This window comes from Cyprinodon tularosa, unplaced genomic scaffold (genome assembly GCF_016077235.1).
Source record: "Cyprinodon tularosa strain WSP-4 unplaced genomic scaffold, ASM1607723v1 ctg114, whole genome shotgun sequence".
In the NCBI taxonomy this organism is placed as follows: Eukaryota; Metazoa; Chordata; class Actinopteri; order Cyprinodontiformes; family Cyprinodontidae; genus Cyprinodon; species Cyprinodon tularosa.
In genome coordinates this window covers 222,101-294,034 of record NW_024037937.1, presented here as the reverse complement: position 1 = coordinate 294,034, position 71,934 = coordinate 222,101, and the positions used below count along the sequence as shown (strand labels likewise).

Genomic DNA, 71,934 nt, shown 5'->3' with positions numbered 1-71,934 from the left:
GTGGTCGCGCATAGAGACAGATTTGACGGTTGCAGAGGCTATGCTTCAGAAGCAACGTAAATTGGCCTTTATTCTTCACCCTGACCAGTTTCGATCATGGGTCTCCAATGCATTGCACCTCTTTTCCTTGTTCTCTGCCTTCACCATGTTCCTCTTCACTGTGATCATCTCTATCATCTTTCCATGTTGTGCGTTGTCAGCCTCGTCCCTGTTTGGCATGCGCTTGAGCCACGCTGACATGACCGAAGTACAGGAACTTTCTTTTGATGATCTTTTCTAGCAGAGTCGGTCTTTCTGTTCCTATTCTTTGTAGCCCCCCCTTGTTGCATAACATCTCCATCCAACTGATTTTGAGCATGCACCGGTAGCACCATAGCTCAAAGGACGTGATCTTCTTCTTGGTCTGCTTCGTCAGGGCAAAACACTCAGAGCTGTAGCGGACTAGGGAGAATTCTCGGCCTTCTAGCATTTTCATTTTGAGTTTCAGTGGAAGGTTGTTTCTCATGAGGTCTTTGTACTTCCAGAGTGCAGCCTTTGCTCTTCCAATGGCACATTTGACAGGCTCGGTGCTCATCGATTAAGACACAGAGATAGTTGAACTTTTGGACTTGTTGAATTCCAACTCCTTGGTTGCTTTGCTCGTGACTACCCTGACCTTGGTCTTGTCTTTGTTGATCTCCATTGACCACTCCCTACCTTCCGCAGTGATTTTGTTGACAATTGAAGCATCCCCCCCATCCAGGTTCGCCCTCCCCATCATTTCATCACCATATGTCTTGAAAAGCACAGGAGAGAGGATACAGCCCTTCTCACTCGGATACTTCTGTTTTTCGTCTGGCAACTATATATTTTGAAGATTATCTTCACATCCATTGCACATTCTATTTATACTGGAGTTATTTTTTTAGACAACTTTTTAGTTCTACTCATTACATTTCTTTTGCAGTTATCTCTACTTTCTACTCCTTACATTTAGAAAATAAACTCAGTTTCATTTAAGTTAATTTTCATTATGGCCTGTTAGTATTTGAAAGAAATTTAAACCAGCAATCCAGGCAATTAATTTAATTTTGGTTGCTGCTACACCAACTTCTTCTTCACTACATACCAAAATAAATATTTTTTGGAGATGATGCAAAGTTAAATTACTGTTACCATTAGTAATAAAACTAATAAAAATAAGTCCAAGGAAATCATCATCCAGTATTGTAGGAAAATTGTCCTTTAATAGGGTAGCGCAGTAACCGGTATAAGGTTTAACTTTGTTCTTAACATTTTTTCCTGCATTACTTTGACTTTTATACTTTAAGTAGTATATAAGCAGAGATGGCAAAAGTACTCACTTTCCGTACTTGAGTAAAAGTACAGATACTTGTGTTAAAAAATACTCTGGTAAAAGTGGAAGTACTGATTAAACTTCTTTACTCAAGTAAAAGTAACAAAGTACAGGCTTGTAAATTTACTTAAAGTATAAAAGTAAAAGTAGAAACCACTTTTTTCATGCCGTTGCCTACATTTTAAATGGATGTCTGCCAATAGGACTAGATCTCCGTTGTGTTCATTTTCAATCATCTTGTCGTCCATGCTACTGTGCTAACGCCACCGCCACCAAGCTGCAATGATTTGCCGCGAATGAATACCACCGAATCTGTCGATTCATCTTGTAGTGGTGCGTCAAATGCAACGTAGATTCCCATCCAATTAGATTGAATTTGGTATTGATGACGGGAAAGATAATAACGGTAACTCCATTGAAATGATTCAAAACTAAAGTAACGAGCCCATTTTTTAAAATGTAAGGAGTAGAAAGTACAGATATTTGTCTAAAAATGTAAGGAGTAGAAGTAAAAAGTCGCCATAAAAATAAGTAGTAAAGTAAAAATATCAGAAAAATCTACTTGAGTACAGTAACGAAGTAGTTGTACTTCGTTACTTCCCATCTCTGTATATAAGTCAAAGTAAAATAGGACTTTTACACCTCTACTTGATTAATAACCTTAAATTAATACTCCAACTTCTACAAAAGTGTTTTAAACAGTAGGGTTTCATCTTCGACTTGAGTAATAAACATTAATACTTTTGACACCTCTGAAACTGGTATACACCTCCATTCCCTGTTTTTAATGTTGGAAATTGATGGATCAAAAGTAGATCTAACAGTGAATCATGCTCTTTTTTCTCTGCTTTAATTTTCCCCTCAGACTAAAGGTAGCCGTTACTGGAACTCTGATTGATTCCATTGTCTGGTAAACCTTTAATGAGGGTTCAATGAAAAACTGACATAAAAATATAACATTTTTTATTGACAAAATAGTTTCTCTTAGCTCGAATAATAGTTTGAAAGAATTTTAAAAAAATGAAATACCAAAATAGCTTTGCTTGCTGCTATCTTTTACATAATTGAATCCTAAGCTAAACAAATTCAGAGTGTTTAATTATCAAATAAATTGTTGACTATGTAAATTGTCAGTTCTCATTAGTTCAGTTCTCCTATTTTTTTGGATTGTAAAGCAGATTGATTTGTTGTTTTTGGCTTAATCTAACTTAGCTTTACAGAAGTACAACATTTTTAAAGCACACCCTTAGTGTTACTATTTGTTGAGGTTAAACAAGTATGTCACTGAATGCAGCAAGAGACTGAATGATGGAGTGTAAATGCTGCTGCAGGAGGGGGTTTTCTGAGTTTTTCAGAATGAACTTGATCGTAGCTGACAAAAAAATTGATGAATATGAAAGGAAATAGTTAAAAGCTTAAAGCAAACACACAAAATAACTTCTCCTGCTTTTATTGACATAAAACTGTACTATGTCCAAGACATGAGAGGCCATTGGCCTTTTAGCCCCTTTCTTACAGTGCCCTTTACTCAGTAATGGGTCGGATCACACCGGTCCCTGATCTGAGTGGTATAGGGGCAGATCGCCTATTTAAACATAAACATAATGGCAGAGTTTAGAGAAATGATAGATTGTAACAGCATTCCTCCCTTTGTAAGAAGCTCTAAGAGGCTAAAACATTACAACAGCTGCACAAGGTGATTTCCCGATTTGCTATGATTCATCAATCAGATAATTATTTTTTTTTGGTTATTATACTTTATACCCTAAATTATGAACAGTATTTGCTCACTCATGCAAATTATTGTAATCAGGTGTTGCTTCACTTTCACAGCCACTGGTGTATGAAATGAAGCAGCTAGGCATACAGACTGTTTTTTACAAACATTTGTAAAAAAAAAAAAAAAAAAAAACAGGGAAAGAATTAAGACTCTGAAAGTAAATCGGGCAGGATTATTAAAGTTTACGGGTGTAAAGAATGCCAATACTGGACTCAAGAACAGTGGAGATGCCTTTACTGGAGTGACAAATCGTGCTTCCCCATCTGGAAAGATGATGGAGCGGCCTCGGTTTGGCGGTTGCTTTGTCTGAATGCATTGTTGCATGGGATTAATTTCCACTGTTATGCTGATGATACCCAGCTATATCTGTCTATAAATCCAGATGAAGCTAACCCATTACATAGATTGCAGGCATGTCTTGAAGACATAAAAACCTGGATGACTCTTAATTTTCTGCTTCTGAATGCAGACAAAACAGAAGTTATAGTCTTTGGACCAGAGTCTCTGAAAAAGAAACTGATTAGCCAGTCACTTCATTTGGATGGGATTAAACTGATTTCAGATAATAAAGTAAAAAATCTTGGTGTTATTTTTGATCAGGACCTGTCATTTAAATCCCATATCAAAGAGGTTTCTAGAATTTCCTTCTTTCATCTGAGGAACATTGCAAATATTAGAAATATCCTGTCCAGGGGTGATGCTGAGAAACTAGTCCATGCATTTGTTACTTCAAGGCTGGACTATTGTAATTCTTTACTATCAGGAAGTCCACAAACTGTAGTTAAAAGCCTTCAGCTGATCCAAAATGCTGCAGCCAGAGTTCTAATGAAAATGAAAAAGAGAGATCATATCTCTCCTATCCTGGCTTCTCTTCATTGGCTTCCTGTTAAATCAAGAATAGAATTTAAAATCCTCCTTCTCACATATAAAGCCTTAAATGGCCAAGCTCCATCTTATATCAGAGATCTGATTGTTCCTTATGTTCCTAACAGAGCACTTCGCTCTCAATCTGCAGGTTTACTAGTGGTTCCTAGAATTTCTAAAAGTAGAATGGGAGGCAGATCTTTTAGTTATCAGGCTCCTCTCCTGTGGAACCAACTACCAGTTTTAGTCCGTGAGGCAGACACCCTGTCTACTTTTAAGGCTAGGCTTAAAACTTTCATTTTTGATAAAGCTTATAGTTAGGGTGGCTCAGGTTATCCTGAGCTATCTCTATAGTTATGCTGCTATAGGCTTAGACTTTTGGAGGACATAGGGACCCCCATTTCATCATTCTGCTTCATTCTCTCTCTGTTCTCCTATTCTGCAGAATCTGTTAGTTCAATCTCTAACCTTCTGCTCTCTCTGCTTTTCCTCAGAGTAGCTTTGCCTCGTCTGTTCCTGTTTGGCTGTGACGTCATCCTGGAAAAAAACATCAGCTGTGCTGCTTCTATCAACACCCTTGTTAATAGATGTTGGAGATCGGCCTGTTTTCCAGTGTGGTCCTGTTTCTCTGACCGTGACTGAGTGGATGTGCTCTCTTCGTCCTCTGGCATGGGAGCTGCCTTGGAGCTCGTCTGCCTGGCTGTGTGTTTCCTGGACGGGGCCGCCTTTTACAGCTGCTTTTTGTATCTCTGCTTCTGTCTCCTTGAACCCCAGTCGGCCTCGGCAGATGGCCGCTCACACTGAGCCTGGTTCTGCTGGAGGTTTCTTCCTGTTAAAAGGGAGTTTTTCCTCTCCACTGTCGCTACAAGCATGCTTAGTGTGGGGGATTGTATTTGAGTCAATGAGTCAATGCAATCAACTGGTTTTCCTTAGATAGAAAACTTTGTATCAATTTGACTGTATGATCTGGTTGAACTGTAAAGTGCCTTGAGATGACATGTGTTGTGAATTTGGCGCTATATAAATAAACTGAATTGAATTGAATTGAATTGTTGGAGTTTTTCCTCTCCACTTTCACTACAAGCATGCTTAGTGTGAGGGATTGCCTTCGAGTCAATGAGTTGATGCAATCCACTGGTTTTCCTTGGATAGAAAACTTTGAATCAATTTGACTGGATGATCTGGTTAACTGTAAAGTGCCTTGAGATGACGAGTTGTGAATTGGCGCTATATAAATAAACTGAATTTTATTTAATTTAATTGTGCCAAGTGTAAATTTTGATGGAGGGGGTGTTATAGTGTGGGGTTGTTCCATTGAAAGAAATTGTTAATCTCTTGATCACCTGAAATCTGGTGTTTCAAATCATGTATTTAATGATCAAAGAGCTTAAAATTGTAGGGAAACGGCTGTTTGATCCGTTATATTTCTGAATTCTCCCAAGTGGTTACACGAATAAATAAAGTGAATGTGATTGATCGTTTATCAAGGGGGCACCATTGTTGTGGCAGAAGGTTTTCATGCAATTTGATTGTAGCCGGTTTCTCTGAAGCATCTTGCTAACCAGTTAGCAACTTAGTGCTAGTAGATTCCCAATGGGAAATTACATTGGGACCAAGTAGGACTAAATTGGTGACTTAGAAACGACACTGTTAAGGAACGCTATGGACAGCGGAAACATGTTAGAGAAGGAGAGTTTTGTGTTGAGGATACCAGGGCAGCAGAAGCTTGGTTTGGTGTTGGTATTTGGTATCATGGCCAAAAAATGGCATCAGCGCAACACTATTGACATAAGACGGTCAATATATGACCGAATTTAGGTGTACAGGCTGATGTATAACTAACTGGCCTGTATAAGATAACGGGGGAAAAACAACACAGATTTTAAAATAGAAATTTTCTAAATTTTGGGACAATATCATCTGATAAAGAGTACATTTATATCCATGTTTAAGCCAGAATGATTTGACATTTAAATATGATTTCCCTACTACTTTAATTCTATGTTGGGGATCTGCAACCTGTGACTACGGAGCTGGGAGATCCTCTTCATTGGCTTTTGATGGCTTAATAATAATAATGGCTTAATGACTACAAATGATAAACAACCAAGGGACACATGAGATAGAACAATATTCAGGTTTCTGCTGTTTTTCAGTTTCACATCTATGAGGTTTTCAATAAGAAAATTTATCCATCTCCTTCTTTGCAAAGATATTTCTTTATTGTAAAGCCTGAAGTTTACTGAGGGCTACACTTCCTGTTTGGATTAACTGAGTGTGCAGCTGTTCAGAGGAACTCCATCTGAAGTTAAGTTATTTTCTCTGTGATATCTCTGTATCTAAGTAACTCTAACTGACTACTTTAAAACATAGCACCTTCTGCTGCACTTTTCTACTGAGCACTTGTCAGTTTCACACGGTTTTATTTCTGATAGCAAGGAGTAGCTAGCCTAGGCTAGCGCTAGCTTAGCATTGCTATGGCTTCTCTCTCTCCCTCCCTTGACTCTTTTCCAACTCTTCCTTCTTCCTCTCCTCTCTCCTGCTCTCTGTGTCAGATGTTCAGTTATTCCTCTGCCTCCTTTAGTGATAATGGGATGTGTAATAAGTGTAGTATTTTTGTAGCTTTGGAGGCGAGGGTGTCAGAGTTAGAATCCAGGCTTCAGGCTGTTGAACATCCAGGAGTTAAAGTAGGCCCCCCACGTAGCTGTCCTCCAAAAGTGCCTGAGCAGCCAGGCGATTGGGTAACTGTACGCAGAAAGCCTAGTCGTGGATCTCTGCCCACTGGTCACCACCAACCCGTTCACGTTTCTGACCGGTTTTCCCCACTCAGTGACACACCCACTGAGAAGCCCACTCTGGTGATTGGCAGCTCCATAGTCAGAAACGTGGCATTAGAGACACCAGGGACCATAGTCAAATGTTTGCCGGGTGCCAGAACGGGCGACATCAAATCCTACCTGAAACTACTGGCTAAGGATAAGGTTAAATACAGTAAGATTGTTATTCACGCTGGTGGTAATGACACCCGGTTACGCCGATCGGAGGTCACTAAAATTAGTGTTGCTTCGGTGTGTAAGTTTGCCAAAAAAATGTCGGACTCCGTAATTTTCTCTGGTCCCCTCCCTGATCTGACCAGTGATGACATGTTTAGCCGCATGTCGTCATTCAACCGCTGGTTGTCTAGGTGGTGTCCTGAAAACAACGTGGGCTACATTAATAATTGGCAATCCTTTTGGGGAAAGCCTGGTCTGATTCGGAGAGACGGCTTCCATCCCACTTTGGATGGTGCAGCTCTTCTTTATAGGAATCTGGCCACATTTATTAGTCCTCCAAAACCCTGACCACCTAGGGTGCAGACCAGGAAGCAGAGTTGTAGTTTAACACACATCTCTGCAGCTTCTCTACTCTTACCCACTCTTTACTCCATCCAGACAGTGTCTTGCCCACGACCAAAATCTAATAAATTAGCAAAGATTCCCAAAGGAGTAAATCATGATAATCTAATTAAAATCAAAATAACTCCAATTGGGGAAAAAGTTAAAACAATTAAATGCGGTCTGTTTAACATAAGATCGCTTTCCTCTAAAAGTCTACTAGTTAATGACTTGATTTGTGATAATCACATTGACTTGTTTTGCCTTACAGAAACCTGGCTGCAGCAAGAGGATTATGTGAGCATAAATGAGGCAACTCCTTCAAGCTATTTAAATTTTCACATACCCAGAAGTTCTGGGCGAGGAGGAGGAGTAGCAACAATCTTCCAGTCTGACTTACTGATTACTCCCAAAACAATTAATACCTACAACTCTTTTGAACATTTAACCCTTAATTTCCCTGATCCAAATTTCAAGGCAAGAAAACCTCTTCTTTTCGTAACTTTGTATCGTCCACCAGGTCCTTACTCTGAATTTTTAGATGAGTTTTCAGAGTTCCTTTCTGATTTGGTATTAAATACTGACAGGGTCATCATAGTGGGAGATTTTAACATCCATGCTGACATTGAAGGCGATAGCTTAAGAGCAGCCTTTAATGCTATCTTAGACACTATTGGCTTTGTTCAGAGTGTGAGTGGTCCCACGCATTCTCATCTTCATACTTTGGATCTTGTGCTGACATACGGCATAGAATGTGAAGAAATAACAGTATTTCCTCACAACCCTGTCCTCTCTAACCACTTTCTAATAACCTTCAGGATTACTTTAACAGAGTTCTCCTCCCCCAAAAGAAGGTTCAATTTTAGTAGATCTTTATCAGATAGTGCAGTTATAAATTTTAAAGAATCTGCTTCACTTTCTCTCTCCTCTGTGTCGCTGAGCAGTGCTGCAGAGTGCAAAAGCTTAGCTTATTCCCCTTCACAGGTTGATGATTTTGTTGATGGGGTTGCTAGTTCTCTTCGTATTGCCTTAGACAACGCAGCTCATTTGAAAATGAAAACCGTTAAAAATAGAAAGCTTGCTCCTTGGTTTAATGCAGAGCTGCGTACTTTGAAGCAAAATGCTAGGAAACTGGAGAGAAAATATCGCTCCACAGGCCTGCGAGAGTCCTTCCTAGTCTGGAAAAATGGTTTACTGCTGTATAAGAGGACCCTTTGTAAAGCAAGAGCAGCATACTTCTCCTCATTAATAGAGGAGAATAAGAATAATCCTAGATTTCTTTTTAATACAGTTGCCAAACTCACCCAGAGCCATAGCTCTGTTGAACCGTCCATTCCACCTGCTCTTAGCAGCAATGATTTTATGGGATTCTTTATAAATAAGATTGATCTTATTAAAAATAAGATCATAAGCACTCCTCTATCCGTGATTGTACCTGAGGTAGTCATGGAATCTGAACCGGGTTTAGACTGCTTTGATCCAGTTGAACTTTCTGAATTAGCAAAATTATTGTTTTCATCTAAGCCTTCAACTTGTATGTTAGATCCAGTTCCAACCAGGTTATTTAAGGAGGTATTCCCTTTGATCCCCTCCTCCATTTTAGATGTGATTAATCTATCTCTGTTACAGGGATATGTACCTAAAGCTTTTAAGGTTGCTGTAATTAAACCTCTGCTTAAGAAACCGTCTCTTGACCCAGATGACTTGGTCAATTATAGACCTATATCCAATCTTCCTTTCTTATCCAAAATTCTTGAGAAAGTAGTTGCCAAACAAGTGTGCAGTCACTTACACCATAATGAACTTTTTGAAGAGTTTCAGTCTGGCTTTAGAGCTCATCATAGCACTGAAACAGCTCTGGTGAAAGTCACTAATGATATTCTCATGGCCTCAGATAATGGACTTGTATCTGTGCTCGTCCTGTTGGATCTTAGTGCTGCATTTGATACAGTTGACCATAATATTCTTTTAGAAAGACTTGAATATTTTGTTGGAATTAAAGGAACAGCACTAGACTGGTTTAAATCTTATCTATCTGATCGAATTCAGTTTGTTCATGTTAATGATAGATCTTCAACACGCTCAAAGGTTACCTGTGGAGTACCACAGGGATCAGTGCTAGGACCAATTCTCTTTACTTTATACATGCTCCCAATTGGTAGAATTATTAGACAGCATGGGATTAATTTCCACTGTTATGCTGATGATACCCAGCTATATCTGTCTATAAATCCAGATGAAGCTAACCCATTACATAGATTACAGGCATGTCTTGAAGACATAAAAACCTGGATGACTCTTAATTTTCTGCTTCTGAATGCAGACAAAACAGAAGTTATAGTCTTTGGACCAGAGTCTCTGAAAAAGAAACTGATTAGCCAGTCACTTCATTTGGATGGGATTAAACTGATGTCAGATAATAAAGTAAAAAATCTTGGTGTTATTTTTGATCAGGACCTGTCATTTAAATCCCATATCAAAGAGGTTTCTAGAATTTCCTTCTTTCATCTGAGGAACATTGCAAAAATTAGAAATATCCTGTCCAGGGGTGATGCTGAGAAACTAGTCCATGCATTTGTTACTTCAAGGCTGGACTATTGTAATTCTTTACTATCAGGAAGTCCACAAACTGTAGTTAAAAGCCTTCAGCTGATCCAAAATGCTGCAGCCAGAGTTCTAATGAAAATTAAAAAGAGAGATCATATCTCGCCTATCCTGGCTTCTCTTCATTGGCTTCCTGTTAAATCAAGAATAGAATTTAAAATCCTCCTTCTCACATATAAAGCCTTAAATGGCCAAGCTCCATCTTATATCAGAGATCTGATTGTTCCTTATGTTCCTAACAGAGCACTTCGCTCTCAATCTGCAGGTTTACTAGTGGTTCCTAGAATTTCTAAAAGTAGAATGGGAGGCAGATCTTTTAGTTATCAGGCTCCTCTCCTGTGGAACCAACTACCAGTTTTATTCCGTGAGGCAGATACCCTGTCTACTTTTAAGGCTAGGCTTAAAACTTTCCTTTTTGATAAAGCTTATAGTTAGGGTGGCTCAGGTTATCCTGAGCTATCTCTATAGTTATGCTGCTATAGGCTTAGACTTTTGGAGGACATAGGGACCCCCATTTCATCATTCTGCTTCATTCTCTCTCTGTTCTCCTATTCTGCAGAATCTGTTAGTTCAATCTCTAACCTTCTGCTCTCTCTGCTTTTCCTCAGAGTAGCTTTGCCTCGTCTGTTCCTGTTTGGCTGTGACGTCATCCTGGAAAGAAACATCAGCTGTGCTGCTTCTATCAACAGCCTTGTTTATAGATGTTGAAGATCGGCCTGTTTTCCAGTGTGGTCCTGTTTCTCTCCTGGACGGGGCCGCCTTTTACAGCTGCTTTTTGTATCTCTGCTTCTGTCTCCTTGAACCCCAGTCGGCCTCGGCAGATGGCCGCTCACACTGAGCCTGGTTCTGCTGGAGGTTTCTTCCTGTTAAAAGGGAGTTTTTCCTCTCCACTGTCGCTACAAGCATGCTTAGTGTGGGGGATTGTATTTGAGTGAATGAGTCAATGCAATCAACTGGTTTTCCTTAGATAGAAAACTTTGTATCGATTTGACTGAATGATCTGGTTGAACTGTAAAGTGCCTTGAGATGACATGTGTTGTGAATTTGGCGCTATATAAATAAACTGAATTGAATTGAAGTTAGAATTAAGATTGTGTTGGTTTGAAATCAAGCTTTTATGAAAATATTCACAAAAGCCCTAAAGTTTATATTCAAAAGCTCTATATTACATTCTGATCATCATCTGTACTTTGATGTGGTGTGTTTGGCTCTTTGGTTTATTTAGCTGGACTGAAGGCAGAAATGTCTCTTTAGATGGTAAATGTAGCAGATCCCTGTTCTAGGTCAACCTGATGGTGGAGAACCAGAGTTACAGGACAAACCAGAACGGAGCCCTTAAACTGCAGCAGATTCCTCAGGAGTGACAAAGAAAACCCCTCACAGAATAATGGTGTGCTGTGAAAGGGCCAAAATAATGGAAACTAACCAAAGCAGAGTTAAAAGGAGGGATGCTTTACATTTGAAATGAGTTCCATACCAAATGAGCCTTTCGCCAATTCATACCTCTGTTTTCCTACACATTTCTGCTTTGTTTCTTCCCACTTTTAACTGCTGTACCTAAATATTTGCATAACCGCTTTTTACTGATATAATCTGAACCAGTTCGTACTTCAGTTCAGCTGCATAATCATTTGGAAATATTCCTATACTCCTGGTCTTAACCATGTTAATACTGATCCCAGTTTTGGGACTCTGGATGAAACCAAAATAGCTCTTAGTAACCTAGTAGGTATTTTTAACTGCAGTGAAATAACCACCTTTCCTAACCGAAGACGATTAGTAGAAGGTAAAAACTTACTTTAAATGATCTAAGCAGCTGAAAAAAAGACATCACATGAAAGAGGCATGATACAAAGAGCAGAAAATGTGAACAATTATGGATTTGACAGTGAGGATAAATTAAAGGTGACGTTCGTAGCCACCTTATGCCATTAATGACAGAAAATGAGCACAAAACTTCTGGGCTATTAGAAGTAAAGCGGCCAAATAATGATCGACCAGGCATATTATGAGCATTTTAATAGTTAATTTGCTATTTTTGCAGGAGGAAGAGCCAACCGTCTGCTGTTTGACAATTTCATCTTGTTGACGTTATAGTCAGAGGCATGTTTGGACGTGCTCAACTCTCCCATAAATGATTCAAAGCTACTACCCATGAAAAATCTTTGCGACCTAAACCAAGAGTCAGTCATCGTACAACCAACTCCGGTTACAGGGTTAGTGACATGCCAGTGGCCTCGTTGATTGATTTATATGATTGATGTTTGGCGCTAGCAGAGAGAGTTAGAGGGAATGTGGACAACTGAGCCCCACCAATAATCTTTCACTGATTTCCGTCATGATCATGCAGACTTTACTTCGAGTCATTTAGTTTTTGTGTTAACATTGTTTTTGTATTTCTTTTCTGTGTTTTGGTTATCTTTAGTTATCGTTTCATTGTTTCATCTTGTCATTTTTCTGTGTTACTCCATGTCCCACAACAGGCTTCCCCCCTGCCTGTGTTTTGTTAGTTGAAATCAAATCTTCACAATAATACATCGCAGCTGTCTATGTCAGTTTAATCACATCATCAAAGCTAAATCTAAAGCTACTTTTATGGTTCTAAAAGGTTTTCCCCTTCTGCATACATAGAAAGAATGAACAACTATTCAGAGGCTCCTATGTTGCTGCTCAGTGTAAGAACTTTAAAACATCTAATGAAAAACGTCCTCCCCTTCTGTGGTCACTGCATGGAAAAAAATGTGACAAATTCTTTATTGATTTTGGTGCGTAATCCAGACAACCCCGCCTGCAGAGCACGCTCTGCTTCCCAACGCTCAGCAACAAGCAGTCCCTTGCTTCCATTTATGCCTCATTACAGAGGAATGGCCTGGGTTGCAAACATGCACAACCCCACTAATAAAATGGTAGTTTAGACTCTAGTTTATTCAGCTGTGAATAATTTTCTGTATTTTTTCTTCTTGTCTATTAACTGCTTCCCTTTATCCTGTGCAGGAAAATGTATACCCAAGCATCCATTTGACTGAGCCTCAGAAGCTTTCGAGGTGACATTGATGTCAGCATTATATGCAAAACCTTACAAAAGTGTTTGCACTTTTGTGCACTTTTGGGAGTTGTCCATATTTTGGATATGCTTCAAACTTGTTCTAGAAATAAGTGTATTTTCCCTTAATGTAAGCTAGAAGGCAATTGGACTATAAAATAACTACTCAGTTGTTTTATTTCATGTACATAATATCTGATTATCTTGTTTGAAAAATGCTTATTTTATTGGCAGAGTGTCTTATTTAGGAGCTCCAATACAATAATTTCCATAATTTTTTCTCTCAAATTAGTTTTAGAAGTGTGGAAAGTCTGTTTCAGACAGCTAAATGGAGCCTAGGCAAAAGTTCAACTGAATAAACTAATTACTCACCTTCATCCGACTCCGACACCAGCCTAATCAGCTTTGAACGACATCTTCATGAAAGCCCAATCAGCAATCACACTCCGTCTCCTACCCAAGTGCAGGCAGTGGATGCACTATGTCGGACTTCGATTTAGATGACCTAGTTTCAACCCACCTCCAGCTCCTCCTCCACCATCGTAGCTAAAGCTTCATCAGAGTTTTATTACTCCCGGACTCTTACTGCGTTCCCTGTCTCATCTTCACAGGTCCGGCAGAAGCCTGGTTCTGCCAGATGTTTCTTCCCAATGGGGAGTTTTTCCTCTCCACTGTCGCTTCATGCTTGCTCATCATGGACAGGTTCTCTCAACCTGTGTTATCCAAACTGGACTTCCATCTTCCTGGTCCCTGAGTGAAGCTCTAGTATCAGCTCACACAGTCCACTGGATCTGCCCATAAAGCTCAGCAGACCATCTCACTAACCAGCAGTCTACAGACTGACCAACTACATCTATCTCCTCTCCACCACCAGTTTCAGGTCTGGGGAGAAACAGTCCTATTCTTTACTCCTGTTCATGCATATCTATCAAAATTCAGCACTATGTTTCCTGCAGAGGTCTGAGCACCAAAGACTAAAGTAATTGTATCAATATATTTCTTCTAATTGTCATTCATTCCTTGTTAGTTTTTCAGATTGAAGTATGTCTAACTTCTTTTATTCACCTAAAAAGTGTGCAGTCTTTAAATTAGCTGGATTTCACTTAAATAATAGTGTGTTGAAGAGTACCTCCTATTCCTATATTCAGCACATTCTTTTTTTCATTAGATTTTTAAGGAGAAAATCAGGTGAAGCTTTCAAACTTAAAAACACTGTTCCTACTGTCCAGTATGGTGATAGCACCATCATGCTGTGGGCTGTGATAAACTGTAAAAGAAGGAGGAGGCCCTCCACGTAATGGATGGTTAAAATGTTAGCACAGGTGAGTTTCAGCTGAGTTTCTTATGAGGTCTGAATGCTTAAAGTTAAGCTAACTTTTTTATTATATAGGAACAAGAGAGAAATTCTTAATTTTTGCAGATTGTGTAACAAGCTTTAAATGAGTCTTAGATAGTCTCCTTTCAAAAACTGCATTTTTTTTTACTTAAATGCTCACTGGGAAGCCTAACTTTTCTAGATAAAATAAATCTGCTTAAACCGTCTTTGTTTTGCTGTCCGGTAACGCTTTTTTTTTTAACAGTACATCAATAACCATGTAATAACATGGTAATAACATAGCAAGTCGCACAACAGTACTTGGTAACAGGAAAAGCGTTTTGGGTAATTCCCCAAGATTAAGGTATATGATTTTAAAAAAATAAACTGCATGCAATTATTAAAAATGTATGGCACTATTTGACATTGTAATTACCATTAGGTTACCACATAACATTTTCTATTATTGGCCACCACCTACAAACATAAAACTGAACTCAAGTTACATATAAGTGAAAGTTCAGGTAAGAAGATTGGCTTGCTGTCCTCTAGGCTTGGTTTCTGTTATATAGCAAGTAATAAACTGAATTTTAACAGATAAATCATTAATTTATTGCTGTCTGCAAAATTAATGAGTTGTCCGCCTAAAATTTGAAGCACAGCACTTAGTAAAATTCTCCATAATTTTTTTTCTTGTTACCTAGTAATATAGTGTAACCTGCTTTGTTATTACAATGCTATTACATGGTTATTAATGTACTGTAAATGTACAGTAAATGATGTGCCATGGTGTTCCCTGTTCTCAGTGTTTATTTTATTTATTTATTTGAAGTAGGACAATGCACATTTATCAACATGTCAGCTTAAAGCATCAATGTAAATATGCCAAAATTAGAACAACAGCTCATTTGCATCTGCTGTACTAAGGCAGGTAAAAAAAAAAGTGAACATTAAACAAGACACTAAAGGATATAATAGAGTAAAGACAAACAGATAAGATGCCAATAACATCAAATTTAATTGCAAACTTAGTTTAAAGCATCATTTGTCTAAAGTGAAGCAGTTGAGTTTAAAAGAGACAGATTGCATTTACTGCTTTGGTATCAAATTTGAAGAATCTGATAGCATTATTAGCAGTAGGTAACCAATTTTCACTTTTGTGACACTACAATGCAAGATATTAAATATAAGACATAAATGTTTTCTTAATAAAGTGTATTTTTTTCTTATTTTGAAAAAGTTAGACAATTTAAAAGAAGAAAAATGTAAATCTCTTTATGGGGAAATTCACTCTGCATACCCATCCCCTGCCACTGTCTGGCACCTGGGGAGCAGTGTGGGGTTAAGGTTTTTGCTCAGAAAACCGAGAGTGCAGGCTGTGCGGATCAAACTGGGTACTTGCAACCTTCTCAGTGCACAAACACACTGCTCTAACCACTAGGCTAACACTTCCCAACAACTCCCAAACTACTCCACTATCTTATTTCAAGTGCATAATATCTAATCCTATTTAAAGTTGACAAATTATATGCTTTACCCACATAAAATAAAGGGAAAACACTCTTATTTAAGGATAATCTTGCTTACTTTTAGATCAGATGTTGAAGTGTAGAAGACTGGAGAGCTGAATGTTGAAAGATGTTAGCTTTTATAAAGAGAGTGGAAACTTCCAGAAGGTTTAGTTGGTACAAAGATCTACAGGTTCACAGGCTAATGTTGTCAGGTTGCATATTGCACTGCCTGCCAACTGTGACACATCAGCAGTTATGGAAAGATTTGCTCAAACTTAGTAGTCACAAGTTTGCAGATGAAAACAAAAAATAAACAGGAACCCACCCTCAGGATTTGGATTACGGATTCGGAAAGTCGGAGGACCCTCCTTTGACGTGCACTCAGAAAATTACTGATTAGTGCAGGGAAATGAACATGCTGCGAGGCAGCAGTGCTACCAGCTGGGACACCATTCACTATTCAAACACGTCTCTGCTCAATGTTAAGCATTGATACTGGAAACAGCCAAGGGACCCATGATTTGATTTATTTTTGTTTGGGTTTTTCTTATTTTAATTTTTTTACATTTCCTGTCCTGGGAGCTTTAGCAACCCGTGTGGAAGGTCTCGTTTTGTTATGGCAACAACCAAAAATAATGCAAAAGTTGTACTGTTGGAAAATTGACGTTAGGAGTAAAATGCCCCATAATAAAGGTCACAGAGCTCTTAAGGCAAGTAAAACATTTATAAAAGAAGCAACCAAGAGGCCCACGTTAACTTCAGTTGAATAGATCCACAGTAGGGGTCAGGTCCTTTATAGACAGGTCAATTGTTAAATGTTCACACCAAGATATGGCTTTTAGGGGAGAGGAACGCTGCTGTAAAGCCATGAGACATCCTGTTTGTAGTTTTCCACAAGTACATGAGGAAACAGTTGCAAAAAAAAATATCTTTTGTTCTCAAGGCAAATGGACACAATTCTAGCTAAAACGCTGCAGTGGCAGTTTTATGCTGTGTGGGTATTTTGCTTTATCTCTGACAGGGAAAATGGTGACAGTTGATAGGGAGAGGGATGGAGATAAATGCAGAGTAACCATGGAAGGAAATCTGTTGGAGGCTGCAAAAGACACAATGCATCTTCCAATAAATTATTCTGCAAGGAGTTAGTGTAAGATCGTATTCATCAATATGCAATTTACAGAGACAGGTTAATATAAATTAAAATGATTCTGAAATCAGCAGCATGTACTTTTTCGTTTTCTCACCAAAACGAAAAAAAAAAAAAAAATTTGAAATGTTTTTGCTGACGTGACTTTCCCATGTGCTTCTTTGTTTTTTACCATGACTTGTTTACAAACAGAAAACCACGATTCTTTGCTTTTTTTTATTTATTGCTTCTTTAGCTCTTATCCACTGAGCTGTTAAAGGTTGAGCCCAGTTCGCCGTCAGCCCTCCAGTCCACTACATAGATGCACTATTGTTGACTAGCTCAAGTCCAACTCTCAGACTGCATATCAGATTCCCTCCACAAGCTGTCTCAGAATGCTGCACCTCTTGGTAATCTTTGCAAAGCCTTGATCTATGTAAACAGTGAGCTGCTGTGTTATCACAGCAGAATCAATAGCCTCACAAAAGAGTGTATTACACTGTTTACTTTTGTTGGTGCGAAAATGAAAGGCATAGCACAGGCCTCTTCCAAAATGGAATTATCGATTATATAAACATCTTAAGCGTGAATTACTCCATTTTAAATAGAAAATACGCTACTAATCACAAAGGGTTATTAAATAACATGCCTTTAAGGTGTCCACACCCTGGAATGTGTTTTGTTTATGTGACCATAGGTTGTCGTTTCATAAGGAATACCATCAAATATTGCAGAGCTATGGACTTTTTGCAAATTACAAACTTAAAATAAAATGGAGTACAAACCTAATTCAATTCAGTTTATTTATATAGCGCCAAATTCACAACACATGTCATCTCAAGGCACTTTACAGTTCAACCAATCTTTCCCTCCTCTTAAATTCAGTTCGCTGAACCACTTCCTAAAAGAAGAAGGTGAACTCCATCCTAGAGTCAAGTGTTTTTGCAGAAAAAAGTTAGCAGTCATTTTACATCCTGTCATCTTCCCCTGAACTCTGACCAGCTTATTTGCACTTTCAAAAAAAGAGAAATGACCCCCACAGCATGATGCTGCTACCACCATGTTTCCCCTTGGTCAGAGTGTGTTCAGGCTGATGAGGAGGTGACAGACCCTCCCACCTGAGCTGTGGAGATCTGAGACTCATCCAAAGTCAACAGGGGCTTTTTTCTCTCTATAGGAATGTTATTTATTTCGAAATACTCTTTAATTTTCAGCTGATCGACTAAGCAGTGCAGTGAGGTGTATGGAAATTTTATTTCAAAAGAAAATAATTTCTCTTTCATTTTACAATGATTAATAACTTTGCTTTTATCTATTGCACTACATCCTAATAAAATACATTACTGTCTGCCGTTGTACTTTGACAAAATAAGAATAAGCTATAAGAGTATGACTCTAAGGTTAATGGTGAAAGGAAAAAAAAAAAAAAAGCCTGTTCAAGTAGTTATATGTTTTTATTTGTGGCGTATTATTTTAATAACCTGTTCTCTTTTGTTCTTCAGATGAAAATGGTTATGCAACTATTACATAAATGTTGAGCCATAACACTTGATATCTTGCAATTAATCTTTGCAAAATAAAGAAGCAAAAATCAAAAACCTTTTATTTCCAGTTGACCAGCCCTCTTGTGAAGGTTGTTTCTTTAAGAAGGAGAAATGTGTAGTCAATGATTGTAGGATCCTCTTGCATGAGCAATCATGAAGTAACTATCTTGTTTCCCAGGACGGTCATCACTGTGTGACTCACATCCAAGTGGTTCTAAACTGCAGCACTGATTTCAACCATGTTTTAAATGCTTGAATTAACCGCTAAACCAAATAAACATTGCTTGCCAAAAAATTAAGGCAAATTAAGGCTTTTTTTTTTGTTTCTCAGACACAAAACAGTTTAGGTTTTTATATCTTAATCTTAACTCTAAATTTGGGATTGGAATTTATTTTATTATATAAATTGGAATATTATTAAAGAGTTGATTCAATTTAGTAAAATCATGAGGTATTTAAAATGATTACACACAAACTGATGTTTACAACTCTGTATTTCTGGTATTTGTTAGATTTTGTTTTTGCTTAAAACTAATGGGAACACAATATTTTAGATATGATTATTACATCAGACCATAAGTAAATAGTTTGTAAGCATAAATGTGGCTTTGATTTAAAAAAAGGATGTTTGCATTGACTCGAATTAAATCCCTCAACCTAAGCATGTTTGTAGCAACAGTGGAGAGGAAAAACCTCCCTTTTAACAAGAAGAAACCTCCAGCAAGTTTCTTCCTTTTAACAGGAAGAAACTTCCTGTTAAAAGGAAGGGTTTGTTGTCTCAAAAAGAGATTTTTTTATATTTAAACCAAACAAGCCTCATTGGAAGCACATTGTAATTTAATATTATTTGATAAATGATAAAAAAAAAATGTTGGCCATTTTAAACTTCTAACCAATCACACAATAGTTGTAAGACACCACAGGTGAAAATGTTTTTACCCAGATGATGTATTAAGAACAAATTAGGAAGTTTTAATCAGGTCATCCTTTCTAGCAAGCTACTAGATAAAAGTTAATGTATAAAAATCATTACTAATAAAGATACCTTACAAAAAATGACACTGTTGTGCAGGTTTGTAATGTAGTTATTGCTTTTAATAGCAAAATCTATCAAATACATATTTCGCTTTCTTCACAAAAACAATGGTATGGTTTCAATAAAAAAGAAAAAATTGTAAAACCACATTAGATGCTTCTATTGTACCACAGCTGCTTGTGCAACAACTTTATATTTACAAATAAGTTATTCCGTAAAGCATTTGGCAAGCATGCTTTCAAAAACACATTTACTAAGCTAGATCCAGAGTATATTACCATATACAAGCCAGAAATTATTAAAAAGAAATGTCCGTATGTTACATTTTTAAAATGGGTCGATGTTTTTAAACTCTGTCATTACTGTTAGTGTCTTTCTGCAATAATCCCCTGCTTCAAAACATGCTGGGAAAGAAATGCTAACCTTAAAGGAGTCCACGACTAGTTGAACATTTTAAACTAAATATGCTTTAATTTTCCTACTGACTTGAAAATGTGATATGTGATCTGTGATATGTAAAACTCATAATTACTTGGAAATTGTAGGAGATTTTTTGTTATATATTTTAAACATGGAGGTTGCCATTTCTTTTTTTTTGTACCTGTGTAATGCATACTAGATTGGTGACTCTGTTAGGTCTAACTGAGCTGGAACCTTAAGAGTAAACACAGGAAGCTGTTTTTTTATAGTATGCATTGCATTTGGCTGGTGTAAATGCAATGCCAGATTGCGTCACTGCCTCAAAGTTCTTATGAGCCGTTATACACGAGATATATGATGAAACAAACAAAGCTTATGTTCTACTGTTTACATTAGCTAGATGTAAACAGTAGAACAAAATCTATGGTTATCTAATTGAAAGATAATAAACGACAGGTTAAACTGAGGGGGAGACACCTTTTACTCATTGTAAAACATGGACTGTATCCGAACATCCGCCCTAACCCCCAAAATCCCTCAATCACTGTATAGAGCAGGGACCATATAGTGGACTTTAGAGGGAACTCAGTTAAGTGAAATTTTCGCTCCGCGTTGGTCACGTAACTCCGCCATCTTTTTGTTAGCGACAGCCATAGGCGACAGCAGGCCGCTGTGACAACAAATCCCATGATGCTTAGCGAGGAGAGCTATCCTCGCAAAGCATTCCGGGATATATCTACTCTTCTAGTAACCATTGATGATCACTACTTTTCAAGGTGCATTGTGGGAAATTTCGAGTCCACCAATTTTTCATCCACTAGACCGGTCGTCTTCAACGTTTTCCAGGCCAAGGACCCCCAAACTGATGGAGAGATGGAGCGGGGACCCCCTAATTATATATATTGTATGAAATTGTGTTATACCAAACTGGTCCTATAGTCACTCTATTACAGATGGAATCATGTAACAAAAGTAATTCCTCCCTGGGATTATTAAAGTACTTATGATTCTGATTCCTGGTTGATGGGACAGGTGTTGTGAATGAAACGGTGCCCAGCTTAAAAGAGCTCCTGTGTGTCTCTGAATGTGTGCATTGATGAGTGAAAGACATCTTCTGCCTCCATTTATCTGTTTACTACAGTCTGTTGAATTCATGTTAATGTGGATTTAAAGACATTTCAATTAGTGGAAAAAATTGCAGGGGGGAATATAAAAAAAGTGTAATCAACCAAAACTTTGGCGACCCCCATGCAGTACCTCCGCGGACCCCCTAGAGGTCACAGACCCCCTTTTGAAGACCTCCGCACTAGACATTTGGACACTCATCTAAAATGTCCTAACCACTATATAGGGCCCTATATAGTGGTTAGGACAGACGTTCGGACACGGTCATGGTTTTAACATCATGTTTTTAACCATAGACAGCCTCAGTTCAAAACTTTGTATGTTGATCATAAACATTTATGACAAATTATGGTGGATCCCTTTAGGAAGATGCTGATTTTTTGACTCCTGTTTAGTTGAATGCTGTGAATTTTTGTTTTTGTTTGATTATTTCCATAAGGTTTATTTCATGGTGTTATAGATGCATTTATAACTTGTCTTAAAACTGGCTAATTTTTTGCTTGAGTGAGGGGAAAACATCTTTCAGTTTGTGACCTTCATCGGGGTCAATAAAGTCAGTTCTAAGAAGTTTAAGAGTTCCTGAAGTTTTCACCTTACCAGGTATTTGACCCTTATAATGCATCTTGGAAGTTAGTAAGGTTGTACCAGAGACTTTTGGATATCTATTTCGATGATTACTGCAGCTGCTTAAAAAAACAGGCTTACCCAGAATTGTGTAAGATTGTTTGTAGAAAAGAAAATCTGGATGTCCAATTCTGGTAAGCAAATTTATGGCTTTCTCCTTCCTCAAGGCCTATAACCTCTGTGCACATTGGTCAGAGAAACAAGGCTGCACTTTAGGTCATAAAACTTAGTTAGTTAGTCGGTTAGTTTCATTTCTTGATAAGAAACAACTTTAAAAATTACAAAAAAGTCTTAGAAAAGCGGCATTCATAAGAAATGTATTTTCCCTCATAGTTTCTAGGAGTCATTAAAGCCATACATGAGTGTGTTCTCTGAATAGTGAAAAAAATAGTGTCAGGCGGCTTTTCGTCGAAATGTCTTCACAATTTCCTATTTTGAATTGGAAAAAGCTTCCTGGATGGAAAGCGAAACGTCTTCAAACTTGGAAACAAAGTCCAGTGCATAGTTATTTAACTTTTTTTGGAATGACTATTTACTGCTGTTAAGTGTTCAAATATTGTTTCCTTTTTTCAAGTGTAGCTTTAGTTTTTTTTTCTTTTAACAAATCTTAATTGCCCATTTTGGAGCATGAAAAAAAGAAAACACGCTTATTTCTTCAGCCTTAAAGTAGCTGGATTCATTTAAACTAGCAATATGTTCCCCAGCTGTAGTAAGCTGTTACATAAAAGTTCAAGCACTGCTTGTTCCATTATGGCCAGCAGCCTAATCATTGAGGTTAGAAAGGCAACTTTTTAACAGAGCTGGCTGGTAATGAGTAACATTTACGCACTTACGTTTACTTTGGTATCTTTTTTTGTACTTCTGCAAATCATTTCACAGCTTAAAACTTTTTTATTAAGTTGTAATATCCCTGATATAACTGAAAACATTTATTACATTGCGAAGGTGATTTTAATGTCAGCCAGGTGCATTATGGGAACTTTGTACTGTATTCACCAATACATTAGTTAGTTTATGGGATGTAGAGAACACCGGAATGGTTGCCATGACACAGGTAGAGTTTAAACGCCTCCGTTGGCTGCTTTCTCTGTGACCCCCCACCCAAACCACCACCCACTCGTTGATTACGCAAAAAGCAGCGGAGGGTTGTGATTTGCCGAGCGGAGCCCTCCCTCCTCGGTGGTAACTTATTACAGGAGTTTTCGGGGCGGAGCCGCTTCCCTGCGAGATAAATTGTGAGTGGTACAATTGGAGGAGTCGGGTACGAAACTGTCCTTTCGTCTCGCCTGTGAAGGGCAGTTAACAGCCTCGGCTTGATTTAAAATTACCCATAAAAAAAGAAAAATTCCGGTCTAACCGTTAGAGGACGCGGGGGGAAAGCCTTTTTCCGTGGAAGTGATATGTCTGGAAACAAAGAAAGTGACGGAGGATGGAGGAAATTTATGTGGGATTCAGAGAAGAGAGAGTTCCTGGGACGAACAGGGGGCAGTTGGTGTAAGTACTCCCTTTTTTTCCTCTCTTTCATCGGTCATAGCTAGTCTCTGCTAGCGGCTGTCAGGGAAGGGATGGTAACCATAGAGGGGGGATGGAAACCGTTTTTTTTTTCTTCTCTTCATTTCCTCACCGTGCAGAGAGTCAGCACCTGTTAGAGCACAGTGACATGCTGAGTCGTGACTTCGGTTTCAGCGCAGACTGTGGAGACGAGAAGTTTCACTAAAAATCCGACACAAACTCCTCTGTGACTCCAAAGCGAGGAGGATCAAGAGTAGTTGGAAAAAAAGGTGATTCATTATCACGATAACCCAATCAACTCTCACTAGAGCTGACAGCTTTAAAAAAAACTTATTTTATTATCTGGATCCGGATCGGGTTTAACTGATAAATACATTGTAATAGGCAATCATTACCGTAGGCGTAGCCCCAGTCAATTATTATTGCCCCTTCAAAAAAAAAAAAAAAAAAAAAGGTCATCCTGAAGGACAGATTGTGGGCCAGAGCCGTCCACTCAACTGGTTTGAGTTTACTCTTTTGGATTCGATCCTCCTTTAAAATGAGAAGTAAACGGAAATAAGAAGACATTTCCACAGTTATAAGCGGATGGCTAATTCTGCTAGGCCCCACCTTCTAATCCCACCCCCCCAGACTCCAGATTAATGAATTAAACTCATTTTTCAAAATAGTTTTCAACACTTTTAAGGCGATCGGGGAATCTTAACTAATGCGATCAGATCTGGAGGATGATTTTATAGTATAACCGGCAACCGTTACACACTCCTGGATAGTGTCGCAGAACCGGTTTTTGAGTGAGAAACGATCACCATTATTTTCTGTTCGGCGCACGCGGCGTTTGGGAACAAGGTGCCGCGCTGCAGCCGATCACGACTCATGTCTCGTGGGCCGCCCCTCTGTCTGCCATATTTATTTATTTATTTATGTATTTATCCCTCCTCCCTCTGAGAGACCCGCTCTGTTGCTTTCGCGACACTTTGATGCGAAAAAAATCTTCAGGTAAACAAAGATTAGCAGCCGTTGGAGACGCACTACCGCGTCACAGCTGGCGCGTGCTGCTCCAATGGCGAACTCTGGGGAGCTCTACTTTTCCGCACGTGTCATTACAGAGCTCCGCAGCTGGACTTAGCGACAATCAATGACTGTTTCTTTATTTTTTGTAAAGTGAAGCTTAAAAATATGTCTACTGAAAGCAACAGGTATGTCTGAGCAGAGACTACTGGTTGCGTTCAGACTGATTCAGGCTACTTTACGTATTTCCGGGTACATTTTTGTTTAGCTTCGTTCTCCTTTTTTTTTAAAGTAAATAAGCAGGGGATCGGGTGGTGACACTCAGACAGGACAGTTGTTTCGTTCCTGTATGGTCACGTGACTACATATGACTACTTTTCTGCGCTTTAACAAACGTGTTTGTGGGGAAGAGATCAGTGGGGAAGGTCCACTTCACAGGCCTGAGGGGGGAGGGAGGGGGCTTCATTCAAACTGTGCCCAGAAGCCACAGCCTCACTCTCCACCCCTCCTCCCCCTCACACTATTGTATTTTTGAGTCTCTGTTTTGAAACTCTAGGACACCTAAGTTAGTCAAGTAAACAAAACAAAAAACCCTGAAAGAATTTCAGAAATTTTAAATGATTCCTTTCTAACCATTTCTCTCAGGCAGGGAATGTCATTTTATGAGTCGGCTAGTCCACACAGAAACATGCAAAATAACAACAAAGAGTTCTCCAAACATGCCAAAATGGTTGAAGGTTTGTTTACAAAACAGAAGCAGGTGGTAACACATCAGAAATGTGTATATAGGAGGTTGTCAGGGGGGTAAATTGAGCCAGGGGTGTTACATTTAAGTATGTTGCCAAAACAATGTTAAAGATTTGTATCAATTAAAGGTAGAAAAACAAGTTTATAAACATGATAATTTGCTCACTGCTGGTTTTATTGTTTAATCAGTGCATAAAAATATCACAAACAACTCTGAAATAAAGCATGATCAAACTTTTATTTCTTGTTACTTAAAAGCAATAAAACCAGGATTTTCCATTGAACAGCAGAATGAACTGTTTTATTCACATATTCTTTAACTTAAATACATCAGTGGCACTTAAATATCCATCAAATACTAGCAGCTCAGACCTGTTAAACCACTGAAAATGTGGATCAGTCAAGAAAGAAGTTTGTCACTATAAAGAATATATCCAATATATTTAGAGGGATTGGCTGTTTCTCTATCTAACAGCACTTATATGAATATAGTCATGTTAGAATGACCTCGAAAGGTCATACGGTTATATATTTTTTTTATTGGCTTTGGTGGCCCTGATTCGCCTGTTTGCCTGTCAAGAAAACATTTGTTTAAAGCAGGCTTTCAGTGCAACATCTTTAGACTTGCACAAAGTTACAGTATGCGTCAGTTCCTGATATGGTGGCGTGTCTACTGTTACTTCCTGACAGGTGCCTCACAGAGCCGTCTGTCTGCGCTGCTCGCTGACACACGTTTGCTTTACAGACAGGTGTATGTTAGTGGGGAACATATGGAGGTCAATAATCCAGGCTGTCCCCTTTCTCCGTGTCTTACTCTAGCCTGAGCGGTGGTATGCCTTGCAGACTGCCTCTGACAGCGTCTGATCATATCATCTATCCAGAAAAAATGTAAGAGCTGTTACATTCAAACACGTGTTGAAACAATATCAGAGCCATCCAGATACACGAGCGGGGTAGGGCCCACTGCAGGCCTCTCTGTTTGCAAGAGATATTGCTCACGAGTTAAGCCTGTTAACCCACCAAACCGCTTTCTGTGGAAGCTGATGTGGAGCAGGTCCTGGAAGTAGAGGGACATATTTAAAGGGTGCACATGAGGGAAGAGGAAACTGATCTACCTGTCTCTCGGTTGTGCTATTAAAAAAAAGGAGATGATCCCTTGCAGACTGTAACTGTTGGCCCTATTTTAACATCTGTACAAGGTCAAGTTTAGGCAAGATATGAGTCTTCAGCATCGGTTTAAAGAAGTCACCCAGATCTCAGTTCACAGCATTATCAGATCATCAGTTATGTCTGGATTTAAGGGGATAGACGCTGTTTAAGGTGCAAAGCAAGTTCAAACTATATAAAAGGGGTGATTCGAAAAACCCTTCCAAGTTACAAGCAGCCAACAGTGGGTTCACATTGTAACAGTGAGTTATCCCCCCCCCCCCTGCTCAGCATTAATGAAACTCAGCCGACAAAGAAAACTAATAAGACTCGGTCTGCTACAAGAACATAAATAAGGAGCTCTTTGTTTAATGGGGCGAGGACAGTGTTTTCATCCAGGAACCTGTTGGAAGTGACACATTGGGGGTGGGAATGGAGCGGTGGCGGGGGTCTGCATGGGAGCCAGCGCTGGCGCCTGGCAGAGTGACTCATCTTGTTGCACTGGAAGTGTGGCCCTGCAGCCGTTACATAATTGGAGTAGCATTTGAGCGAGACTGAGGAGGGGGGTAAAATCTGATAGGCTGGAAGTGTGAGAAGATTCCTTTTTTTCCTGCAACTTTGAAATGAGGAAATTTAAAACGCTACAGCGCTGTTTTAAGGAAAATTAATGTCTGTTATTTCTCTGACCGTGAGCCAGGTTTACTAGAGCTTATCTTTTAAATCTGAGGATTTTTAGATCTGAAACACACACACACTTGTAAGGGCTTAAGTCAGAATTTATTTGAGCCTGCGGAAATAATGCACGTAATGACTTAATCGCTTTAATTTCCCTCGGTTCCCACACCCATCACAGCTTTACTAATTGTGGTGTTCTTTCTGGGATCAGCGCCTCAAAAAAACAACATCTCGGTTTTTTGCAGGTAAACGCTTCGGCTACTGTTAGATTATGCATTCCCAGATATAAGAGGGTTGGAGATCTGTGTTTTAAACCCATCGAAATGAACAGAGAGTAAAGCTTTGTCAGTATTCTCCCTGCCGATCAGAGCAGGTCAGTCGACCCCCTGGTGCATCTCTAACTTTATCTGCTCATTTCTCTTTCAGTTAAAATCTTCCTGTTCTACGTGATTTTCTATGGATGCTTGGCTGGGATTTTCATCGGGACCATTCAGGCCATGCTCCTGACCTTACATGACTATAAACCAACCTACCAGGACAGAGTTGCTCCACCAGGTAAACAGATTTTCTCTTGTTTTTTATTTGTCCAAACTCCTGGCTGAGGTAGTGATCTGATGCTGCTAAGGACGGCGTGATCGGCTGGGATGTTGCACTAATCAGAGATGTCTGCAGCATTAAGGGCTTCTCTTTTTGAAAAAAAAGAAAGAAGGAAAGAAAAATAAGCAGCCTGTTTGGGTGTGCCTTTAATAAGCTGCTACTCTATCAGAAGTCTTTCTGACCTCAAATAGGTTCAGCCATTTTGTCCTTCACTCCTCTCAGCCAGTCAATGGTTCCCCCTCAGGCTGCAGGGGAACTGAAACGATCTGTTTTTTTTTTTTTTTTTGCTATGATTATGACTATCAGCAAGCCTGGTTATAATGAAGAGCTTGTTTAACAGCGTTTAGAGGAAAATAAATCAGTTTTTATCCCCGTTTTGTTTCCTTTTTTCTCTCTCTCTCTTGTGGAAAACATTTATAACATGGACGTAACATAACATTTTGAAATTTCCTGCAATTTTTTTTTAAGTTTCCTTCTTTTTTTGTGGGTGTCAAGAGCCCTGTCATGTTGTGCCAACACTTGTTTGGGCAACACATGCTTCAGCTCTGGGGGTATTTTTAGCAGTCATTGTAGAGGGGAGACTTCTTTCTCCTGCCACTCTAAGCGGCAACAATCAAAAAATAACATCTCAGTGAAAGAGTTGGGCAACGGTGAGCTGCAGCAAGGATTGACTAGAGGCACGAACAAGGAAGCAGAGTTTTTTTTCTCTCTCTCTCTCTTAGAGCACAACCCGCCTCTCACTCTGGGGCTAAAAGTTTCCATTGTAAGAGAGCCACACGTAAGGCTGGTTGGGTGGGGGCAGGGGACTTGGTGAACTTTCACAAGTGAGATTCTTACTCTCGTCTCTCTGCCGGCTCTTGCTTAACTATATGGCAACAAATCCATCCGCTAGTACCGGAAAAAAAGGAAAGGTTGATGAATGTTATGTTGTCTCTGATTGGTAATAAAACCCATCTCACTCTGCCCCTGCGCTGCCATGCCACGCCTCAGTAGGGCCTTGTGCACGAGGTCTGTGGAAAATTACCACTCCCAAGAGCTGCCAGAGACCATCCGGGGAAAATCCCCAAGACCCCCACATTGTCTTATGATAAAGAACAAAAACCTGCTAGGGTTTTGCACTGATCACAAACCAATTAAAGCTACTGCATGTTTGGGTTTTATTGTTTTATTTTAAGTTGTTTTCACTTTTCTTACCTAAACTTTTCTGATGTTTCCCAGGTCTGTCTCACACACCCCGCTCTGAAAAATCAGAAATCTCTTTCACAATAAGCAAGGAGGAAACATATAAGAAGTATGTGGAGAGCATGGCGGCTTTTCTGACACAATATGATGATGACAAGCAGGAGGATGACATGAAGTATGAGGATTGCGGAGGCAAGTATTAGAGATGGACATAAGCTGTGAAGTTATCTTTTTTTCTTTCATGTAAACATTATGAATGTGTACAGCTTTGCCTTACATTTCTGGATTTAACTGGTTGTTGTTTTATTTTTTTGTAGGAACCCCCTTATCCTACATAGACCGTGGTATGTTGGATGATAAGGATTTGGGTACTAGGAAAAGCTGCCGTTTCAGTAGAAACGTGCTTGGAAGCTGTGACGGGATAGCCGACCCCACTTTCGGTTTTAAGGAAGGGAAGCCGTGCCTTATTGTGAAGCTCAACAGGATTGTCAATTACAGACCAAGGGTATGTGTCCTCTGCTTTGAGCTGCTGGGTTGATATTGATTGGGGCAGACTAACATATATACAATGTTACAGACATGTTCTTTAAACCCACTAAAAACTAATGCAAATAGCCCCATTTACACTACCCTTTTAAAACTGTGACGAGATCAGTCCGGAGACGAGGAACCGCACTAGCGTGATGTGTAGACGGTCTTCAGGAACACGGATCGGCTTTCACAGGGTAGTGTAAATGGGGCTTATGTCTGTGACAGAAATTTACCAAATAGTTAACCTATGGAGCTTAAGACACGTTGGTTTTCGAGTCTCCAAGCACAATGTTCCAGAGTAAAGAAACATCAAAGTTGGACAGGGATTACTCAAATCTTTCAAACAAAAAGCCGGCTATTTTAATTACCATGCGACATGCTGGCTTCTTTGCCTCTAAATGGCTGGTTATAGTCCCGCAGCAGTGTGTCGCAGTGAGCTTGTTGGAGATATTTTGCTTTATACCCGATATCGGAGCGTAGTCTGCAAGAGGGACAATCACAAACTAGCTGTGGGTCTAGATACGGCCGAGGCGGTGAGGAAGTGGGGGCAAGTTTGTGCGACAACGAAGGGACATGAGAGCGAAAAAGAGCGCGGATTGAGGTGGAAGAAGGGTCCCAGCATTCTCTGCACCTCGCTCTACTAGCTGGTCCAACTTCATGAGTTGTTTTCCTCAATGGCGGTCATATAAACAAAATGAGCCAGTATGGTACCAAACAGGAAATACGCATAGTGTAGAGCGGGTGTAGATTTGACCAATCAGAGGTCTCCTGTCTGCTGCACTGTCTGCGGTCACCTACAATCTTGGAGAGGTGCAGCAGAGTGTCTGCAGAAGGGGCGGAGGCATATTGGCATTCACTGCGACACACACGCAGACGACCTGGTTTCTGAGTATAAACCAGCCTTACAACCTTTACCCTGTAGAGAAGGAAGATGGGACTTGTGGATTATTTGATAATGGTAGTAGTTTGAAAGGGGGCAGGGAAAAAAAACTACAAAAATGTCTGCATGTTTGCATCAAATCATACGTGCCAAACATTTTAGAAAACTGGACATGAAGTTTTCCAGAAGATGTTTCACCTCTGATCAAAGAAGTTTCTTCAGCTCTAACTAGTGGGTGGGAAAGCACTGAGATTATAATTCTGTAGGTCTAACGAAGAATTAGGGGGGACAAAAGGTGGCTTTGATCCCTCCCACTGGATTGGAAAATGAAGAAACTGGTTAATGGTCGTTAGAGCGTTCTGATGTGTTGTTAACTTCCTCTCATCCAAGATGCCTCTTCGATGACAAACATCTTCTAGAAAACTTTACGTCTAGTTGCCTAGACTGAACTTTTCCAAACAAACTTCACAGATATGTTTTAGAAAACTGTGTCCCACCAGTGGGGTACGGGACCACAGGTGGTTGGAGATTTTAGTTCTGTCTCGTTCAAATAGAACAATAACTTCAGTTCAGAATCTCACCTTTTGCATATCATTCAGAGCTGAAGAAGAAAATAAAATCCAGATTGGGAAAGATTAGCCTTTTAAGTATTTCCAAAGAACAAGATTTGTTTTTCTTAGACGCTAAAGACTTGAATTCAGCTAACTAGTAGTCCACAGAAACAAGCGGGGGAGGGGTATTCTGCCTAACTAAGAACGAAGTAGATCATCTGGCAAAGGAGTGGTGCATTGTTTAATGTTTCTTTGTTTGAAACTGGAGCCATTTTGATTCCACACCTTTTTCAAAACCTTGGTAAACACTGCTATCAATGACATGCCTGTGCAGACTCATTCCTGTGGGAACAACCTGAGGAAAAAAGACGAACAAAACAAAGACTGGTTGTAGGTCACATTCAGGTCTTCATTTGTAGTTTTTTGCAGATTGATGCCGAAAATGTTAGTAGTTCTAACATTTCTACAAGAGCAATAGCTTTACTGAACATACAGCAATTAGCCCAAGCTATTACATCACATCTCCGCTGTTATGTTTAAGTGTGATCAAATGTTTTCTGTGAATAAAAAACAGCTCAAATTCAAATCTTTAGACCTAAAGCTGCTGACAGATAGTTTAACATTTGCATGATAGACCTAGATGTTTTTTTTTTTTTTTTTCCGTGCAACCAATTTAAGCTCCTGGCATTTGAACTAAACTGCATTTATGGGAAACTAATACAGAAAAAAGTGTAAGATCACACCGGAAACTTGTTCACTATGGAGTATTTGTCAGCGTGGTTTCTGATTCTGATTCAGGTGGTTTTCAAAGACATGCTTTACTTGATAGGAAAACCCAGCAACATTAAACATGATTGTTTCACATACAGAAATGAGTCAGAAGTTTCTATAGGTGCACCGAAGCTGCCAAGTTAATCAAAACAGCATGTGGTGCTTTGATTAAAAACATTTTAACATCATCTAAAGCAACCTAACCAAGCTGTAGTATCATCACTCGGGTTCAGAGCAACGCTTTGACAGGATTAATTATTTCTGTCATCCATTTGTTTCCTTAGGTTGAATTTACTTTAGTTCTGTAAATTAAGAAAAAGTAATTTTGGGATGCTGCTGATCAACCACTGCTTCTGTTTTTAGGCTCCCAAGAATGAATCACTTCCAGAGGAGCTGAAGGGCAGATCCTTTGATAACGTCATCCCGATTAGCTGCAAGAATAAGGTAGAGTTATGTATGTTTCTTCCTTCTCTTCAAGGATTACTGCCTTGTAGAGAGACCTAGGCTTCCCACAGTTTATTTCCATTAACTCAGCAATTGATGCTTACAGAGGGAAGAAGACGAAGGCAAGATCGCAGGGATCAAGTACTATGGCATAGGGGGTGGTTTCCCTCTCCAGTACTACCCGTACTACGGCAAAAGGCTGCATCCCCACTACCTGCAGCCTCTGGTGGCAATCCATTTCACCAACCTCACCATGAACGAGGAGCTCCGCATCGAGTGCAAAGTGTACGGCGAGAACATCGACTACAACGAGAAGGACCGCTATCAGGGACGCTTTGACGTTAAGTTCGTCATTAACTCGTGACCCCAGGCAGGATGAGCGCACAATAAACATAGAGAGGTATTCAAGAGTTCAGATAAAACACCACTAGTCTTTGAACATTCATTATATACAGGACCTACACTTAATCCGTGTGCTTTACACTAGCTTTTCCGTGTTTTCTGTCCAGAGTTAGAATGTAAAATACAAAAAAAAAGTAGCAATAGCAAATATTTATTCTACTGTAAATGAAAAAAAAAAATCCTCAAGCCATGGGATGTTCATCGATTACTGTAAAACTGCAGTTTCACTACTGATGTGTAGCGACTTGTGTCTCTGTCCCCATGGTGTTTGCTCCTCACGTGGTTTCTATATATTTTTGAAGTGTCCAGAGTTTGTAGGCTAGTCCTGTCGTGATCTCCTCCTGTCTTATGTCTGCTTTAGTGGTCCAAGGTGTGTGTATGTGTCGCTTGCTCGTGTCTGTGCAGGCGGTGTTAATGTGAGTGCGCGGAGTGTTTGTCAATGTGCTCAGACTAACCGAAATACTAGCATGGTACTCTGAACCTTTAAGGCCCCAGATGTGAATAGATGACTGCGCTCCATCATTTTTTTTTTGTTGTCGTTTTGTTTTGATGCCTTTCTTTATTCAAGTTTGCTGTAGATTAATATGTTTGTTTTTGTTCAGCTTCACAATTAGATAGATTTAGATGAGATTTTCTCTTTGATACTCTTAAAATCCGCTCATTCTTAATTCATTAGTGTAAAGCTTTGTGGGTCCAGCCTCAGAAGACTGTCACCTCCATGGAAACCGTGGCAACTCAGTGCTTTGAAATCTGTTTTGCTGGAGACGTCACGTTCCGTGATGTAACTTACTATTGAATGTTTTAGCCATTTTCGTAATGGAAGAATTTTATATTTATGCAGTTGTACATTTTTTTTTTCAACATGTGATGTTTATGAATCCAAAACCAAAGTCGCTGGTCTAAAACTTTCGAGAAAATCAGAGGCAATGCAGTATCCCGTGTTATAAGATGTTTAGTGGGTGTGAAAAAAAGCAACAACAAAAAAACTTAATTCAATGTTTTAGATCAAAACAAATGTCAGGAGTCTGATCTTGTCACTTTATTTAATCTGCATAAGGCTGAAACAATAAACAGAAAATTGAGACAACATTGAAATCTTGCAGTGTGTGGTGAAGTGTGACTCGTCCTTTGTTTTTTTCTCATCCGTCCAAAATCTGGAAGAAATACTCCACCTGGAAAAGATATTTTCAAGTTAGTGTGCAGTTTTTCAGTAATGCACACAAACACTGGTTGAAAAGGGGTTGACTTTTAAAGCAGGGTTTCTAAAGGAGCTCAGAGAGAAAAACTGCTTGTTCTGCTTTAGATGACATCAGGAGAGTGACGAAAATCAGCTGGTTACAAAACACGGCTGGACTTTAACTGATTTCTACATCCATCTGTAATCTTTCAGTTTCATTCCAGCCTCCTATGGTCTTGTTCACAAACTTTTGTTTGTTATATAATTGATCATTAAAATCATTGTTGCCATAGCTGTTCAGGCAAAAATCTTTGGAGGAGGAACCAAAATAAAACAAAATGAAGAGGGAATAAAAAAAAAGAATTAAACCTTCATACATTAAATTTTTTTTAAACTAAACCTTTTTGTATTGGTGGCTACCGGAATCTAAAGGTAGTTTGGTTTATTAATGAGACATACTGGTTCGCAGCTGAATCAGAGTTTCATCTGAATGAATGCTTTATGTCTGCTGTGAGAATTCCAGGTGTTGGACTTCAGACACTCTCTCCTCTGCACAAGCCCTTTCTTGGTCATTCTGTTTTAGTCTTGAGAAAATGGCAGCTTGGCCAGCCATGGGCTAATGTTTAACAAGGAAGCGTTTGTCCAGCGTACAGATCAGGAGTTTTCCTGAACAATGACGTCCGATTGGTCAGACCCACTCCCTGCGAAAACAATGGTTTTGTTTCAAAATTCCTCTGCCACTCTTGTTCTCCTCAAAACCAGCGTGATCTGAGGTTGCCCCGGCCCACAGAGCGGAGTCATGGGACTTGTCTAAAGACGCGGCTTCACAGAGTTGAGGGGAGCTTTGTTCTTGGCCAAAAGCAAGGTAGCCGTTCACGCACGGGCTGCCGGACAATGAGGAGACTTATTTGTGGGGTGAGAATGTGTGGGAGAAGCATACAGAGCTTTTTCTAGCCACACACTTCAATACCGAGACAGAGTAAAACAAAGTAGTGAATACTTTTGAACTACGAAAAAAAATCTGAAAAGTGTGGCCTGCTTTTGCCTGCTTTTCCTGCCATTAGTGCTTCAGATCTCTAGGAGTACTCTAAACTTGGAGTGTCTTACTGCAGATTCTCAGTGGGATTAAAGTATTGACTTAAAGCAAGATGCTTTGTTATAAAGTGTATTTCAGCCTCTTATTGATCTGTATTTATCTCCATCTAATCACATGCAATGTGATCAAATTACACACAGGTGGGCTCTAATTACAAACTAGGTGACTTGTCAAGGCAGCTTGATTGTATTTAGTGGCATCACAGTGAAGAGGGGCAAAATAGAACCACAGGATTGTTTGTTAAGAGTAAAAACATTGCGTTTCCTTTTATTCTATTACCTATTTGTAAATAATGAGCTAGCATAACGACATGTGAAAAAAGGCTGACGGGTGGATTAAACTGAGTGACCCACCTCCAGAACACCGTCCTCTGGAAGGTCTGTGCAGTGCACCGCGTTTCTCACGATGTCCTTGCCATAAAGGGCGCGCAGCGTGTTGGGACGGAGAAGGCGTGCGATTTCCTGTTTGAAAGAAAACAGCCTGATTGTTATATCTTCCCTGATTAACACAAGGACACATCATCCTATTTGTCATTCAGCTGTGACTTTCAGCAGCAGTCTGAGACACACAACGCTGCAAACTTCTGTGTCCAAATGTCAAACCCCCCCCGCCTGGTGTGGATGATGATACAGCTGATGCTGGAAACCGAACATCCTGTCCTCCTGCTGTGTTAATAAAACTGTGATTACTCAGCAGCTGATCATGTGATCCTGGAGAAGAAGCACCACAAAAAAAAAAAAAACTAGTGACACTCAGCAAAGCTTTGATATAGGAGCGTCAAGTTATTTTTAAAGCTTAAATGCGAGCAACAGGCCCCCTCTGTTTGTCGATACATGCATTAAAACTTCCACACAACCCCAACCTATTTTAACAGCAATATAACTAAACCCTTTTCTTATATATTCTGTAACATTCATTCCCAATTCCTCTTTCCTCCCCCCTGTTGCTCATAAACAGCGAGGCCTCTCTTTTGAGTCAAAATGACTGTTTCCTTTCTACATCAGACACTCCCAAGGTCAAAGCTGGGCTTGGTTCTCCTGCCCGTCTCCAGGAAATGCAGCCCTCCAACAAGATCTGTGGTAAGAGGGAGGGGCAGGGTGTACATAATTCATTCAACAAGAGGACTTTTGACCCTTGGACTCCTGCAATCATGGATAATAATTATGGATGCTGTGTGGTAAGAGGTTTGGTCAATAACTGGACCCTCCATGCATGAGAACACACACAGAAAAGGGCTGTTTGGACAGAGGAGTAAGGTGGAATCTTCAAGGACGTCAGGAGGTGTAGTTCCTCTACGGACCACCTGGTTCCGTTTTAGGTTCTTTTAATGTCTCTCTACTGGTTAATGATCAATTCACATCGTAGGTACATTTTTAACTAGAAACCACTTTAACAAATCCACCTGAGTGCTACGATTAGCTAGCCTCCCCTAATCTTTAACAAGCAAAAGCAAATAATCACGTTTTTTAATCAATCAGTTTGATTCTGTTGCTGTCTGAGAACAAATCCTTCAGCAGAGCCTGAGAGTCTTTGCTCTCCAACCTTTATTTCACTGTAATGTCTTCGTTGTATCAGTAAAAGGTACACTGTTTAGCATGTTAGTATTTATATAAACTAAAGGAAGTAGATGTAAAATTAAATGACTGAACCGGAAAAGGGGTGGGGCTAAATAAGGGCAAACTTCCACCTTTATCTGAAATGATCCTCAATCATAACTACGTCTTCTATGTCTTCCTAATTACCCATCCAGGGTGCATCCAGTGCCTCATCAAAACACTTCTTTAGATAGGTACAACCCCCCCTCAGAGAACATGCAAGGATAAGTAGGGAGTGGAGGGATGGATAGATGCCACCAGGGTAACATTGTGGTCAGGTTTGGTGAAAAAAACCTTAAAAAAAAAAAGAAAGAAAAAACAAATAAAACTTTACATTTTGGTTTTCCAGACATAATCTGAAAAAAAAACCTGTAAGAATGATGGTGTTTAAAACCTTTGAGGTGTATTTGTTTCTCATCAGAATATCATCCTTGTACCATTTTAGTACAAGATCCGATACTTTGAACATCTGTACAATCTAACCGTGGCTGCAAGATAAAATCACAAACACTTTTAGACAGACTGAAAATGGGTCAGCCAATCAAGTTCCTGTATTGTGGCTTAAGGCGGGACATATAGCTGTGAAGAAAACGCGGTGGTGCGGAAGGAAGTAGGTGTAGCTGCTTCTATCACATCCATCTTTGATCCTATCCGTCCTATCTCATCTTTAAAAGTGAAAAAAAGCGTAATTTTTTTATGTTTCTTAGCGTCGGCTGACTTGTTAAAACCAAACTTTGGTAGGTGGGCTCCCGGTGTCGCTTCACCCAATCGCCTCCAAAAGTTCTGCTGAATTTACCTCCCTGTTTCTCCAGATTGGAGGATTCCCAGATTAATTATTCTTATAACCCTGTTTTATAGCCAATCATTCCCATCGTAAAACTTTCCCCATCTTCCCAACAAAAACTAAACCTACAGCTCAGTCTCTTCTAATTCCTACATGAATTTATTATAAATAAATATTAAACTTAGAATACCATCTTTCTTTTTATATAATTAGTTAACTTTAAGTAAATGATTCACAAAAACCCCAACCGCAGAGACAAATCTGCAGCTTAATGCTGCTTTTCAAATGTCTGCATCCCAGAAGTCCCTAAAATAAATCACAGCCTGTTCAACAGCCCAGCTAAAAGAAAGGCTTTAAATCCAGCTCATCTTATGGCCCCTTTTTGTTTGAATACAGATTACAGTAGTTTCACACAAGCAAAGTTTTAAACTTACTAAATCAAACAAAAATATTGCTTCCTCGTATGAAAGCCTGCATGATGCAGCATCCATACTGTGCCCCAAAGGGAAATAAGGACAAATCTAGTTAGCAGTAGGAGAGTTTTTTTGTTTGTTTGCACAGACTGCTCCCTGTAACCATATGAGCTAAATATAAAGGTTTGGTTTTAATGAGTTTCAGTAGAGCAGACCAGCGTTCCTGTAACTAACCCTCTGTGGACGGTAATGACCCAGAAGTCACATGACAGCTCAGGGACGTCTAATGCTTCATGAACTGCTGACCCCCCCATCCTAGTAGTCATACTCCTGTGCAGATCTCAGCAGCTGATAAAAAGTTCAAACCTTTTTCAAGATTTGTTTTGATTGGGCACATGTGATTGTTTCACATCATCAAAGTTTTATAAGTACTAATTAGCATTTAATCAGATCACAGAAAATAGAACAATATTTTTTGAATCATGATTTTATTTATCCCAGAAAATAAGATATGAATGAGCTCAGTTTTTCAGCTTCCCTACATGGAAAACCATGGAAGCTGTCTGTCACCTTCAACTTAAGCACACCTGGATTATGCAGCAGGATAAACAATTGGTTAAATAAGGCAAAATGAAGGGTTTTCAGTGGCCTAGTCAAAGTCTAGACTTAAATCTTGATTTCAATGTTTAAACAAACTGTTCCTACTGCTTTATAGAACCAATCCTGCAAATATGGTCGTTCCAGAATTTCTCCTCAGCAAGGCTGAGGACTTCTAGGAAAAGGCAGCACCAGTTCTTAACTTTGTAGAGCACATTTTTTGCATTTTTCTTTTTATGTATGATCTTATCTTAAAGGGGATTCTAAGACATGACAATAAGTTGACTTAGAACTTTTATACGTTTATCACAAACCATTAAAAATATTTTAATCCAGGCTTAACCTGCATTTAGTTGTGATCTGCTTGCTGGTTGGATTCCCTCTTCTAATTACGAGGTTTCTGAGGCTGCATTGAATTTCATTTAAGGGTAACAGAGTATTTATCATTTAACGGAAACCCTGCAGGCTAAATATAGCTCTGTAGTTATGATCTTCTCTGAAACTGGTATGGGAAAGAAAATCAATGGAGAAAACACAGCTAACAGCAGTTACAGAGCTTTTAAAGCCCATCTGATGGATGTTTGTGCTCATAACACACAACAATGCAACAAGAAACCACTGTTATTTTTAGCAGGGGGCAGGCATGGTTTACTAGATTACTGATTTAAAGTGGAAGGAGTAGATCTAAATGGAAGGCAGCAGATCGCTGTCCCCCTCACCCTCTATGGCTGACTGGCTGCAGAGCAAAGCAGCAGGAGGTTTAGTCGTGCATAAGTGTGCATCCCTTTTTTTCTGTACGAGTTTCCTCCACTGAGGAAACAGGCATTGATTCGGCTTCAACGGCCGTCAGCCTAGCTGGAAAACCAAGGTGATTCCCATTAGACCTCTGCTGTTTATAGATTAGTCAGCTAGAACAAATCTATAGCTTATTATTAGCACAAATAACTAAGCTTTTTACTGGTAAAAGACGTTCTGACCTTTTCCACCAGTGTGGAGTTATGGAGAAAGTTCAGTCTTATCTCTTAATGCGATAATAATGTCTGGAATGTCTTTACGGGCGTACGCTCCAGTCAACAAGTAAATGTCCCCTACTCTGTTTCCCACCCAAACACTGCGGCCTGAAACAACAAGTCTGCTAACCTTTGTGCTCACTCCTCAGGCCAGCAGCGTTTTACCCTCACGGGTCTCAGACAGCTGCGGCGACCGTCTGCTGCTAATGCTAAACAGCTCCACTCCCCCAGGATAGGGAGTGCAAACGTTTAGGTGAGCGGTGAGGAAATACTGCCGTGCATCTGAGGTCACACCACGATGAAGCAGCATGACCTCTCACTTTGAGTGTTATCAAAGCACTGACCCACAAAGAGTCCTGGGTGGGGTGGGAGGCCTGGAAGCAGCTGAGAGTGAGCCCTCTGTGCAGATAACACAACTACTGTTCATCACCTTGAAAATGTATTCAAACTCCATGAACTTTTCACACTTTGACATGACAACCACAACCTGTGATTCCATATGGTGGCACATATCTGTGAAGAGGCAGAAAAATGACGTGGATGTGTTCATCTGCACCGAGTTAATGCTTGGCAGAACCATCTGTTACTGCAACTACAGCTGGGAGAGATGCTATTAATTTGTTTATATAGAAGCAGATAGTTTGGCCTATTTTTCTTTGCAAAATAACTGCATCTTAGACAAATCCTCGCTGGAAAAACAAAACATCCCCACAACGCATAAAGCTCCCAGCTTACACTATGGATGGTGTGGTGAAAATTAGCCTCAGGCAAAAAAAAAAGAAAAAAAAGAAAAAGAAAGTCATATTTTAAGCTCCCATTACTAAACAATGCTTTTGTTTCCACTTTGACCAGAGTTGCGGTTCTCTGCAGCTCCTCTAAAGCTACTACACTGCAAAAATGAAATAAAAGCAAGTAATTTTTCTTGTAATAACTATAATTTCATCTGATTTAAATACAATTTGCCAATGGAATAATATGATATGTGAATAAGAATATAAAAATAAGATAAAGCAGTTCTGTTATCTTATTCTATAACAATTGTATAATATTTAATTATCTAACCAGCCTGCTGTGCTTCTAGGTCTTTGTGATGTTTGTTAATTATTAATGTTAGACCTCTAAGACCTTCATAGCACACTGGGTTTATGTTGAGGGGAAGTTCAACAAATTAGCTGCTAGCCTTCTAGGTAAAGGAGTTGCATCAAACTTTTATTTTTGAGTATGAAAGGAAAGAGAGCTTAACATAAAATACACACCACACTATTCAGATTTTAATAACACTGCACCATTTTTTTCCGCTTCATATTTAAGCACTACGTTGGTTAGTCATATAATATCCATAGAAAACCTCATAAAACTTAAAATACTTAACTTAAAATGTTTCTAAAAACAATTAAAACATACTAAAGTTAAAGATGTATATCCAATGTATCCATATACATATATATGGATACATTGGATACCCAATACGTATTGCGTATATCCAATATATCCAATAATACGTATATCCAATAATTCAAAACATTCAAGTTCCCTTTTGAATGGAAACATTTTTTAACTTTAAACGAATTAGATTGCTCTACAGCTGACTGAGGTGTTGACTGTATGTTTTTCCTTTTATCACTTGCCAAAAATATAAATAAATACTTTTAGAACAACACATTACTGTGACAGAAAACTTGAAATATCAGAAAAACAAAAAACAAATACTCTATCACTCATCTCTGCCTGACAGAAAGACTAGGATGACTAGAGGGACTTGGATGACCTCAGAAATTTTTTTAAAATAAACATTTCAATAGTTTTCTTTTTTTACATCATAAAAAATAAATATTGTTAATCGTAAATATAAGATATAACTTGTAATAATATATATTAACATAAAAAATGTTGGGATTTAAAACTAAACCTTAAAACTTTTTCTCTGTTTAACGATATAAGAAAGGACCATCCCACCTTGGCTGACGGGGCACCTAAATGCTTTTTCAATGACAAAATGACGTCGCTTTGGTTTTTAAACTTTAAATGTACTCAAAACATAGAGCTCGTCTACGAGTGGACAATGGCATGCATATGGCAAGCAAAGCATCACTGCTTAACCTTGACCAGGGTATTAGCTTATTTTGAGATATATCTTGGTTCAGGTCAATGTTCAGAACTTTGCGCATACAGGCTGCCCCTATTAAAAACTTGCCTACGTATCTAGGAAGGGTTAGATACGTCTTCGAAGGAGTCGTGACCGAAAGCCCAGCCCCATATGGGCGGAGCTTGATGGCAACTGCAAAATTCAAATCTATTTAATTTATTTAAAAAAAAAGATTTTACACTCGGCCAATGTGCTGTTTGACTTTTTCGAACAAGAGCAACTGTTTTTAAGAGGATATGGAAACACAATTGTTGTGATTTTAATGTTCAATGCCCAGCAAGGTTGGATGCCGCATTAATGTTGTGGATTTCTATTCTATTCGATTCCCAGTCAGCTGGGAATTTGTATTTCTGATACTTATTATAAATAATAATAATATCTTATCTTAATCAGATATTAGTTCGGCTGTTATATACTGTTTCTGAACACACGCCTTACTAGCTTTGTGTTAGAACAATAGATGAAAGAGTGATTCAAGCTCTAATCATGGTCAAACAGTTAATTCTGCACATACATGGAATAAATTACCACAACTTCTGTTCAAAATATAAGAGTTTATTAACAAAAATCATTCAGCTCCAAGTCAATCATATTTCCGTTTAACACTCTTAACTAAAAACTAGAGAAACTCGACTAAACTAAACTACTATGTACAAAGAGGAAGGGAAACATGGTTGAAAACCATATTACAGTTGAAGTTGGATTGTGTGTTTGAAAACCAAAGTTTATCTGGAAGAATTTGGGATATGATCAAATTAGCTTTTCACTAATCTAAATCTGACAAATCTGTTCTGGATTAGCAAAGATTTACACGACTGATCAGCTGCTGATTGTGCTGCTGGCGTCCTGAACACAAACATTCATCAACACTTCGGTCCGTTACTGATCTGTGGTCCATGCTAGCTGTGCGTAACCGAAACGTATGACGCTGTGGTTAATTTACTCAAATGGATGGAAACACGTCTAATTCACGTTTTTGTTTGACACTTGGGTGGAAACACAGCCACTGTCTCTTATTTTGCCAACAGGGGGTCCTCAAACAGAAGTTAGTGATATTTGGGGGACAGGAAGTGAAGCATGGAGGAGTTGGGAAACGTCTGACTTACTGAACTCAATACTTGAAAACGTGCTTCTAAAGTGGAAGAGAAATTTGAACCGTTGTTTTTCTTAAATAAACTTAAGTTACAGATTAGTTTGGAAACTACTTAGAATTCAGTGACGTGGTGCTTAAGAACGATACAGTTAAAGTATAAAAAAAGTAAAAGTAATGTAAAGTAAAAGTCAACTTGATTCATCTGTTGAAGATTTTGGTAATTTCATAAATAAATAAAAAACCATGGCCTAAAATTTAACAATTTTATTCCTGCTTAGGCTGTTAAATATATTTTGACAAATTAAAAGCAAGAAAATATCAAAGAGGATGTGAAGAAGCTGTGACACTTTTGTACTAAAGTCCATAAAGAAAACCTGAAAGCAGTTGCTAATGAATTAGGAGATGCCCAATTGTCTTAGAGTCACTGAAAAGTGTCGGTATCATGTGATGAAAACATTCCTCTGCTCCTTGTCAGAGCTTTGTTCCTCTTTGCGGCTTTAGTGGACACAACATTTCCACTAAATGCGTTTGAGTAGAGCTGATGATGAAACAGGGAAAAAGCAGAATAAAAGTCTCCATCAGACGCAAAAACAAGCTGACCCTTTGAAATTATTAACATGATTCAGAGCTGACTCATCGGTCGCAGATGCATTTGGAGGAGAAAGTCTGCAGGTATGTTGTGCTGCACTTATGCTGAGTAAGCGCAGCCTCTTGATCCGATATTACATCAAGTGCTGTCCTTTCTGTGATCGACCATAAACTAGTACTAACGCCCACACACACTTTATCTCCAGGTTTGTGTTTGTTGCCTGAAGTAACAAACTCTTCCATATACATGTTTTGGAGTTACAAAAAAAAAAAAAAACTGTTCCCCTTTATATGTAATGTAGATCCCTTTCTGGTCCCACAATGGGAAAATTCGTTCTCTTTATTTTGACCCATCCCCTTAAGGAGCAGCCTGATTTTAAGCTATACATAATGTGATACTTGAATTATAAAAGAGGGAAATTAAGAATAGCGTAAGGGAAAGAAAATGGATATTTGTTAAGTTGTCATATCAAACTGCTTCTTAGCAGATGTGTCCAATAGAAGGTGATACATTTTAAAAGTCGTAGGGAAGCGGCTGTTCCGACTGTTGCATTTCCAAATTCTCCTGAGTGGTGCCCGATTTTACACGAGTGAATAAAGTGAATGTGATTGGTCGCTTATCAGGGGGGCGGGATTGTTATGGCGGAAGGTTCGTAAGCAAGTTTGGTTGTGGCCGGTTTGTCGGAAGCATCTTGCTAACCAGTTAGCAACTTAGTGCTAGTAGGTTTCGCATGGGAAATTCCATTGGGACCAAGTAGAACTAAATTGGTGAGTTAGAAACGACACTGTCAAGGAACGCTATGGACAGCGGAAACATGCAAGAGGAGGAGAATTTGTGTTGGAGGTCGTAGATGAGTGTCCTGCGTCATCCTTTTTTATCTAGAGTAGGAAATTGGGGAACAAAGATGTTGTGGAAGAGGACGCCAGGGCGGCAGAAGCTTGGTTTGGTGTAGAAGCCTTACAGCCGTACATGTTTGAGGCCTTGCCTCACAACGCTGCCAGTTCTGTTAGCTCTACGCCTGCTGAAGACACAGACGTCCATCCCTGTGAAGACTGGGACGGAACTCAGTGGGAAAGAAAATTATTCTTATTTCAACTGTTGCGTATATTAGCTGCGACATATGAATCAAGATGCTATGACCGAAAAAAATTTGATTGACAGATGACCGTTGATATATGATTGGCCGAATTTAGGTGTACAAGCTGACGTAAAACTAACTGGCATGCATAAGATAATTAAAAGAAAATCACATATTTTAAGACAGGACTTTTTTTAAATAGAAATTTTCTAAATTTTGGGACACTATATTCTGATAAAGAGTACATTTATATACATATTTAAGCCAGAACGCTTTGACATTTAAATAAGACTTCCCTACGACTTTAAATAAACAAGGCATGTAGGAGGCACAGGATGCAAAGAGTTTCTAGTAAGTTTAACTGTCTGACATAAAAAATGCTTTTTTAATAGATTTTTACACTGCCTTACTTTTATTTTTTTATCATGCAGTTAATTTGAGATGAAACACAGCTTTGTTCCCAGTACCTATGTTACACACAGGAAGACTGTTGATGGCGAGCAGCTTCCTACCTCCATTTCCTGTGTAAGTACTGATTGTTTTCTGTCCAATGGTTTAGAGGTGCTTTTGTTAGCATTTCCATGAATCACAAAGACGCCTTAGAGAGAATGTTGCTCCTCTAGCCTTTATATTTCATTTGTGGAACCAGCTAATATGAATCTGAACTAAATAAAGACAATTGAGGAGTGAAACGGAGGTAAGATAGTAACTTCTCATACTGTATTGATAAATTCTAATTTCTAAATTTCTAAATGATCCACTTAAGAGGCAACAATGAACAGCTACCAAGTATATACAACTCTGTTTTAAAACTTATTGTAAAATTACATAAGCTGTTTAAATAATGATTCAGATGGATAAGTGCGAAACTTCGACCAAATGACCCAGTGACTGACTTTGAATGTGCCAAGGAGGCTGGACATCAAAGTGCTTAAAAGCATTGGTGATCCAATTACAGGTTGCTCTAGGGCGGCTGATAAAAACTCCTGCTTAGAAGTCCAAACATTTACACAAATGACTGCGGGCTTCCAATTTAAGGCTGTTCTGTGGTCGCCATGACCCGGATCACTGAGAATTTGCATGGTCATCCCGAAAGCGTTTTGAGCTTCAAAAAGTCAGCTTTGTTGATGCTCTGGATGTTTCCCCCTCTACAGGCATTAAGATAGCTGAACTGCTCTTTTGTTTTCATTTGCCTGTTTCTCGTACAACGCGATCTAAAGATTGACTTGGGTTTATTTGCTGTGATGAGTGGGAACAAAAGTAGTTTCAACATGTTTTTGTGTCAAAACATCCTCTGTGCAGTCAGTTCAACAAGATTATGATCCTACTTTTAAATAATCTGTTCTTGTTTGGCACGGCAGACCCCCCCCTGCGGCGGAGTTGTTAAATGATAGGATGTTGGGGAACCCCTTGAATAATGCTATCTGTCATAGACTTTGTATGAAAACCAGAAACCATGAAGCAAAAGGTATTCAGAGCGACACACCGTAAGACAATAAAAAAGAGCTATGGATGCACAATACATCTGTACTAACATCAGTATCAACAGATATTGGTCTTATTAAACAAATCAGCATCTATTAACCTGCAAGTATAACTGGTATTATCAACAACTGATGTTTATTTAATCTAATTGGTGTTTTTATGTTTCGGGGGAGGTGGAAAAAATTATGCACTGAACTGTTTTATTTTCTTATAAGGACTGCACTTCTGAACAAAGTTCATGGAAAACTTATCAAAGCTTCTCTTTCATTGTTTGATATACTGAAGAGCTACTGCTGGTGTAGAAAACAAAAAACATAAAAAACAAGAGGTACTTACAGGATCAGGAGGCCAACAAAACTCCCTGAAAGACTTCTGTACATCTGTGCCATGGATCTCTAAGGCCATGCAGGGTCCAGAGCACAGCTCAGTCACCATACTCTGCAAACCCATTTAAACATGTAACAATAAACACGGCTGCATCTCAGGAAATACGCGTAACAGCTACGGCTCATCTCCTGCGGCTCAAACTAAGCTTTTCCTCTTCCTTTGTTTAGCTATAATCAAATGTAACGAGTCATAGAAATGGTATCTCCATGATGGCACAACATGTTTATACTTACAGGATATTCTTTGACGACGCCTTTGTAAACCTCGTAGAATTCCTCAGCATTTGGCCGGTCCAGATTAAACTGTCAGAAAATATATAAAAAAACAGAGAGAGAGAGAAAAGTAGGCTAAATGTCGACTGGAATTTAGAGACTTAATAGAAGAAAGGCAGGATTAGGCATATATAGGATATCCATTAATCAGATATAAATGCTTCACTATAAAGGGTGACAGTGGCTTTGTTATAACCTGAATAAAAAATATTCCGTTTAAAGAATCCTCATAAAGATCAGGGTTTGAAATCATGGATACTTTGCAGATATTTTATCATATCATATTTTTGCTAATGCACCATCATATGGTCATTAAGGCCAATCACAGAATGCCAGAACAAACTCTTACTTACAATTCCTTGCTAAACTCTTTCAACTTCTTGAAATTCTTGACACTGCAAACAATCTAACTCTAGATAAGTCATCTTTTCCTAAAATAAGTGCATTTGCTCTTGAATTGAGGAGATAAAAGATACACTTTGCTAATGGAACAAGAGAATTTAGATTAAAATAAGAAAACACAACTGCATTGTCTTATTTCAAGTGCATTTTATCTAATCATCTTATTTTAAGAGTAAAAATACTCATTCCATTGGCAAATTGTGTCATTTACCTATTCAGATCAATGGTAAATGCACTTAATTTAAGACATTTTTACTTATTTCTAGATCGTTTTTCCAGTGAGGATTGCATTTGATAGAAAAACAAAGACTTGTGAATGATTTGTACAAATAGCACATTATGTTCCTTTTATTCTTGATTGGTTGTGTTGAAGAACCACCTTTTAGTACAACTGCAGTTGCACGTACTTTAGGTGGAGCGTCTGGTGACTGAAAGCTATTTTCTTTTTGTTAAATAGCTCAGATGTGACCATTTTGACATCAGTATGCTTTGATCTAAATATTGTGGCTCTGGTTTATGTTTAGAGGTTTCATCAGGACGGCTGGATGTATCTTGACATTAAAGGACACCCAGGACTCTCCAAACTAACTGCAGATCTGAGGGTTTTTGGTTGTGCTGGATTTCATTCAGGGGTATCAGAGTAAAGGGGCTACAAATGAATGCAGAGGGATATGAAACAGAATACTTTTGTTTTCAACGTTACCATTTCAAGAGCAGAGATTTCAAAACCAGCTGCAGATATGGAGTTTAGGATCTTCCCAGTTAGACCTGTGAACAGATGACAGACATCCATCAACTTCAATAAACCTTTCAACATGTTAATGCTGATTTAAACACTTCTGTTTGTTCTCCAACAATCTCAAACTGGTCATTCAACTTAAAAGAAAGAAAATAGCATGATTTGGTAAAGCGACATTTTCAGTCAGAACTTTACATGTACTCATGACTGGAATGTATTTCATATTCATTTCAGGTTTTGATTACAGATTTGAATAACTGCTTCTTTTTTTCCCCAAATGGAAGAAATACTATTATACCTAATTAATAAATTTCTTATCAACATGGACTATATCAAATTTGATTTGTTGCTCCTCCAGATCAGATGAAACAAAGATCAAGTTACTCAGGCACAACGATAAAGGGAAAGTTAGAGAAGATCACTACATCCCCGTCAAGCATGGTGGAGGCTGCAGCATGCTGAGGGTCTGTTTAGCTAACAGTCATCCTGGTGCGATTGCATGAAAAAGGAGGACTGCCATAAAACTTTAACTGTCTTAAATCATCAGTTAATGAATTGAAACTTTAATAGAGTTTTGTTTCTCAGCAAAATTATGACAAATGTGCATTAATCCTCTTTTGAATAGAGAAAGTTAGACAACATTGACTCTCTTATCATAAAACCAACTCATTGAAATCAGCTAACACTGATGATAGAAAGAGAAGTGAAATTTTATCAATATTTTACATATAGATATATTAGTAGGGAGTTTATTTATAATGAAACCTGTTGGATTAGAAAATTAAAAACTAAACTGAAATTAAACTCCTTGCTGGGAGAGATTGAATAAAACTAAGAAAAGTCGATGATGATTGTAGGAAGAGCTCTGACCGGAGCTGCAGTGACCTCAGTTTCTCCTTCAGACGACGGCTTTCCATCGTACAGGGAAACAAAACATGTTTTCTGTCCAGTCAACCCTTCCCACACTGAGACGCTGAGCTGCCTGCTAAGTCACTGTGGCTGTCCATTAATGTACAAACGCTGCAGCTGTGGAGGTAAACATACATCTGTGGCACTCAAGGTCAGACTGTTGCATTTAAACGAAGGCGCCCGTCTCATAATCTCAGTCTGACATCCTGATAAAAAGTAGCCTGTGTACTCATCCGACAAGACCGCTCCCATTAACCCTGAAAGCTGCAAAGTCGTGACTTTCATTCTGGACCAGGTGCTGCAGCAGGCAAGGCATCGATACAATTTTGTCTGGTTCTGTCACAACCCAGATATGAGCTTTAGGTAATATAGCCCCCCTCCTGTCCCGTTTGTCCTCCCCAGGCAGCAGCCTGCCCAGGATCAACGCGGCTCTCTGAAGCAGCTGCTGCTGTTGCTAGGAGATCCCATTCCCGGTGCGTGGCAACTGAAGCTTCTCTATTCCGGTCATGTCTGGGTGCATTTTCTGTCACAAGTTCCTTCATGGCTGCTGCTATGAGAGGAGCAAGTTATGTAGGCGTAGTTGGAACCTAAACTGGGTACTACGGCGATTCTACAGGGATATCACGCATATATTTAGGTTCTATTTGCTCTTTCATCCAAAAATATCACAACTCTGGAGGTAAAGCAGTTCGACTTGTTTTAAACACTAAAAAATCCACCTGTATAGGTATTTCAACACATTTCTATTAACAAGCAATTTTCCATGTTAATAAATTGACAGATCAATATAGGGCGTTGCTTTGCTGGGAGTGTGAACAGAACAGGAGGAGTAGTTGTTTGAGGCAGGGAGAGCACACCTGCTTCCACGTAAACATCGCTGCTCACTTCGTATTATGTCATCAAGCCCCTCCTGCATGCTGAACCGCAGGGAGGATGGGGAAAGTTTAAGGTTACCACTGTGACATTGTGGGATTTTAAAATACAACCAAACAAAATGTGTTAAGCTACAATGCATTTAATGTGAACTAAGAACTCGTCAAATGAGGAGAAGGTGAATAAAACATGTCTAAGACTAAAATTAATCACTGTCATCAAAATGAACACAGAAGCGACACAGAAGCCACCTTCTGACAAACATTTGACTTTAAAAAGCCAACATCCCTGTCTCTTGTTTAGTGCCTTGGAAAAACTTTCTCCCATGTAACATTTAAACCACAAATCTGAATGGAATTTGTTCAATTTTATGGGATAAAGCAAACAGAAAAAAGTTGTGATTATTGTGAAGTGAAACCTAGATTTTAAAATCTGGGAAGTGTTACTTGAAATTCCATTGAGTCAACACTTTCTACACAGGACAAGCAATCTAGAAATAAGTAAAAATTTCTTAAATTAAGTGTATTTACTCTTAATTTCAGTAGGTAAATGAGACAGATTGCCAATGGGATGAGTATTTCTACTCTTAAAATAAGATAATTAGATAACATGTACTTGAAATAGGACAATACAATTGTTTATTCTTATTTTAAAAGTAAACTGTCTTGTTTCATTGGCAAAATGTCTCTTTTACCCCCTCAAGCTAAGAATAAATGTACCTATTTTAAGAAAAAACTACTTATGTAGATTTCAATTTTTTCCAGTGCAGAACCGCTTACAGCCTTCTGTCATCTGGGATGTGACTCTACCAGCTTTACACATTCATCTGTTCAAAACAGCTTAAGCTAAACCACACTGGATGGAGAAATCATCTGTAAGCGGCACTGATCGAGTCTGGCTCTAGATTCACAGCTGGATGTGTGCTCTTACTTTGACTGGGCCGGTTTCATGCTTTGATTTAATTGCAGCTCTGGCAGGATGTTAAAGGTCACCATTCTGCTGAATGCTAAGTCTGCAACCCAGTCTAATTTTTTTCGCTCTAACAGAATTGTTATGTAATAACATCCATCCATTTACCAATTAACTCTTTTTAGCTTAGTTTTATTATTTTGCCCAACGCCTCTTTCTTTTATCTGCTGTGTATATTTTTCTGGACAACTTGAAGAGGAACTTCTGCCTTCTTCCAGCAGTGGTTTTGCCTTATGCAACTAAAACCCAGATTTGTTCATAAACTTATGATGTTGTTTTTCTCTAATGTTCTCTAACAAACCTTCACATCATGGCAGGATTTCTACTAAAATTAAACCACACGCAGGTGGATTCTACTTAAAAAAGAAAATCATCCATTTTGTTCTCCCCACTTCACAGTAATAACTTTGTCTAAGTTGGATTAAAACCTTAACTCCCAGTAATAGAAAGGAAGAGCATGGAAATGTTGGACGGATATTAAGGCTTTTCAAAGGTGGTGTAAATGATTAACACCATTAATCACTATAAGATAATTTATCAGTGAGTTGATTGCAAGCTTAACTCTTGCTCAATGTGGCCTCTGAGACAAACATAGTCCATGGCTTAAACATGTTCTTTCATTGCCTCCTCCAATGCTTTTAATGCATCTTCACATGTCCTAGCAGGACCGGCACATGCATCTGCTGAGGTTCCATCAGGGGTGGCTTTGTGCCATTCAGGCGTGTTGAAAGTGGCACGCACAGAACCAGGATCCTGCTAACGCCTTTTAGTGAACAGGTTTCCTCAGGAAGAGTTTTGCTCAACCCAAGGTGGGGCTTGGCTAAAAATGCCACTAAGAGATAAATAAATAAATAAGATGTAGATTTACATTATGCCAGCTCATTACAGCGTATGTGGAAAAAAGAGGTTGTTAAACAATGTCAGAGTTAAACAACATTCTCTATAAAAGCAGAAGATAAGAAAAAAAACCTGAACAAATGATCAATAAGGGACTGCACCTTAGAGGTAACATTTTTATGCAACCATATAATAAACACAGTCGGTGCAGGATAAAAAAAAAATGTTTTTGTGTTCCTAATTCAGCCGTGTCCGGAGAATTTCCCATTTCACAGTTCAGAGCTCTGGTGGCATGCTCCATAAACAGGGATCAAGCCCTGGGATTAGGATAAACCCTGGCTCGGTTTTGGTAACCACGTCGTGTCTTTGTGTGGCTCAAAACTTTAAACAACAATAGCTGAATGGAGGCAGGGGGTTATAGGTAATAGAGGGCAGCTACATCAGAAAAAGTGGACGTATTTGCAAACTACTGAGGGAAAATCCTGCAGCCATAGTCAGGAATTTGTGTCCAATCATCAACAGCATGGATTTCACAATAAGTTTTCCCCTCTGCCAAGGTCAGAGCATGCATAGCTCACACAAACTGTAGCACGACCTTTGAGCCTTAGTTAAGATGTTAAATGTTAATGAAACACTTTATACTCTTTAAAAACTCGAGTATACTACTGTATGATAAAGTGTTCTAAGGTCAAACGTGAGGCCATGACAGCTGAAGCTTGGCCAACACTGGATCAACCTGCAGGATACTGACCTTAAGCAGAGCAGTAATTATCCAGAATAATAAAATAGTGGTTTATATGAGTTTTATTTTCACCATGACTGTTTTAAAACAACTTATATATGATGGCCTGACCTTCTGATATGGCATGAGGCTTGATGATGCAACACGTGCAGTCTGTGAAGATGGCTGTATTAGACGGACCGTGGCCGATGGCGGAAGGGAAAAAGAATTCAAGCTCCTGATAAAACAGACAGATGGCCGCAGCTTTAGTAGGAGGGTGTCAGTATTTCTGGGGGGCTACAAAAGGCTAATGTGATTTTAGCAAGGTGTTCTCACTCTTGCTGCAGCGGCGAGTGACTCAGAGCCGTGGCAGACGTTTCTGACGGCGTCCGTTCCGAACTGGGCGCGGACGCTCTGCTGGGCTTCCTTTCGTGCCACGGCGGGATCTGTGGGTCCCAGGAGCTTCTTCCAGGTAGACACGGCCTCGTCACCCATCAGCTCCATGGTGACCACGGGCTCAGAGGACACAAACTGCACCAGTTGGCTGCAAAAATGGAGCCAAGCTGAATTTAACAGATTTAAAAAGAAAGGTGGCAGTAAATATGCTGTAATGTCACCAATGTCATTAGGGTCATTATCACCAGCTCTGCCCAGAGCCTGCAAATCATTGACATGAGCACTCACTTGAAGAAAGGCTTTGACTGATGTTCCGCATAAAAGTCTGCCGCTTGGCTCCTGCAATGTGACAAAACCATAAACCAAAGTTAATCTGTGACCAAGCGATCTTGGACCTTTAAAGTGAACTCTGCGTACAAGATTAGAGTCATTAAGAGTGGTCAGAGATCATTTCAAACTAGTCCCTTATCTCTCGGGGAAATACAACACTTTAAGACAGCAAGTGAAATGGCATTTTACTAACAAGGTCATTATTTTACACTTTTAGTTTTAAAAACAGAATAGTTTTTTTCCACTTTGCCAACATGCATTTATTGCTGGCAGTTCAAAGAGACCCTTTGAATCAGTGACCTACCTTCAGTTAAATTTCAAACTAAAAGAAATCCTAAATTATTAAGCTTTGTCCTTTAAACCCATTTATTCTATAGCAACACAATCCTTTGGAAACCAGATGTTCCCATACGCCTTATTTAAAAAGAATGACTTTTTTTACCCTAGCTATTTGACATTGGGTGATTTAAACTGTCAGTAAGGGTTTCCACTATTTGCATTTATTACTTTCTTCTACTTAAATTCTTAAAACTTTATGACAGCTTAGACAATCATGTTGCTTCTTAAATACATAAAGTCAAAATATGTATTTATATTATAGTAATTTATACGTATATATTAGTTCAGCGGCATAAAAGACAAGTCAATAAAAAATAATATATACCAAATTTGATGAAGAGAAAAGCTTAACCATGGTAGCACGTTTGTCTGATTAAACATTCATATGCTAGCCCAAGGACACAGGTTATGTGTAAAGCAGAAGGACTGTGAATATCCTTGCTAAAGAAGCTAAGAGAGTCTCCTGATGCAGTGAAAGGAATCCTGTCCAGACAGACAAAAGGTCGTTGATTTAAGAGGTCATTCCTTTAAATACAAAGATAATGTAAAACTCTGATTGAAAATCAAAAAAGAAATCCTGCAAATTTTGATTGAATTAGAACAGAAAAGTTAAGTATAATGAAATGTCAGACAATAGAAAATAAAGGTTATGTGTTATTTTACATGTACGGTATTCATTTATTTAGTCCTCAGGGTCGAATACCTCTAGCAGTGTGGTAAAGATCTGGGATTTCTCCAAAAATAATAGCAACTAAACTTTTACAAATTAAGGCGAAGATTAGTGATGGGCAGTAAAACTAATTCCACAGATATCAAAGTATTTATCCAAGCAGCGTTTTATTAATTTCATACTTTTCTGATAGAGCACCATTATAATGCCGTCTTATCCTTCTGACTGCCCTCCCAGTTTTCATGGATTGCCAAAACTCCCAGATAAAACAAAGCAGCAATTAATCAGAGAGATAAGAGATAGGTCAAAGGTGACTGAACGAGGTGCTAACTCAGCTCCTACTATGACTCTCTGTCCTCAGAACCACTTTAAAACATTCATTAGGCATTTTAAGCACCAATAGTGTTTCTAGAATTAATTTGGAAAAGGCTGAAAGATTTATTTTAAGAGTTATTTTGAGGAGACACTGTGATCTCTGCTCTTATTCAGACAGAAAAAGTTGAGTTGAATCCAAATTGTCATGCTGAAAGTGACACAGAAAACTTTCTGTTTTATTCTTGAACGCTTCCAGCCACTCTGGGTTCAAAGTTACGGATCTACTCTCTCTGGGTATGCATGCTCAGACTGCATTAGTAACCAAACCAGTGCTAACTATGCTATTTACCAACACGAGATGCTAAAAGGAATCGGAACATTTGGCTCTATAAACATTTTATCTTGGTTTTAAAGAAACAGTAAACACATCTTTTCAGTACGACAGCTCCTCTGTTTTATGCGCCCTAAAACGCATCAGCTATTCTAAAATAAATAGAAAAGACTAAGAACAAAGTTTTAAAATACTGTTCTCATAAAGTTTTATTTGAGAACAGAGGTAAGTGAATGTTTACACTATTTCCTCTCATTTATTTAGAATTTATGACGTAGCAACAGAAACATAAGGGATTTCACTCTAAGAGGAATATCATGCCAGACATCCAAAGACTCTAAAACCAAGATGGAGGACCCTGCGTTCAACGTCCTCTAAGAACCAAAGAAAGGGGAATGATCCTGGCGGGGGGCAATTAGAAGAAGCGAGTAAGCTATTTTAAGCTATCCTTATCGCCCTGCTTGAGGTCAAAACTAATTTGATAATCATTAAACCATGGCTGATAAAAGAGTTAACAGATCTAAGCCCTTTTGCAGGTTATACACCCGCTTAGTTGAAGCAAGTAGAGTCATTCTTCTGTTGAAGGGAAGAAGCTGCCTGCTAACAGCCCTGGTAAATTTCCTCGCCAGTCAGTGGCAAGATGACCTTACCATGTAAGCTTGGTCATTTTGGCTTTGGTCACTATCAGGTTGGAGGAGTAAATCAGCTCAAAGATATCGCCTATCTTTTTAACCACATCTGGCTTTATCAGTGCAAGAGTCCTGGAACAAAGAAAGACAAAAAATATATTAGATCTTGCAGCAGAAGGGCAATAATTCATTTTCACTTATTCATATTGGACCAATTTACACCAAAAAACATCTAATAGCACCTTTAGAAGACAGATTTAAAGTCATCCACCTATTGTCCATATCTCCAGGTCTCCAGTCCATCAAAAGGACATGTATTCTGATGATGAAGAGCATTTCATTGGAACCAATTAACCTAACAGTTATGTTTTGATCTGTACCCGCAGAGAATCCTGACATGCGTGAGCAGAACAGGAAAACTCCATGCAGGAAGTCAGCATTCCAGGATTAGAACCTGGGACCTTCTTGCTGCAAGGCATCATAGCTTTGTTATAATAAATTGCTGTCAAATTAAATCAATAATGCATAGAAATAAAAATCAGTCTATGCTGAATGCATCAAGTAATTGAGTCATGCCTCCAGAGCAGGCATGTGGAGACAGTGCTGTGGAATAACTCTCTGCAACAATTTATGTACATTCTTTAAGCACTTGACTTTAGTCTCAGAAGTATTTATTCACATTTTAATGCAGGATTCCAGCTTAAGGCTCTTCGTCTGTTCTGTCAGCGTCATTCTGAATGTCTCCTACAATAAGCTCTGTTTTCTAATCAGTGGTTAACCTTTCATTAGTTAACATCTTAAATTAATGAAATGTTAACACTAACTTAGCCTTTAGGAACCAAGGCTAAGTTAGTGTTCTGGGGCCCCACAAAAAACATCTAGTTAATAAAGCAGCCCTGGTATAGACGGCACTTTGAAATTAAGATCAGCACCTGGATGGGGCTGTGTGATCTACATATGAGAGGTGCTAAACAATTCTGATTGGTTAAGTTTCCCCCAGCACTGAGAGTCAGCAGCTCTAGGACTGTCCAACTGTTCCTAACTGGGGTCATTTCCAAACACAAAAATAAATCCAGCAGAGTAACATTTTGTATTATAACTAGTATTGAACCGATACCGATACCAGTAGCGGGCGGGGCCCCGATCAAGCACTAAAATGGTGGTATTGGTATCGGCGAGTACAAACAAATAGGGCCCTGACACCCTTGTTTATAGATGCTGGAGATCGGCCTGTTTTCCAGTGCGGTCCTGTTTCTCTGACCGTGACTGGGTGGATGTGCTCTCTTCAACCTCTGATATGGGAGCTGGCTCGGAGCTGGTCTGCCTGGCTGTGTGTTTCCTGGGCGGGGCCGCCTTTTACAGCTGCTTTTTGTATCTCTGCTTCTGTCTCCTTGAACCCACGTCGGCCTCGGCAGATTGCACACTGAGCCTGGTTCTGCTGGAGGTTTCTTCCTGTTAAAAGGGAGTTTTTCCTCTCCACTGTCGCTACAAGCATGCTTAGTGTGAGGGATTGTATTTGAGTCAATGAGTCGATGCAATCGACTGGTTTTCCTTGGATAGAAAACTTTGTATCAATTTGACTGTATGATCTGGTTGAACTGTAAAGTGCCTTGAGATGACGTGTGTTGTGAATTTGGCACTATATAAATAAACTGAATTGAATTGAATTTTTAGAGCCAAAAGTTTATTCAACTATTGTCACCCATTCCAGGTAGGCAATAAAAAGTTCTACTAGATTCACTTTGTATTAGTCGTTTTCCTGCTTCACAAAGATAGGCAGCAGCTTGACAAAGCCATGATGGCCATTATTTTAAAAGTAGTATGCAGTTCTTCAAATATAAACACACACATTTCCTAGTCTGTGAGCTTTCTGTTGTGCTGCTTTTTTTAACCATATGAGCAATTCTAAAAACCCCTGGAGCTTTTAAACTGCCTCCATCTGAAAACTATTAAGTCCACTGTCCTCCAGGGAACAAATATAGTTTAAAATCTTTCCATAATACAAACCACTGCACAGTTTGATGGTTTTACTTCACAATAGCTTTGAAGAAATCATTGCTGGATTTTGTAACAATCAGCAGCTAGAATTTAGATATCTGAGAAGTGAACTATGTTGATTCTCTTGATATTAAGATGGTTTTTGGTCTTTCTGTGAAGTAGAAGATCTTAAGAATTTTAGATTATTTGCTTTTGAAAATAATTCCACTAAAAACGAATTCTGAAAAGTGTGGCGTGTATTTTCACCCAGTCTCCCTTTGCTCTGATACCACCAAATAAAATCCATTGCAACATAATTTAATTGAAAGAAAGCCTAAAGCCAGTAACCCTGTAGTGACATCACTAACATGTGAAAGAAGGTGTTTTGTAAAAATGAAACAGAAATGTTACTTTTCTTGGCCTACATGGGTTACAGAGACTGTCTATCTAATCTGACTTGGGTCAATTTATTTTGCAATAAAAAAAAAAGGCAGAAAATGTCAGTTTCAAAATCACTTTTCCTCTGCTTTATGTCCAGAAAGACAAATCTCCCAGATTTGCTCTTAAAGTCAAGTAAAAAGTTTAAAAGTTCACATTTTATATAAAAGGAACATATGCTGGTTTGTTAACAGATTACATGTCTGTGGCTTATTGTGAGATCACTAACCTGCACACAATAGGGCTGATTGCTGTGAGGTACAGTGTGTACAGTATCTAAAGCGGATAAGAGAGATTTATTGCGCTGCCTAACCAATCCTACCTTTCTTTTTTGCTGCCCAGTTTGTTTGCTGTGTACTGATCTCCGTAATCTATCAGATTTAGCTGCCTTGAGAAAACATTCACTCGATTCCCCACAAACAAGTCCTCTTGATGGATGTCGTCATATTTGGTCCTTTTTAAAAATATCCGTTGGTTTTTTACATCAAACTGAAAATGAAAGATGTTGGTAGTTAGTTGACAATGAAACATTCTTACTAAAGATTTAGGGAATAAAAAAAACAACAGATGTACCATCTCTACAGAGCCATCTTTGGGGTAGTATAACAGTTGGTAGCGCCGCACCAGGGCTGCTGTGGGATCACACCACTCGGTGAGAAAAGCATACCGGTCCTCCTGGAAAAGTTATGGTGATTTAGAGATGTGTGAAAAAAACAATAACCCTGCTACGCAAATGACATAAGGATAAGATTTTGCTGCAACTGCATAAACAACAAACATACTGTAAGATAAAGTTATAGAGGAAGCAGATATACAGGTGCTGGTCATAAAATTAGAATATCATGAAAAAGTAGATTGATTTCAGTAATTCCATTTAAAAAGTGAAACTTGTATATTATATTCATACATTACATACAAACTCATATATTTCAGATGTTTATTTTGTTTAATTTTGATGATTACAAATGACAACAAATGAAAATCTCAAATTCATCATATCAGAAAATTAGAATATTGTGAAAAGGTTCAAAATTGATGGCCCCTGGTGCCACACTCTAATCAGCTAATTAACTCAAACCACCTGCAAAAGCCTTTAAATGGTCTTTCAGTCTAGTTCTATAGGCTACACAATCATGGGGAAGACTGCTGACTTGACAGTTGTCCAAAAGACGACCATCGACACCTTGCACAAGGAGGGCAAGACACAAAAGGTCATCGCTAAAGAGGCTGGCTGTTCACAGAGCTCAGTGTCCAAGCACATTAATAGAGAGGCGAAGGGAAGGAAAAGATGTGGTCGAAAAAAGTGTACAAGCAAGAGAGATAACCGCACCCTGGAGAGGATTGTGAAACAAAACCCATTCAAAAATGTGGGGGAGATTCACAAAGAGTGGACTGCAGCTGGAGTGAGTGCTTCAAGAACCACCACACACAGACGTATGAAAGACATGGGTTTCTGCTGTCGCATTCCTTGTGTCAAGCCACTCTTGAACCACAGACAGCGTCAGAAGCGTCTTGCCTGGGCTAAAGAGAAACAGGACTGGACTGCTGGTGAGTGGTCCAAAGTCATGTTCTCTGATGAAAGTAAATTTTGCATTTCCTTTGGATATCAAGGTCCCAGAGTCTGGAGGAAAAGAAGAGAGGCACTTCATCCACGTTGCTTGAAGTCCAGTGTAAAGTTTCCACAGTCAGTGATGGTTTGGGGTGCCATGTCATCTGCTGGTGTTGGTCCATTGTGTTTTCTGAGGTCCAGGGTCAACGCAGCCACATACCAGGAAGTTTTAGAGCACTTCATGCTTCCTGCAGCTGACCAACTTTTTGGAGATGCAGATTTCATTTTCCAACAGGACTTGGCACCTGCACACAGTGCCAAAGCTACCAGTACCTGGTTGAAGGACCATGGTATCCCTGTTCTTAATTGGCCAGCAAACTCTCCTGACCTTAACCCCATAGAAAATCTATGGGGTATTGTGAAGAAGAAGATGCAATACACCAGACCCAACAATTCAGAAGAGCTAAAAGCCACTATTAGAGCAACCTGGGCTATCATAACACCTGAGCAGTGCCACAGACTGATCGACTCCATGCCACGCCGCATTGCTGCAGTAATACAGGCCAAAGGAGGCCCAACTAAATACTGAGTGCTGTACATGCTCATACTTTTCATGTTCATACTTTTCAGTTGGCCAACATTTCTATAAATCCTTTGTTTTTATTGGTCTTCAGTAATATTCTAATTTTCTGATATGATGAATTTGAGATTTTCATTTGTTGTCATTTGTAATCATCAAAATTAAACAAAATAAACATCTGAAATATATGAGTTTGTATGTAATGTATGAATATAATATACAAGTTTCACTTTTTAAATGGAATTACTGAAATCAATCTACTTTTTCATGATATTCTAATTTTATGACCAGCACCTGTAGACTGTAAGAATAATCAACTTTCATTCATTACAGTTTATCCTGCTCCACAGCATGCCGTCATGCAAATGTCTGCGTAATTTGCAAAATCCTGCTTGGGTTAAGTAACAGAAAGTCAACACCTGGTCTTTGTTAACCTTGCATGGCTTGACATATCTTGATTTGTGGTAGCAGGAATTGTGTTTTTTATTGTACTCCAGTGAAACTTTTATTAATCTGACAAAGAAATAAAAAAAGAAACCTTTGATTAAAAGCAGATGGTTTTATGTCACAACTTGCAGGAGAAAAATATAAACTCTATGGCAGAATACGAGAGGAAGATTTCCCATTAAGTAAAGCCAAAACTTTTCTAAAATGTTTCTGACAATCTCTTGCATCTAACAACTAATTAAGACCTGGCATTAGGGCTAAAATAATTAATTGTGACTAATGGATAATAAAAATATTGCCAACTCATTAGTAATCGAGTTTAATTGTTACCAAGAATAATGGTACAGACTCTAAAACATGCCCTTTGCTGAAAGAGTAAGCTGCTTACAGCAGTGATAAGCACAAAGCTCTACAAAAAGATATAAACGTTTTCCATTTAAGGTGCAAAATCTGCTTTCTATATATATATATATATATATATATATATATATATATATATATATATATATCATTACATATATGTGTATGCACACCGAATATTTTTAACATTTTGCCATTTATAAAAGAAAATGCACTAGAAAGATTTTCTTTTAATTTCCAAACATTTTTCTATTAAGAAATATTAATTCACTGAAAGTATTTCTTTTTAGATTGATCAAAATACATAATTGGCAACAGATTAATGGGTAAGAGGAAGAGTTGAGACCTGCAGCCCTACCTTTCATTCTTGAAATGATTAAAACTAATGAATTCAAAACTAATGAACTCAGAACTAATTCTGAATACTCTAAATTTTAGTTAAAAAAAAGAAGACCTAAATAAGCAAAGACTATTACAAGTGACCTTGACCTTGACTAGTGTATTTCTCCACTGTGAGATCAATAAAGTCAATCAATCAATCGACACACCTTGTGTCATAAGGAGGCATGGTTCATTTGTCTCCTCAGGTATGTGTGATGTTTTATCTCTTTATTAGCTCCTTAATGGGTTTGAAGGTCCTGCTAAAAATAAAGTGGCGTAAACACAAACGTACATGGACTACTTGTGTTGTACATCCTCAGGGAAATGACGGCCCTCATGGACCAACAAAATGTGTCAAGCAGTAATCTGTTCTCCCTGCTCCATCTTTTCTGAAAGTGCATTCTTTAAAGCATAAACTTGGCAGATAAGATAAATATTCATTAATCTGCTTCCAACATTCTCAGATAGCAGCTTCTTGATTCAGATTGCAGTTTTTGTTGTTTCCATCACACATTTCTGACATTTCGCATGTCATTGAGTTCACATTAAATCCACATCACTGAGATAATCTGTAACATACACCACTTTAATAAGTGGAAAGATGTATCATCGCCATCCTGCACGGACCACTACATATTAACCAGAACCTATCTGGACTGATGGGAAAAAAACAACAACAACAAATGTGTCTCCTTGTTCATTTCTCTATTCTGTAATGAGCCATGCAGCCACATGTATCATTGAAATGAGTTTACAGGGAACAAATAACATATATCTTTGTAACCCACAGTGTGTCACAACTTATGGTGCATTGCTCTTTTAAAAAGTGAGCTGTTATTGCATTGTTTTTGTGTTGTTATTGTGTGTTTAATGATTTCTTCCTGCATCAGAGAGCAGGAGACCCTAAAACAGATGAATACTGACAGATAAGTTTAGAAAAACTACAATGAGCGTACATATTGTTTAAATTCTATATACAATTCTAACCTATTATATAGCCAATAAAAAACTTTAACAAGTAAAATAATAGATAGTAACAGAATAGGTGAAATACTACAGTTTTTAATGAAGCATTGTTTGGCTATCAGCTATAACAGCATGTCATGATCAATACATTCGATGTTTCCATAGCCTGCTAGCATTTAGCTTCAATAAAGTGCACAAATATTAACAATTTTTAAGTCTAACGCTCTATATAATAAAATGCATCCCAGTTTGAATCATGGGGACTTAGCTATCACTTGCTATGGCTATGTTGCTAAGCTAACCTTAGATGACCACAGCATTTCCAGTTCGCTTACATTCTTATCAAACCACCAACTTTGCCTAGCGTTCTGAGAACAATTTTATAAAATCTCAAAGATGTAAACTCACCATTTAAAGAAGCTAAGTAAGCCTATAAGACCCGATACGCTTAACTGTCGCTTTTACCACAGGTTAGCTAGCGCAGGTTATGCTTCGTTTCTATAGTAACAGTGGCTTCCATTTGAGATGCGTTCACGGAACATTGTTGCTGAATGTGAATTTGTTGAAGGAAACCATATGCTGTATTTGTACGGGTCAAAATGTATAATTAGCCAATTAATTATTAAAACTCATTCTAAAACTTACACGGTTTTTCGTACATTACCTTTTTTTTTTTGCTTTGTGGGTCCGCATTGAATATTATCCGTCTCAAACTAATACAATTATTGTCTTTATCGCCATCTAGTGGTGAAAACCGATTCCTTTATTTTCAAACAATCCGATCGTCATGAAAGCACCAGTTAACCTTTCACCCGGAAAAACAACACAGTACAGACCTTTAAGCTCCTTCTTATAGAGAAATTAGTTATTTCAACAAACTGTTTTGTGCTTAACCATAATCCGCTCTTGTTTACAGGGTCTACCATGGGATCATCCGATAAATTAAAACGGTTCATACTCAGTAATGCTCCTCTCATCCTGGATGGTGGACTTGCAACTGAACTAGAAGCGCAAGGAGCTAAACTACAGGTGAATTAGAGGCTAAATTATAACAAACACCTGATCTAACATGAGTCCATTTAAAGGGGGTTTGTAAGGAGTTACACTGATTTTCTAAATATTCAAATTACAAGATGATGAAATTGTTTCAAATCATCATAATTAATATAGCCTATGCATGGAAATTTATGTTTGATGTTTTCTTGCAGCTTCTCAAACCTTTAAACTATTCGGTTTAATTTGTTCACTGGAAAAATAATCTATAAATAAGAAACAATTTCTTAAATTAAGTGTATTTACCCTTAATGTGAATAGGTAATGAGATGATTTGCCAATGGAATTAGTATTTTTACTCTTAAAATAAGATTATTAGATAATATGCACTTAAAATAAGACAAAGCAATTGTGTTTTCTTATTTTAAGTGTAAATTGTCTTGATCCATTGGCAAAATGTCTCTTTTACCTCCTCAATCCTAGAACAAATGCACTTATTAAAAAAAAAAAAAAAAAGACTTTTCTAGATTTTGATATTTTCCAGTGTTGTGATTTTGCAGCCATTTAAAATATTTAAAAGTTAGTTTTATATTAAAGTAGTTGTAGCAAACAATGTGTCCTTTCACTAATCTATTAGAGGGCTCTGATTAGGCTTCTGATGGCACATTATTCGCATCCACAAGAAGGAACTAATAGGTATGTTGTTGGTTCTCATTCCCATTCATTCAGCACTTTGCAAAGTATTGCAACCTTTTGCAAGTTTCTTCTGTACGAATGCTGATTTATTAATCGTAAATACATGATAAATGATCGTATTTGAAATATGGAATGAAAATTATACATGATTATTAAATTTGTGTCAATCAGATCTGATATATTCCAGCCAAGGAGGTTATGTTTTTAGTCAAGTTTGTCTGTGCAGCATTAGTTGAAAAGCTTGAAAATTTTGACATTTTTTTTTTGATAATCCGGCTGCAGGATTTGTTTTTAAATATCCTTTAACATTATTTTAACATTATTTCCCCCCTAAACCAGAGGATGGCAGCAGTGACTATTGCAGTTGGACAGCAATGCATTTACTATGCAGTGTTACAGATCAAATAAAGTGTCCTATATGTAAAGGATAAGTTGGCTGTTCCCATCAAGAAAACGGAACTTGAACTTCAAATTCATGCAATTAAAAGATCACAACTAATTCAAAACTCTAACTTCATCAATTGTTTAATTCAATAACAGCTTTTTCTTGTGCTCCTGCAGGCTGTACAGGTAGGGTTTGAGATGTATTTATTTATTTGACAGGGACAGTGTACATTAATAAACATTCCTGCAAATGCACCAGAATTAGCCAAAAGTCTCATTTTCATCTGTTGTCCCAGGACAGATCTTAAAATTATCTACCTAAAAAACACAACAGTAAGTATTTTACAATGAAAAATACAAATATAAAAAGAAATTAAAACAGCTGTAACTCTTGCCAGGTTGCCAGATACTGGGCCATATTTCCACCGTAAAATGAATTATTAGGATAAATTACTAATCAGGAGCTCAGAGGAGATAACATTAAAAATCAGGAGTCTCCAGCCTGGATGGGGAGAGTTTGAAAGTATGTTTATGCCTTAAGTTACTTTTAATAAGTAATCGGTTGTTTGTCCAAAAGACTCCCACAACCTTCAAATTAAACATTAGTTTACAAAAAATATTCATTTGTAAATATAAACCTTGTAAAAAAATAAAAACACATCTGCGCTAAATCTGTGGCAGATGATTGTTTGAGAAGTCCAGCTCCTCTTAGCATAGGAAAGCAGTGTTACAAAGTTATAGCCTGGATCTCCTAATCTCTGACAAGTGATGGCTGAAAGCAGAACCTATATTTAAAAAATGTCTTTGTTTCTTTGAAGCAGAAATTCAATTAAAAAGGTTTTTCTTGATCCCAAAGGGAAATTAGATAAAATGACACAGTAAACTGTTTTTTTTTTTTTTAGGTTAAGGAGTCCTGCCTAGGGCTTTACTCTGGAAAAAAAATCTAAATCTAGAGAATTTGTTCTTGGATTAAGGAGATAAAAGAGACATTTTGCCAATGGAACAAGAGAATTCACACTTAGAATAAGAAAACACAATTGCATTGTCTTATTGCAAGTGCATGTTATCTAATTATCCTATTTTAAGAATAAAAATACTAATTCCATTGGCAAATCATCTGATTTACCTGCTCAAATTTAGGGTAATTACACCTAATGTAAGAAATTTTTACATATTTCTAGATCATTTTTCCAGTGTAGCACCTCATCTGATCTTTATTTTAATTTCTTCTTTTATTTTAGTCTGAACCAATACTGTAAAAATAAACAAACCCTTTAGTACAGAATACAGTTTTTATTAACTAAATATTTTTTTAAATTTTAAAATTATCCACATAACAAGGTAGGATAACTGGAGCTTGTGCGTTCTGAACTGAGTATTTCAGTATTTAACTGTCAGCCTAACATGCATAGATTTTCAAAGCTAGATTGAAATGTGTCTCTGCGTCTGTAGGGGGATCCTTTATGGAGCGCCAGGCTTTTGCACACTGATCCTCAGGCCATCAAAGAGGCTCATCACAGGTAGGTTTATAGAAAACTTTAGAACTGAACGAAAAGCAGCAGATTGCACTGGGAAATTAGATCTAAAAATAAGTAGAAATTTCCCTGGAATGAGGATTTTAGATTTTATTCACATTAAAATAGATAATGGAGTTATTTATTTTCTTTGTATAAACTTATTACATTGGTAAATTGTCTTACCTAACTGTTTTAAAAGAAGGTAAAATCGCTTATTTCAAGAAGAAAAAGGACTGGCTAATTGGATTAGATGTTGCTGCTTTTCTTGCTCCACAAAGGGAATACAGGAGTTGTGAATCATGGAAGTTTTTCAGAAAAAGTTTTTCACCACTGTAAAAAAAAGATGAATTTATACCAAATAATAACTGACTTATTTATTCAGTGAATCTACAAAAAAACAAACAGTTTATAAAGAAAAGATCCACCTGTCTCTCATTAAAAGACTGTCAAACACCCACAGGTTCCTGCTCAGTGGTGCTGATGTCATCACCACGGCAACGTACCAGGCAAGCATCCAGGGATTCATCCAGCACCTGGGGTTGAGCTCAGAGCAGGCCAGAGAGCTGCTGATGTCTGGAGTTTATCTGGCAGAGGAGACGGTGAAAGCTTTCGTGTCCGGTAGCGAACCTCGTGCGTTTGGAGACGTTTGAAAAGGGAGCCGATTGAATCTGTGAGACTCTTTGTTTGTTCCTCTAAGGGGAGAGGCGGGTGTTGGTGGCGGGCTCGGTTGGACCGTACGGAGCCTTTCTCCATGATGGATCAGAGTACTCCGGGGCTTATGCTCAGGAGATGAGCATTGATGTGAGTGGCTTCTGGCTTTGCTGTAGCATTACTGCAACTTTGGGCTTTCTTAGGTTTTATATTAAAACTGCAAACTTTCTTTAAAGATCTAATGTGATCAAACAGATCACATAGAAGTAGAAATAAAATTATATTTTGGTTTTAAATCATTTTTACAAATGGAAATATTATTTTTCCTTGTCTTAAGGAAGTAAGACAATTTAATAATAGAATAAGATGCTTTATGTTTAAAATTAGAAAAAGAATCTCATTTCAAGTGAATCAGATCTAATCTAATGCTAATAGCTGCTATTTGGCCTGTTGCATTACCTTTTCAAATTAAGGATTATCACACTTATTTAAAGAAATGTTAACTTAATTCCAGATCCTTTTTTGCAGCGTTGTGATCCCCATTGAGTCAATGTCATGTTTAATTGCACATCTGGACGAAACATTTTTTGCCAGATGTTCTGTGTTAAATGGATTGATGTATGAACTTTGACTATGCCACTCTATCACCTGAATATTCAACATGAACCCTTCCACTGTCGCTCTGCACTGCAAAAATCTAAGTCTTTTTTTCTTGAAAGAAATTATTTTTTCATGAATTGAGGAGGAGAGGGAGATACTTTGCCACTGGAATAAGACCATTTACATTTAAAATAAGAAGAAAACAACTGCATTGTCTCATTTTAAGTGCATATTATCTAATTATTTTATTTTAAGAGTAAAAATACTCCTTCCATTGGCAGATCACCTTATTTACTTTCTCAAATTAAGGGTAAATATGTCCAGGGCCATTTTCCGTTCCCCGGTCTTTTCCAGCCGCTAATAGTTTTTCTCCTGTATGTATTTATCTGTAATCAGTTCATTGTCCCATCAGTTCTGACCAGCCTCACTGCAACTGCTGGAGAAAAAAGCACCCCTTAGATTTATGCTGCAACCACCATTTTTAATCACTAGGTGTAGGAAAATGTAAAATGATTTAATCCTTGCCTTCCAGTTCCAATAATCTGACACATAAAACCTCAATTTACTCTTTTACTTAATTTAACAAAATGTGAAGAAGTTAATTGCAGAAAATTGAAATCTAAATAAGTAATTTTTTCTTAAAATACGTGCATTTTTCTTGAATTGAGCAGGTAGGTACAACACTTTGCCAATGAAATAAGACAATTTACATTTAAAATAGGAAAAAACATCTGCAGTCTCTCATTTCAAGTGCATAATATAATATTATATATATATATATATAATAAAATATCTAACCATCTTATTTTAAGGGTAAATACACTTATTTGAAGAAATGTTTACTCATTCCTGCAGTGTATTTATTTGATAAGAGAAAGGCCGCCATCTGTTTTTTTTCTATAGGAGCTCAAAGTGTGGCATAAAGCACAGGTGGAGTGCTTAGCAGCAGCAGGCGCAGACCTCATTGCTTTTGAGACCATCCCGAGTATCAAAGAGGTGCAGGCTGTGGTGGAGCTGCTGAGAGAGTTCCCTGACTGTAACGCCTGGCTGTCCTTCTCCTGTAAGGTAAGGTAGGGAGGGCCTGCTATTGATTTCAATTTCAAATCCCAACATCCAGAGAAAGGCTTAATGAAGGCTGTTCTTATCAATAAAAACATCTTTTAAAAGAGGGATTTGCACAAACCAGCCAGAAAACCACTGACATTTTTTTTTAAAAAGTCTTAATTTATTCCAAAAATGTTCAAAAAAAAAATATAAACTGGGCCCAAAAACAGAATTCAATTCAGGCTTTAACATAAAAAACTCAAGCACAAGCTGATCTAACAAGCAGGACATGAGGGAAACTTAAATAGTGGCTGATCAGACCACTGTTGACAAACAAGGGGGACAACTGACTAACAAACTAATAAACAAATAAACTTAGTTAAACAGATAAATACTGGCCAGACACTAAATAATTTTTAAATTTAACTAATTAACAAAATTACCCAAACTAAGAATATTTAAACAATGATAAACAAATTTCCTTTCCCATTACAAATGGTTTGACGCACTGATTAGCCTGCAACCAATTGAGGAAAGCTGGAGCTCATTGCAGCCCTCCACCAGCAGTTCCCAAGGAAACTTGCAACTCATAGAAAAAAGAAATTAATCAATTGCATCTTGACAAAAAAAAGAAACCTGACAACTAAAGTTAACTAAATGTGTGCACTGCAAAAAGCTAACTTAGTCAGGCTAATGAAAATATATGAAATGTGCAACTCATTTTGAAAATGACAAATGTAAGAGTTACCACACAGCTTCATAGTGTGACAGCACACTGTCACAATAGTTCAAAAATTTTAAATTAAGAACGAAATTAAGATTTTTAGTTGGTAGAGACACTGTAAAAAAATTAAACCAGGAACTATTGACTCAAAATCTTAAGGAATGGTCAAATTAGGGGTTGACTACAATATTCAAACGAATAAAAGGAGGAGAGATTAAAAGTTATCAGACTTAACAAACAAGAGTTTGATTCAGATAAACAACAATTTGAAATGTATCTTCAGATCTAAGTTTATTATCAAAAGGAAATACGACCAGGTCTCCCGGGTGAAATAAATGCAATCACGGAAATATTTGGGAATGGATGTAAGAACATAAATGGAACAGCTAACAGAAAGACTACAACGTTATACATAGGAGATAGATGGGAAAAATTATTTAAGGTGGAAATAACCGTTGACATGTGCTGTTAGATTTGTGTTCAAGAATATGGAAAAGATGAGGATCAGTGCCTCCAAATCCGAGACCAAGGTCTTGAGCCGGAAAAGGGTAGAGTGCCTTCTCCGGGTTAGGGAGGATGTGCTGCCCCTAGTGGAGGAGTTTAGGTATTTTGGGGTCTTGTTCATGAATGAGGGGAAGGTGGAGCGCGAGATCGATAGGCGGATTGGTGCGGCGTCTGCTGTGAAGCGTCCACTGTATCAGTCTGTTGTCGTGAAGAGAGAGCTGATCCAAAAAGCAAAGCTCTCGATTTACCTGCGATCTACGTTCCTACTCTCATCTATGGCCATGAGCTTTGGGTCATGACCGATAGAACGAGATCCCGGATACAAGTGGCTGAAATGAGTTTTCTCTGTAGAGTGTCTGGACTCTCCCTTAGAGACAGGGTGAGGAGCTCAGTCATCCGGGGAGGACTCAGATTAGAACCGCTGCTCCTCCGCATCGAGAGGAGCCAGTTGAGGTGGCTCGGGCATCTGGTTAGGATGCCTCCTGGTGAGGTGTTCCAGGCACGTCCCACCAGGAGGAGGCCCAGGGGGAGACCCAGGACACGCTGGAGGGACTGTGTCTCTGGGCTGGCCTGGGAGCGCCTTGGGATTCCCCCAGAGGAGCTGGCCCAAGTGGATAGGGATGTCTGGGCCTCCCTACTGAAGCTGCTACCCCCGTGACCTGACCCCGGATAAGCGGAAGAAGATGGATAGATGGAATATGGAAAAGATTTAATTGCAAATATATTGTGACATTTTCATAACAGCTTTCAGTGTTTTATAACTGCACATATTTTGGCAATGTACAGAAGAAATATAAGAAACCTAAAACATGTATAGTTCTATATCTGGGATACTTAGCAGAAGGTACGACTCAAGAAAGGACCAATGTTTGATAAAGATCCTTTTGGCAGCATCAGAAAAGGCAATTGCCTGGAAATGGTATAATGTCAACTCCTCCACCTGCATAATTTGATATAAATAGGGGAAGAAATATAGAAAATGGAAAAACGTACATATAAGACTTAAATTACCAAAATGAGAAAACCTGTGGGAAGAATGGTGGGCTTAGAAAACAGTAAAAGGAATTATCACTCATTGAATTGTTGGTAAAGAAAATAGAAAATTATAAAGCCATAGGTGAGGAAGAAAATTAAAAACCCAGAATGACTTGATTTGTTTTTTTCTTGACCAAAAATATCGTCAGGATGAGAAGCATATTTCAGACGGCAGCCCGTTCATAGACGCCGTGCAGACCGCCTGCAGGTCCCCTCAGCTGCTCGCCGTGGGAGTCAACTGCTGCCATCCGGCTGTGGTGGAGCCGCTTCTAAACTCTGCCAGGGCGGCACTGGCGCCCGACGTGAGCTGGGTGGTGTACCCAAACAGCGGGGAGGACTGGGACACTGAGCAGGGGTGAGTCTGTGGGGGAGGTGCTACTCTTCTCTGGCTCTAAGAGCTACATTCAACAAAACGGTCTGTTTTTCCCCTTCTCACACAAAGATGGCTGAAATCAGATCAGACTGCAGGATGGAGGCCTGAGCTGAGTCACACGTGGGTGGAGCAAGGTGCAGCTCTGTTAGGTGAGATCAATGTTTTGCCTCATTCATGACCAGTTTCACAGGACTTTCTCTGAGCTTCAGCTCTCTGTGCTCCAGGTGGCTGCTGCCGCATCGGTCCGGCTCACATCACAGCATTAAGGCAGCAGTTAAAAGGAGGCAACACATCCTCAGATTCAACCAGCAAAGTGTTGCATGTTGCAAAAAACTGATGAATAATTCTAAATAAAACTCCTGCTGCAGAATATTATTACAGAGGATCCTCAACTTTCCTCTGAAATTTCCGTTTGATTCGCCACGAGGAATGCTTGAAGCTTTAGAGAATTTAATTTAAAAGTTTTTCTTCATATAAAATTCAATAAAGTCTCATATGGAAAAACTATGTTTTTCTCTCGGTTTCTTAAACTCCTTTTACTCCCAAGAGTGTCTTTATTCATTATTAAAGCTCTGGTTCCCAAACTTTCTTTGGTGGTCCCCCCTTTAGATTCAACTGCAGTAAAGAATCCTGCAATAAAATAAACTAAAATAACATTTAAAATCCCAAAGCTAACACTTTTAAAGCGTAATTATTTCTGCTTATTTTACTGTGTAACAGATTTTAACATTCAGTTGAAACCTAAACACACCTGCTGTATAAATCCTTCAGCATTATTGTCATCAGAACTTTTTCAGGGTTTTGTCGCTTTTTGATGGAGGAGTAGAAGTGTGTATGTACGGAACAGGATTAGGGCCACTGAAAAATAAAAGTTAACTAATTTTTAAATATTATTTCAGTTTAATGTGGGACAAAAGTCAGGATTCTGACTTTTTTCTCAGAATTTTGGATCTTATTGTAGATGGGCACCATGAAGGTAGAGATGTGGGAGCACTCAGCCTCACTGACAAAGATGTGAGTTGTTTGGGAGGGCCAGTGACACATTGGTGGAAAATGACGGAATTAGGCAACTTTTTACGTGCCTGAGGGGTCCCTGGTGAAGCTATTTCAGTAATGGAAGAGCAGAAGGTGATTAAAAAAGAGAGCTAGTTTAGTCTCTAAACCAGACATGGCTACGGCTTGATGCTAACATGTTTGTTAGCTGTCAGAATTCAGTCAGAATTCTACGGAAGACGATTAGTGCCACTGAAAAAATAAAAGTTAACTGATTTTTACATTTTATTTCAGTATAATACGAGAAAAAAGTCAGAATTCTGACGTTTTTCCTGTATTAAACTGAAATAAAATATTAAAATCAGTTAACTTTTCACTTTTTCAGTGGCCCTAATCCTCTTCCGTATGTATATGTGAAAAACAGGTTGAGATATTCTAAAATTGTGTAAAGTGTTGCCTTATGGGAGCTGAATATAAAAGAAAAACAATACCCTTCAAAAAATATAATTTCAATGTTTAGATTTACCTTCCACTTTCCAACCATACACAACTTTGTGATAGTCTAGATGTTGAGGAGACATATTAATATTTTTGCACAGGTTGAAAAAAATGGCTTCACAGTGTTACAAAAAAAACAGATTTTATTGCAAAACAAACTCACTGGGATAGACCTGCTTAACTCCATCTGAACTCACTGGAACCCAGATGGTATCACAAAGTAGCTAACTGAATAAAAAAACGAGCATTGTGTTGACAGAAATGAAGCTCAAGATCACATTTTTAATATATGTCATGTATGTACAGCTCTTTGCCTAAAAAAAACAAAACAAAATAACATGATAAGCCACTCATCAGTTACTGAGGATTCACAAATCACAGTAGGACATCGCTGCTTTCACAAAACTTTGGACACCATTTCCACTAAACTAACCACTGTGAACCAGGCGGGGGACATTTCCACAGACTCTACCTGTACAGCACACTAAGGGGTTGTGTCCTCGCGTTCTAGCGAGGAACTGCTTGATATGATGCAGACAGTACTACTGTGGTGAGCGTCTAGTAAAAAGAAGAAACTGGAATGATGTTAAGATGTGTCTATATCTATAATAAGGAGAGGAAGGACATGAGAATGGGCAGCAGCATGTTAATGGCATTTTGCCAACACTCAAAACAAAAAAACATTTCTATGATTTAAAAGAAAATGTTTTTAAAGCTTTAAAAACACTGATCCATCAAACACTCGAAACATAAGACCTTTTTATCCATCAATAAATTACTCTTTATTACATAAAAATCTGACCATGTTTGCACCAATGTAAGAAATTGCTGCATTTGATAAAAAAAAAAAAAAGGAACAAACATTTAAGGACTTACTAACAAATATTGCCACCT

The 71,934-nt window shown here is 38.5% G+C and overlaps 3 protein-coding genes across 4 annotated transcripts; 2 read left to right on the top strand and 1 right to left on the bottom strand.

The window, feature by feature from the left end:
* The first annotated feature begins 22,924 nt into the window (after window positions 1-22,924).
* On the top strand, window positions 22,925-33,243 carry atp1b1a (ATPase Na+/K+ transporting subunit beta 1a). Its single transcript, XM_038303949.1, has 6 exons — window positions 22,925-23,196; window positions 27,217-27,345; window positions 28,606-28,761; window positions 28,887-29,074; window positions 31,666-31,746; window positions 31,853-33,243. The coding sequence occupies exons 1-6, from the start codon at window positions 23,103-23,105 to the stop codon at window positions 32,108-32,110; spliced, it is 906 nt and encodes a 301-aa protein (XP_038159877.1). The 5' UTR covers window positions 22,925-23,102; the 3' UTR covers window positions 32,111-33,243.
* Window positions 33,178-61,591, bottom strand: nme7 (NME/NM23 family member 7). The gene is made up of 12 exons (XM_038303915.1): window positions 61,437-61,591; window positions 57,319-57,420; window positions 57,068-57,234; window positions 54,352-54,462; window positions 52,005-52,055; window positions 51,657-51,864; window positions 51,453-51,558; window positions 46,976-47,040; window positions 45,832-45,900; window positions 45,548-45,649; window positions 34,775-34,882; window positions 33,178-33,320 (listed from the first exon to the last, which is right to left on the bottom strand). The coding sequence occupies exons 1-12, from the start codon at window positions 61,437-61,439 to the stop codon at window positions 33,288-33,290; spliced, it is 1,125 nt and encodes a 374-aa protein (XP_038159843.1). The 5' UTR covers window positions 61,440-61,591; the 3' UTR covers window positions 33,178-33,287.
* A 188-nt stretch (window positions 61,592-61,779) lies between these two features.
* On the top strand, window positions 61,780-70,056 carry zgc:172121 (uncharacterized protein LOC337599 homolog). 2 transcript variants are annotated; one of them, XM_038303938.1, is made up of 9 exons: window positions 61,780-61,856; window positions 61,945-62,057; window positions 64,554-64,621; window positions 65,079-65,236; window positions 65,316-65,419; window positions 66,773-66,934; window positions 69,326-69,531; window positions 69,619-69,698; window positions 69,774-70,056. In XM_038303938.1, the coding sequence occupies exons 2-9, from the start codon at window positions 61,953-61,955 to the stop codon at window positions 69,884-69,886; spliced, it is 996 nt and encodes a 331-aa protein (XP_038159866.1). In that variant the 5' UTR covers window positions 61,780-61,856; window positions 61,945-61,952; the 3' UTR covers window positions 69,887-70,056. The 2 variants fall into 2 exon arrangements, with proteins under 2 accessions (XP_038159866.1, XP_038159857.1); XM_038303929.1 differs by lacking the exon at window positions 61,780-61,856 and having other exon boundaries at window positions 61,863-62,057.
* Window positions 70,057-71,934: the final 1,878 nt, after the last annotated feature.

Bases quoted from the DNA above. Each gene is read 5' to 3' on its own strand.
- atp1b1a (XM_038303949.1), top strand. From the start codon at position 23,103: ATGTCTGGAAACAAAGAAAGTGACGGAGGATGGAGGAAATTTATGTGG. The intron at 27,346-28,605 runs GTAAACAGATTT...GATGTTTCCCAG, and splicing joins GGACAGAGTTGCTCCACCAG to GTCTGTCTCACACACCCCGC. The intron at 31,747-31,852 runs GTAGAGTTATGT...TGATGCTTACAG, and splicing joins CGATTAGCTGCAAGAATAAG to AGGGAAGAAGACGAAGGCAA.
- nme7 (XM_038303915.1), bottom strand. The intron at 57,235-57,318 runs GTACATCTGTTG...TTTCATTTTCAG, and splicing joins AAGATGGCTCTGTAGAGATG to TTTGATGTAAAAAACCAACG. The intron at 51,559-51,656 runs GTGAGAACACCT...CTGTTTTATCAG, and splicing joins CACTCGCCGCTGCAGCAAGA to GAGCTTGAATTCTTTTTCCC.
- zgc:172121 (XM_038303938.1), top strand. From the start codon at position 61,953: ATGGGATCATCCGATAAATTAAAACGGTTCATACTCAGTAATGCTCCT. The intron at 65,237-65,315 runs GTAGCGAACCTC...TGTTCCTCTAAG, and splicing joins GGTGAAAGCTTTCGTGTCCG to GGGAGAGGCGGGTGTTGGTG. The intron at 69,699-69,773 runs GTGAGATCAATG...TCTGTGCTCCAG, and splicing joins GCAAGGTGCAGCTCTGTTAG to GTGGCTGCTGCCGCATCGGT.